The following is a 59518-nucleotide window of genomic DNA, read 5'->3' as shown; positions in this document are numbered from 1 at the left end:
AAGAAAATGCCTCTGAGCCGCTTGCTCTTCCTACCGATGAACCTCATGCCGTGCCGGAACATGTAGACAATGACCATCCCATGGCTGCCACCGATGTCCAGCCACAGGAATCTGCGGTTGTTCTCCCTCGGCGAAGTGCACGTCTAAAATTTCATCCGTCGACGTGGAAGGAAAAACGGGTTTACTACAATAATCAGGCAGTGGCTCATCCAATTCAAGCTGTGTGTTCGCTTGACCTTGTTCCTCAAGACCATGCCGCCTTCCTTACCAAGATCGATGCCCAGTTTGTTCCTCAAACCTACGATGAAGCCAAAGAACACAAGGAATGGTTAGCGGCTGTTGATGATGAGATCGATGCCATGATTCGGAATCATACTTGGGACGAATATGATCTCCCAAAGGGGAAGAAGGCGGTCAGCTCGAAGTGGGTCTTCACGATTAAGTATTTGAGCAATGGTGATGTGGAACGCTACAAGGCTCGCCTTGTTGCTCGTGACTTTACACAAACCTATGGTGCCGATTACACGGACACGTTTGCCCCGGTCGCCAAGCTCCACACCGTTCGAGTGGTCCTTTCTCTCGCTACAAACCTCTCGTGGGATCTTTGGCAGATGGACGTCAAGAACGCCTTCCTTCAGGGGGAGCTTGAAGAAGAAGTGTATATGCACCCTCCTCCGGGCTTGGAACACATTGTTGCTCCGGGCAAAGTTCTTCGCCTTCGCAAGGCCATCTACGGCTTGAAACAATCCCCTCGGGCGTAGTATCATAAACTGAGCTCCACACTTCGCACCAATGGCTTTCGACGGTCGGAAGCGGACTACACCTTGTTTACTTTCTGCACAGCCGGCGGTCGAGTGGTGGTGCTTGTCTATGTCGATGACATAATCATCACAGGTGATGATAACGACGGAATTTCCACTACCAAGGCTCTTCTTCACTCCGCCTTTGACATCAAGGACCTTGGCGAACTCAACTATTTCCTTGGGATCGAAATCTCTAGATCACCGGAAGGACTGTTTCTCTCTCAACGAAAGTATACGCTGGACTTGCAAAAGGAAACTGGTAAACTTGGCGTCAAACCGGTCTCCACACCACTTGAATAGGGTTACCAGGTCAAGCGAAAGGGGGAGATGAAGAAATCACCAAATGCGCCGGTGAACAAGTTGGCTGAGCCGTATGAGGACGTAGGAAGATATTGTAGGCTGGTGGGGAAGTTGATCTATCTTACCATCACACGATCGGATCTTTTCTATGCTGTGAATCAAGTGAGCCAACACATGAAAGCACCAACAAACTTTGATTGGAACACGGTTGAGAGGATTCTGTGTTACCTCAAGGGAAGCCCTGGCCGAGGCATTTGGATGGGGAAGAACAACAATACTAAGCTCGTTGGCTATTGCGACGCAGACTATGCGGGTGACACAACCGATAGGAGGTCTACAACGGGGTACTGCACTTTGTTGGTGGGAACCTAGTTACTTGGAAATCGAAGAAACAAAAGGTCGTGTCTCAATCAAGTGCCGAATCGGAGTATAGGGCCATGAAGAAGCTCACCAACGAGCTTACATGGCTTAAAGGCCTCCTCAAGGACCTTGGAGTGGAGATAGACAAACCCATTACTATGCATTGTGACAACAAGGCGGCAATACACATAGCAACCAACTCGGTCTTCCATGAAAGAACCAAACACATCGAGGTAGACTGCCATACGGTACGAGAGTAGATTGAAGAGGGTGTAGTCTTGCCGTGCCACACGCCAAGAAAAGACCAATTGGCTGACATCTTCACAAAGGCTACTAGTTCACAGATTTGCGATTACATCTCCAGCAAACTTGGATTAGTAGACCCTACACATCCATGAGAAGACTCCTCTAACCCGTGGAGATCACACTCTTTTCCTTAACATGGTTTTGTCCCATGTGGTTTTCCATGTTAACGTTTTTAACGAGGTGGTCTTGTGCGGGTTCCAAGCTTAGCCGTTTCACTTGGCTAAGCTTGAGGGGGAGTATTGACCATGTTCCATTCAGCCTAAGTCACGTCCGTACGAGTGTCCGTACGGACGTCCGTACAAGAGATCAACAAGGCCGAGTTCGAGTGATATAAGGAGTAGATATGAGGCCAGTCCATCAAGAAGCCCATAAGAAAGATCTCGAAGGCACCTTATAGCCGTTGGGGGATAAGGTCACGGGTGTGCTTCCGTTTAGGAGACCAAGACGGGTCGCTATCACCCTTAGGATTCACTTGTTCTCTCTCTTTGTGTCACTCTCACCAAGTTGTCGAGTTTAGTATGTAGTTGACCTAGTTTTCCTTCTATTTAAGGCTCTTAGCCGACCATGTAAAGATCTATTCTAATACAATCTCACATTTTCTCACACTCTCTCTTCTTTACTTCTATCAAACTTCCACTTATACAATTTAAACCAACAATGTCGTCATATGTTTAGACTTATTTCTATTCATGTGGGGGATTGTTGGAACTGAATTTTCAGAAACAAGTTTCAGAAAATTGCAGGTTTTGGGACAATGACTTTCTGGCGACTTTCCGGCCAAATTCCGGCCAAATGGCTGATCAGAATTGTCTGGTCGATAGTGCAATGGAAAGCTGGTAACGAGTACTACAAGGTGGTATACTCATACGTCCAAAACGGAGTTGATTTGAATGAGAAATAAAAGTGTGAAGTGAGCTACTTGGGATGGTTTGGGAAATATCCCACATCGGAAATATGATTGATTTTTCACTCATATATATATATAGTTTCACACTCTTCTAGTTTCAAAAGTGTATAGAAGGAAGAGGGAAGGTTCCCACACGCGAACCAAACAGAACCGGGCCGAGCACGGATGCGGGATGGGCCGGACGCGGGGCGGGCCGGGCCCGGCCGGGCTGGTCTCGAACGCGGGCTGTGGTCTCTTGGGCTTTTGGATTTTTGGGCTTTTTGGCTCTTGAGACTGTTGTAAGCCCATTTAATTTTTTGGAAAGACTTGGTGTGAAATCCAAGCAAACTTGGACAGCACTCCGAGAATATTCACTGAATATTTTCTTGAGAGCTCCCTCCTTCCACTATATATAGAGACATAACCTCTCATTATTTTTCACACACAAAAACAGAAACACTCCTTCCTCTGAAGATCTCTCTCTCCCTCTCCCTTGCTTAGTCCAAGTAAGTTCTTAGTTTAGTAGTCTCGAGAGTATAACGTAGATCTGTTCGCTTGAGTTCTATTACTGGTGTGCTACTGTAATAGTTCGTGATCGGTTGTATCCTGGGATTCATAAATCGTGATTGTCCGAAAGCACTTACAGCCGATTTATTGAATTAAGGAAAGAGATATCATATCTTGCCTCCGTAATTTATTTACTGCTTTATATTATGCTGTTATAATTCGTTTCTGATTTCGTTAATTTAAATATAATTCGCATATTTTCTCAATTCGATTTTTGCGCTCCTAACAATAATAACAAGCAGAGCCGCCAAGATTTTGGTGGCTCCAAGCAGGGAAAAAATTTTGGCTGATTTTTTTGTTTAAAAAGAAAAAAAAAGGTAACAATCACCTCTTGTGAGAGTCGAACCTATGACACTTTCAATATATTAGTAATAGGTTTCCAGCAAAACCAATGACGTTCTATGGAAAAACTGGGCTGATTAAGTTAATATTATTATAGCGGCCGCAAGCACCAGCCTGGCTTGGCCGGCTCTGATAACAAGGGACTCGCTATGTATTAGCCTAAACCTTAAACCTTTGAATCGCTATGCATGAGCCTAGAGGCCCTAAACTCTAAACCCTCGTATAGCTATGTATAAGCTTGTTCAAATGGCATGAAACAAATTATCAAATATCAAAAACACAAATCTGAGTGAAACGAGCAAAAACCGATAACCCTAAAATATCAATTGAAACCAAGGAACAACACAAACTGGGAGAAGAACTAACCTTGGAATTCTAGGAAATAACCTCAAAACACATAAGATACTGAATCCGCAATTTACTGTAATGAAGTGATAATCAAAGAACTCAAAATTGTCTTTCCTAGACTGCTTCTCGTCCTTAAGTAGAGAGAGAGATGCTTAGGAGTTAAGACGATGCGTTTTGTTTTGCCAAAAAAAAAATTTGATAAAAAAATGAAGTTTTTTATATAGTTCATAAACTTTCATGGGAAAAGTGAAAATAAATAATAAATGTTTAAAAATTTGTCCATCTATGATTACTTAGATCATATTTACCCATGAGCAACTCATTCAAATTGCTTAAAATTAAATATTTAATATTTTATTAATAAAAAAAAATTTAATCAAAAAGAATGAGAGAAAAGAAGAGCAACGTTTCTCATTCAGTTCTTTAAGTACTTTAGGAAGCAACGTTTCTTTTCTTTAGACCATCATCATCGATAGTAACGATGAGGGTTACTCAAAATAATCTTTTTTGATTATTTTCTTTAAATATTATTATATATTTAAATAAAAATCTGTAAAAAAGAAATTGGCCAATCATAAACTGCTATACCAATCGATGCTTCAGATGCTCAGTGGAGAAGCGTTTCTCTCTCTTTGATTTGCTGTATCATTATTTTTTAATTTTTAAGTGAGAGTATTGTTAAGAGTAACTACTAGTAATCATGTTCTTAGTTTCTCTTTCCTCAGTTATGCATTTTTAATATTTTTTATCTTTTTAATTGAGAACAACCCTCTACAAAACACTAGTAAAGATGCCCTTAAAATTATATTTGTAATCTTTGATTGATTCTAGAGGTGGAAGACGGATCGTCTTTTCGCGAAATAAATCTATAATATTATGGGAAAATTAGAAATAAAGGAGGTTTTTTTCAAAATTTGGCCATCTACACATTTTTTTGAAAAGTTTGGTAATATAGGTTTTAGGGTGTAAATAAAAGTCAATTATACCCTCAATTATATATTCAGATTAAATTTGTTGATCAATTATATATTCAAAATAAATTTGTAGATTTTGCAAAAAATGGGAAGGAAAAAAAAACATTCTAAAATGTATTAGACCATATCTAAATAGTAATAATATCCCAATAGAAAAGAAACGTTCTATGCCAACATAGGATTTTTGGTTTGTATTTGATTTCCTACGAATACAATTGACATGCATCACACAAATATAAATGATAGAACAAACTAACAGAGGTAATTATCAAGAGATTGCTATTAAGTGGTGATCGTGGAAGTATGATTTTGTTGTAAAAGTTTAAAATCTAGTTATGTTTAGAACGTGTGTATTTATTTATTTATTTTGTTTTTTTTATTTCTCAAATTACTTTTTAGTTTTATTAAATTATAAAATATTTTACATGTGTTCAATTCTTACTGGTCTAGTGACTTGTGAATTATAAAATAAAAAATATATTTGAACATATCTAAATAGTTTTTCTTCTAAATAATTAAGAATACACATTCTAAAATATATTAGAACATATCTTACCAATAAATACAGAATCGTAACCATAAATTAAGATTATTCAAAAAATATTTACTTTCCTTATTTAATTTATTTTCTTTCTATTTTTAGGGTATTCTAAGGTTTACAGATTACAAATTATAAAATTTCTATGATTTATCTTCTACTTCTTTTAGTATATAGGGTAAAACGTAGAAAACGAATTCTGAATTGATGTAGAATGAAGAAAAACGTAGAATACATATTCTTAATTTTGTAGAACATACAAAATTCAGGTTCTAAAATTTTTAGAACAAATTTTCCGTCTAAACTTTGTAGAACATGTACAAACTGTAGAATGAACAATTTAAATGTTTCAGAAAGAGAAAAAATCGTAGAAAGTCTATTCTAAACAATTTAGACCAGAAATCAGCAATTTACAAACTAATTTTTGACACCCAAAACATTTTTTTTTTCAAATTTTTTTTACACAGTTGTATATTAACATGGGTTTTCTGTTTGTTTATTGGTTCAAACTCTTAAAAACTTCACTATTTCTATTAGTAAGGGCATTTTCGTCACAATTGACAATCTTAAAAAAAAAGTGTAGATCGCCAAATTTTTAGAAAAATATCCTTTATTTATAATTTTCCCTAATATTATAGGGGATTGGATTTAGAATCAAGAACCAAGAGTTTGTCAAAAATTGAATCTATGAGAAGTCTCTTAGTTCTGTAAATTCTAGCTTCATCCGGGTTGTACATATCACAACCAACCACTATCCCTTGGAAACAGAATCAGCCAAGGAGATCAGCTTTTTCGGATCAACGATTGTTTGGAACACGAATACCAATTCGAACACATGAATATTAACACTGAAAATCCACAAAACTAAAACGTTCCAACACAGATCTCAAGATGTCAATACGGAGCTCCAACCAGCGGCAAGAATTAAAAGTCTCCATATGCTTTTTATAATGATCAAAAGGTTAGCTGCAGAACTGAGAAATAGACAATCAGAGGTAATATATAACAAAAGTAATCAAAACGAGCTAAGAGTATATAAAATTTTGGTGTCACCACTTCAGCTATACGTTGTCAAATTCAAACCAGACAAGTTAAAAACACCTGCAACAGAACATCAAAATTAAACAAGAATCTGCCCAAAAATCACAATACAGCATCTACCCGATTAAAAAAAATGCCAAGGACATATTAAAAAAAGAAAAGAACGTATTCTCTCAATTACATGAATCACAATACCACATCTAACAGATTTATTAACAATGTATAAGCTTCTAACATGCATATTATTCGAAACCTAATTCAATTATTCGAAACCTAGAATTACACAAAATTAACTATATTAGATTAAAATTAGACTATTAAAAACAAAACTACAAAAAGAAAAAGTTTCCAGTGTTGAATATGTTTCCAAAGCTGATTCGATACACATAAAATTAAAAAAGAATATAACAGAAGAGAAAAGTGTGATCTCTACAAGAGAAGGAAAACAAATCAAGATCATGAGGGGAGAAACCATCGAGCATCCGTGAGCCTTAACTTGAAGAGAGCGGGGAAGCGTTTGAGGTTCTTTGTTGCAAGGTTGAACACACAGATATCAAGGCATGAAGGTTTCCGGACACGTTTACAAGCACGGTCATGACGAGTGAAATAGATAGAGTTTGGTTCGATACCAAGGGTATGGTCAGCAGGCACGGTGATGCCCAAATCAAGAAGCAGTGCCTCATTACCTAGAGAATATACCTCAACAAGCGGGTTCGGGTGGTTGATAATAGCATCAGGGTCTGGATTAGGATCCTTTTTGTATAAACGGAAGATCCTATGCCTTGTTGTTTCGTTAAAGATTCTCTGGACAAACAAAACCTCTCCTGATGATGTTGTAACTGCAATGTTATAGCTAACTGTTCTTTCATAAACATGATCACGCGGATGAAATGGCATAAGGGTATCATCATTCTTGAAACCTTCTTGTCCAGACAAATCCAGTTTTTGCATACATTGACTACTCGTTGAAACGTAAAGACTATCACCACCACCACCCTGGAGTACCATATCAGATATGGCTGGATAAGACAAGCGTGTTGGAATCCTACGGTAATGATCTTCCCCGTTCTTGCAAACGCCTATATAATCAATCGGAATCTTGTAACTCTCGTTGAAGTACCACGCTGCAACATACTCTTCTTTCTTATCATCTACCCACAAAAGACCTCTTAGATCTTTTGCATTCATGATGGCAATTGAGGGACGTTCGAATCCGAATACTACCACCTCCTTGAATTCATTATCTCCGACTCGTTCAAGACTATAGTGATCCCTCTTTATCGACTCTAGAGGTGGAAGATCAATCCTCTTCTCGCTAAACAAATCAATGATATAGAGATTTGAAACAGAATCTAGCACCAGAAACCATTTGCCTGAATTTGCCAAGAATCGGATCCCTGAAAAGTCTCGTTTAGTTTTGTAAACCCTAGCTTCATCCGGGTTATACAGACTACAAACATCGTTCTTTGGAAACAGAATCAGCCATGGATGTCTTTTTTTACGGAACAACGTTTGTTTTGAACACGAATACCAATTGAGACACACAATCTTAGCGCGGTGTAAATCCACAAAACTTAGAAGTTCGAACACAGATGTTAATATGTCCATAGGAAGCTCCGACCAGTGGCTAGAATTAGGAGTCTCCATGTTTTTATCTGTTCCTTAAAAAAATATACATTGATCAAAAGTTAAATATGATGAGTCACACAGTAGCAAACAAAAGTAAGCAAACGAGCAAGAGAATGTAATCGTTCTAATATAAGCTTCATTATATTAGCTCTGATTCAAAGTAATCTTCAAAATTGGATAGGGAACCATTAAAATCAAAGATCATCACGCTACTTAACATATTTGAATCATGAGTCTTGTACTATGGCAACATATATATACTTGAGTTTTAACAAATAATATGTAACGCAATCGTTATATATATACGTAAGCTTCAAACGTGTAATTCCTATTGAAACAAAAACAAACCCAACTATCAATACACGAATTAATGAAACTAACCTCGGGACCTAAACACAGAGAAGCTCGAAGAACTCAGAATTGCCTGATTGCCTCTGCTTGTCGTCCAAGACTCCAAGTAAAGAAAGATGCCGAATAAAAGTGTCGTATTGGGAAAAGTAAAAAATCCCTAATTTAAACGAGATCGTTTTGGGCCAGCCCGTTTATTCACTTTTTAACCCATCAAAGCAGTGTGAATAGTTGTGGTTTGAAAAGGAAAAAACAAAAAGTTCACAAAGAAATTAAAAGGAAAACACACAAAAAGGTTATCAAAAGGAAAAATAGAGTTTTGAAAGAGATGGTTAATTTTCTTACTAGGTTCGAGTAACGGTTTTTGGAAAGAGACATTGGGTTATAAGTTTACAACTTGCAACAACCTAATTAGTTTAAAAATTAACTTTCTATGAAGTTTGTATAACGTGCTCAGTATCTATCAAGAGATATGACATGCGTTTTATGATGGTTTTGCTCACCATCTCAAGAAGACTGCCAACTAAGAATTACGATTCAATTCAGGTCCGTAATATGTTTTCAAAGCTGACTACAAAAATAAAATAACAGAAGAGAATTAAGTGTGGAAATCTCTCAAGAACACCAAACTGTAACAAAATCAAGATGGGAGAAACCATCGAGCATCCTTGAGCTTTAATTTGGAGAGACTTGGCCACGGGAAACATTTGATTTTCTTGGTTGCAAGGTTGAACACACATATGTCCAGGTGTAAAGTTCCCCATCCGCGTTTACAAGCACGGTCATGACGTGTGAAATATATAGAGTTTGGTTCAATACCAAGGTTACGATCAGCAGGCACGGTGATACCCAAATCAAGAAGCATGGCCTCATCACCTAGAGAATCAACCTTAACAAGCGGCATCCTTTTATGTATAGGATCCTTTTTGTAGAGACGGAAGATGTTTTGCCCTTTTAATTGGTAAAAGATCCTCTGGACCAATAAAACTTCTCCTGATACTGTAACAGCAATGTTATTGCTAAGTACTGTTTTATCATCACTCGAAGGATATGGCGGCCGAAGAAATGATATATCCTCTAATAAACCTTCTTGTCCATACAAATCAAGTTTATGAACGTAACCATTAGTCGTTGAGACGTAAAGACTGTCACCAAAAGGTAATAGTACCATATCATATATGACTTGTTGTAACCCCAAGCGTGTTAGTATCTCACGGTAATGATCTTCACCGTTCTTGCAAACGGCTATATACTCAATCATATGTTTTTGACTAATGTGGAAGTACCAAACAACAACGTACTCTTCCTTCTTCTCGTCTACCCACAAAAGACCTCTCAAATTTTTCGATTTTTGAATGACCTCTCTGATTCCTACCTCCTTGAATTCTTTATCTCCGACTCGCTCAAGATTATATTGGTCACCTTTGATCGACTCTAGAGGTGGAAGATTGATCGTCTTCTCGCTAAACAAATCTATGATATAGAGATTGGATTTAGAATCAAGAATCAAGAACCAGTTACCAGAGTTTGCCAAGAATCGAATCTTTGATAAGTCTCTCTTCGTTTTGTAAACCCTAGCTTCCTCGGGGTTGTACAGAGCACACTCACCTCCCTTTGGAAACATAATCAGCAATGGAGACGTCTTTTTTCTAGGCAAAGTTTGTTTCGAACACAGATACCAATTCGGACACACGATCTTAGCGCGGTGGAAATCAACAAACCTCAAACGTTCGAAGACTGATTTCAAGATGTCGTCAGGGAGCTCTGACCAGCGGCTAGAGGTAGAAGTAGGAGTCGCCATGGTTTTTTATTTTTATTTTTTAATTTGTGTTCTTGCTGAGATCTGGAACAGAAGCTATAGGGTTTACAAAAACGACGAATAGGTGCCGTGGCCCTATCTGTAATGAGGGCCTCTCTCGTTATTAATAAAGAAGCCCAATATTGGAGAGCCTAGTTTCCAATAAATTTTCAAATTTTGTCTTAATAGATAGATCTTTGCGGTTACGGACAACAATTTTTTTGTGATGAGAGATATGGAAATAGTAGGAACAATAAGCTTGTTGCGGTTGCACAATTCAAAGGTTTTGCATTCAATTGGTGGGATCAAACTGTCATAATCCGAATTCAAACGATTTTACCACATATTCGTACATAAAAATAAATTGTACCTAAAATAAAAAAATAATAAAAAATAATAAAAAAAAATAATAATAAATTGTACCTCATTGAACTAAAAAAATAATAAAAAAAATAATAACTATGGTTTTGTGCATAAGGCGAAATAAGATGACACAAATGTATATGAAAAGTCTTTTAAATTCATCATTATCGAGAATCTATGTTACGCTTACATCAGTCACGAATATCATAATATGTTTGGAGTTCGTCGTTTCTACTTTAAATTTGCTTAATGTGCACTAGATGATGGGCAACAGAGTGATAGTTTCACGGGATATTGAGCTCGATCATTGGATTCTTTTATTTTTATTGGGCTTACTTTATATTTGAATCTGATGATTAGCCTATAATATGCTTAATTAGACAAGTAAATTAAATAGATGAGAAGAGTGTCATATATGGGAAGTGGGTCATACATGTGAAAGAGTTCCTAACTTCTAAAACGATAAAACCTTAAAGCAATGCCTCCAAAAATGAAAATTGTAATTTTCGAAAGGATTTGACATTTGGTGATGTAAATAGCCAAAACTCAAACAACACAAAAACAGAAAACCTTATCTCTTTGTGGTCTCATCAGAAACATCACCATGTGGTGTCATAAAACTGTTGTTGCTTGTGGGTCATGAGTCCTTTCACATCCCAACGCCTATTTCTTTGTCACAAAGACCTAATAAATTTGATTTTTGCTTTGCTTTTTGTTGGATATATCATAAAGTGCATGAATGTACGAGATCAAAGACATTATCCGATCATTTTCTTTTCATCTTTATCTTTTCATTTATCCTAGAGTACTATAGACATCCCATTATATAAAAATTCAAATTCTGATAATAACATGTTGACGAAATTGATAGCAACATCTACATATAGATAAGTAGGCTAATTAAGAACTATATATAGCATTTTGAATACTTTTATGTTTATGAGAATCTTTGCTAATAATTTAATGGGAGCAATAGTAGTTGCTTAGTTTGTGATGAGCTGTTATCGAGTGGATGAGATATTGATAGCCTCCTCCACCATTAGACTATTTATACATCATGTATTGTCATTTTGTTTTTATCTTAAATGAAATTTTTGTAACAACTATTTGGCAGTTTTTATAAGAAAATAGGATCTACTTATGTTTTCAAAGACGTCTTAGAGTTTCGTGTCTGGAAGGTTAAAGAAAATCTACGAGTTTGTTTGCACGAAGAGGTCATCTTGACTATAGCATTTGAGTAACAAAATTGTGTGGTAAACCCATGGTTGATTAGCGATGATTTTTGTGTGGAAAACAAACATGTGACCTAGTAATATGCTACGAACACGAACCACGACATGATCGGATGAGTAATTGTATGTTGTAGTAACTAGTAACTCTCGAATGAATTGTAACCAAACAAAATAGTCTTTAATTTGTTTTTGTTGTTTCTCTAAACGTTAAACTTGGAGGAGACGATTTTAGCAAAGTTACAACTCGAAGATAGAGAAAAGCGAAAGCATAAGAGAGAGACCCCCACAAAAATAATGGTGCATCTATCTATACAAAAGTATAATTATATTTTCATATACTACTCAAATAATACAACTACAAAGCTCATCTCTTACGGTTTGGCTTTGTTAGGAGGTCGGTTGGACTTTACAAATATCTTATCTTGCAAACAACTCTCATGTCGATCGATAATGATTACATCATACGAAAAAAACAAAACTGATTACATCATTATAATCTTGAATTAAAATTTTTGATAACATGTTTCTATTAAAGCATTTATCTCCATGTTAATCTATATAATAATAACAACCTGAAAAATGCGACCAACAGTTGTGTTTTTTCAATCGTACCTTTTGGAAAATACGATTAACAGTTGTATTTTTTCAATTCTACCTTTTGGAAATTTTCTGAAAAGTCGTGATAAATCATTAAAACAGTTATTTATGAAAAGGTACAACTGTTTACTGTAAAGTTGTGTTGATTGAAACATTCGTATCTTTTAAAATCTATATATATATATTTGTCTACTTGAACTGTTTTTATTTTTTTGGCCATAAAACAAAATCAACTAAAATTTCAATCGTAACGGTTTTTACATTCTAAATTATTTTCTAACATTCATTCTTTTAAAAGTCAAGAAATTCATCTATATATAATAGCAATCCGAATAAATGCCACTAAAAGTTGTGTTTTTTCAATCTTACCTTTTGGATAATTTTCTAAAAAATCTGTAGAAAATTTAAATAGTATGTTTTACAAAAAGTTGCGATTGTTCATTGTAACAATTTATTTTGTAAAGTTGCAACTGTTCATTGTAGAGTTGTGTCTATTCAAATATTTATATATTTTGAAATCTATATATATTTGTTAGTTTGAACTGTTTTCATTTTTTTGCCATGACACAAAATAATATAAAATTTCAATCTCAATGGGTTTTACAGCTCTCTAAATTATTCTCTAGCATTCATTCTTTTAAAAGTAAAGAAATTCTTCTAATTCTTGATTTAACAAAAGATTTTTGGAATGATAAATCTAATTTACAACTTTTAGTTAATTTTATACATAAAAATTTAATGAAAATACCTAGAGTTTTTTTCGAAGAGTTAGATGGATTATATAGTGAGCTTTTGGATTTGATTTTTGAATATGGTAATAACGATGTATTTTGAATAGGTATAATCAAGTGCAAATACAACAGTTGCAACTTATTGTAATACATTTCCTTAAAAAAATGTTTTTATTTGTTTTTTAAAATTCAAATGGTTGTATATGTTCATGGTAGAGTTGTGTCTTTTCACTATATTTTATTTATATTTTTTCTTCACAATTTTTCGTTCTAATAGGTGTATCTATTTAAATAGTCATGTCTTTTGATCTTTCTTTATATTTGTCTCTTCATCATTAACTAACAAGTTCGTAGAAACAAATTTTCCATTTTATGCTAAATAATTGAATATTAATATCTAATATTCAACGTTATTCTATAATCTAACTAAAATTTTAGAAATGATTATATCAATAGAGAAATTTAATACAACTTAATATAGAATTTACAGTTGCGTTTATTTATCGTAACTTTTCGATAAAAAAATATTTTAATATTTAAAAATAATAATTACAAAATGAATGAATGCGAACAACAGTTGCAACTTTTCGTAGTACTTTTGTAAAAAATGGTTTTATTATTATTTTTTAAAACTCAAACAGTTGTATTTGTTCATTGTAGAGTTGTGTCTTTCACTATATTTTATTCATATTCTTTCATCACAACTTATCGTTCTAATAGGTGTGTCTATTTAAATAATCATATCTTTTGAACTTTCTATATATTTATCTCTTCATTAATAACTAACAAATCATCGGTCGTTAAACAAAGTTTTCATTTTTTGTTGAATCTTGAATATTAATATATAATATTCAATGTTATTCTATAATCTAACTAAAATTTTATAAATAATTATAGTAATATAGAAATTTAATAAATTTAAATTGTATGTTTTACAAAAAGTTGCAATTATTCATTGTAACAATTTATTTTGTAAAGTTGCAACTGTTCATTGTAGAGTTGTGTCTATTCGAATATTCGTATCTTTTGAAATCTATATATATTTGTCTGTTTGAACTGTTTTCATTTTTTTGCCATGATACAAAATAATTTAAAATTTCAATCTCAATGGTTTTTACAGCTCTCTAAATTCTTCCAATTTTTGATTTAACAAAAGATTTTTGGAATGATGAATCTAATTTACAAATTTTAGTTAATTTTATACATAAAAATTTAATGAAAATACCTAGAGTTTTTTTCGAAGAATTAGATGAATTATATAGTGAGCTTTTGGATTTGACTTTTGAATATGGTAGTAAAGATGTCTTCTATTTAAAAGCAGTTTATAGGTATAATCAGTGCAAATACAACAATTGCAACTTTTCGTAATACCTTTTCGTAAAAAAATTGTTTTTTTTTGTTTTTTTTTTTTTAATTCAAACGGTTGTATATGTTCATGGTAGATTGTGTCTTTTCACTATATTTTATATATAATTTTTTCACAACTTTTCGTTCTAATATGTGTGTCTATTTAAATAGTCATGCATTTTGAACTTTATTTATATTTGTCTCTTCATCATTAACTAACAAGTTCGTTGAAACAAATTTTTCATTTTATGTTAAATCTAAATAATTGAATATTAATATCTAATATTAAACGCTATTCTATAATCTAACTAAAATTTTAGAAATGAATATATCAATAGAGAAATTTAATACAACTTAATATAGAATTTACAGTTACGTCTATTTATCGTAACTTTTCGATAAAAAAATATTTTAATATTTAGAAATAATAATAACAAACTGAATAAATGCAAACAACAGTTGCGACTTTCGTAGTACTTTTTGTAAAAAATGGTTTTATTATTATTTTTTTAAACTTAAACAGTTGTATTTGTTCATTATTGAGTTGTGTCTTTTACTATATTTTATTCATATTTTTTCATCACAACATATCGTTCTAATAGGTGTGTCTATTTAAATAATCATATCTTTTGAATTTTCTATATATTTGTCTCTTCATTAATAACTAACAAATCATGGTTCGTTGAAACAAATTTTTCGTTTTTTGTTGAATCTTGAATACTAATATATAATATTCAATGTTATTCAATAATCTAACTAAAATTTTATAAAATGATTATAGTAATATAGAAATTTGATAAAACTTAATATAGAATTTACAGTTACGTCTATTTATCATAATTATTTGTTAAAAACTATTTTAATATGTAAAATTTATTTTATTTTGTGTTAAGAGTTGTGTATTTTTATAACAAAAAATATTATGTAGAATAGACGCAACTTTGCAAAACATATTGTTTAAAGTATTATAAATATAAGATATTTTTACAAAAGAATTATGGTAAAGAGTAAAATTAAAAAAATTATTATGACAAAGTGATCCTAATTGAGAATATTGAACTAATGGTAGTAATGAGTAAATGTATTTTTCTATAAAATAATTATAATTAAAAATATATTTAATAATAAGTGAGACTGTATCAACGAAAAAATTAAAATTAAGTTTTCATTTTGATGGTTGTGTTTTTAATAATAAACTTAATTTATGTTTAATTTTTATGTATTCAAACTATTATATTACATTCAAATAATTTTATAATATATAATTTTAAATTTTAAATTTAATTTATTGTTTTTCTAAAGTACTTCCCCCGCGACATCGCAGAGATCTGAGTCCTAGTTAAGATAGTAATAATATATAGTTATAGCGCCTTTTTGTCGCAAAATATAGCTTTGTGTCCAATATACATATTGAGTTGTGTTTTTTTGGGGTAGGACTGAGTTGTGTATAGTATAACGAGTTTGCTCCAAATACCAAAAATAAAATTTTTCTAACTTCAACAATAAACTTATAACAGCTTCTACTCTACTTAAATTCTAAAAATGGGCCGTTTAAACATTTTGTCATTTTCACATCCGCATACATATGATAACAGCTATCTAAAAAACTGTAATCAAAAATAGGTCAGAAAAGAAAATTCAAAACATATTTTGGTATAGACAATCGATCAATATATTAGTAATTATTTTCTTTTTTTTGTCAAAAATAATAAAATATCAAAATAGATATATATTATTTTTTTTTTACGTAAAGAAATTTCAGTAATTATAATAATCAAATATAAAAATAATAAACAAATTTACATTATATTACTTAAACATTAGCCAACTCTAGACTTACAATTACCACCTAACATATAAAATATAAAAATATATGTTAAACTATATATGTTTACATCAACAATTTATAATATTTACAATAATAAATATGGGAATAATAAATAAATCTTCAATATACTAGTAATTAATAAGAGGTCTTAACACATTCAATCTGTATTTCACTAGGAAGGAATGTATAAAGATATGCTAGCAAAAGAGTGATGTGCTCTCGTGTCTGATCGTTAGTGAGTGAGAGATTGTTTCATTATCTTAGGACCTGACTGGTTCAAACGCTGCGGTTGCGGTTGTAGTTGTAGGAGATTGCGGAAGCGGACGATTGCGGTTTCAAGTGTTATTAAGCGTTTTAAACGACTGGTTTAGCGGTTTAAAATTGGTGCGTTTGTGGGATGTTTACGACTGGTTGACCAGCGGGTGCAATAGCGGTTGGAACATAATAAATGTGATATATAATATATAAATGTTTAAAAACACCAAAATTTTTATTAAACTTGATTTATAATTAAAATTTATTAAAAAATACTAAAATAATTATTCAAAAAACAAATAAATTTCATATTGAAATACTTATTCCTTTATGCATTTGGCTTTTCACCAAAAATTTAATCAAGTTATTTGATAAATGACAAAACATATGCTTTAGATCGTAGATCTTTTCTCTTTTCTCTTCTCCCTAAGATCGTGGGTCAGTAGATGCATTAGTAGGAATGGTCAAGTGAGAGTTGAGAAGAGTCACTGGTAATTTGTTTTAATATTTTTCACAAATAATCTTATTTTCTTAAATTTCTGATGAAATATTATATTTATTTAGATTTTTTTGAACTTATGTGCGATATGCCATTAAATTTACATCAAGTTTACCAGGTTATTGTTAATTGTTTATTTTATAATCTCTGCAATCGTATCCGTACTTTATTTTCTCCCATCCTTAATGAGTAAAATGGTTAGATAGAAGATATAACAAAAAAAATTTCATTATCCTTAATTTATTTTAAGTTTTTTTACAAAAAAAAAAAGAAAAAAATATATATATATTTCCAACCGCAATCGCCCGCAACCGCAAACGCTTGCGGGAAACAGCTTTTGGAATTCTGTGGTTTGGAACAGTTGGGAGTGATTATGAGCGATTGGGAGCGGTTTGTGTGATTGGTTCCAATCGCTAGTAATCGCTACCACCCGCAAACGCAGCATTTGCGGGAGGTAGCGGGAGAACCAGTCAACACCTTAATCAGTGTGGTAACATCTTTTAGATCATCTTGTTATCAAGTTACAAAGGCTAAATCATAAGTTACTACTTAAGATAATTTAAAATATTGTTTATAACTAATAATTAAATATTTAAAATCCGGTCACTAAATTCTATAATATTTAATTGACCCAACCAATTTATTAAAAAAGACATGAAAAAATCCATTGTTAAATTATTTGAAAAAAAATTGTAATGCTAGGTAGATTGTAGAATAATCTTATGATTATTTATTCTCTTCTCTCTTTGTTAAAATAGAATTTTTTTTTACGTCTTTTTTCTCTCTCAGGCCCAAATATCGAGAAACTTTCAACCGATTCCTGTTCTGTTGCCGGTGAAGCTCCAGCTTGTCGGCGTCGGGTCCTCTGCTTGTCCTGTTTCCCTTTGTTCCTTTGTTGGTGCATGTCTCAATCATTTCAAATCGCTCAGATCCACTCTCACACCCCCTCTCCCTCGTTGAAAAGCTTTAATGGTAGATCCTCCTGCGGAGACAGACAGCAAGGAAATTTTCAGTCGACCTGCATCCCGACTCATGCCCTCTCCCATAACCCTCTAATGAATCTAGTAAACCTGATGCCCCTCCAAAAACACAAATCTGACAAAACCCTCGACTCGCCTAATTCTCTCTGTCTGGTGTGTAAGACGACGATGCACGGTGCTGTCATTCTCTGGAGAAAAAGGTCAGGTTCGCGAGCACTCGAGATGGTGAAGTTACCTCTGCCCCTCTTCGAACCCTCCTCCGCCTTAAAGGCTTGGTACCACCGACCTTTACCGGTGTCTAGTGGCTCCAGTCGAAATGTCTACTCTCTAGTACGCCGCCACTCCATCGTCACTTCCTGCTCAGTTGGTGAGACTCTAGGGTTCCCGCTAATTGACCTGCATCCTTTGTCAGGCCCAGTAACCACCATTCGGCCCAATACCAAAAACAATGACCCACGTTCTCATCACCTAAAGCTCAAGTCTGTGTTCTCAACTTCCTTACGAATGATACCTCTTTGGTTTCATCCGTTTAATTATCTTGAATTCCTGCTGCCGAATCCTTTTTGGTCATTGTTGTATGAGCTTGTGAATTTGCTGACCCACCTTCGACATTGTATGACTAGAGTTAGAATTTCTCTACCTAGATCTGTTATTGAGAGCTTTAAGTCAAGTTCAACTCCTTTAGTACCAGTTTTCTCTGCTTGGTCAAGACAAGGTTCCCTTGGTACCAGAACTTTGGTTTCTTCAGAGTTGCTTGATAGATTTGTTTGTCGAGGTCAGTTTATTCACCCTGTCCGGATGCTTGCTATGTATAGTCATAGTTATGAATCTGATCCGACAGCTTGCTTGATCCCTATTCCTAAACCCTTTGATCCCCTATACCATCTACCGCCATTAGATCGAATGCTTGGGTCTAAACCGAAAATCTAATTATAAAATGTCACATTAAATATGTTGAAAACCCCCCATATAATTTGGTTTATTTTTTATTTTTTAAGGAATTACTAAAAAATTAAAATTATATTAATTATCATAAACTATATATATTGATATGGAAAAATTATAAACTACAAAAATATGCTAATTTGGTAAAACAATTAACATAATTAAACTTGATAAAAAAATTTATTTTGAGTATTTTATTTTATGCAAAAAACTTATTTTGATTTTGGTGAGACGGGTTGGCATTAATCCCATATAAGGAGTTAAGTGGTATTGTTTTTTTTTTTAAACATTTTTAGATGTGTACCAAGAGAAAAATGTATTACTAGATTATAAATATACTACACGGGTTAAAAGTTTGAAAACATTAAAAAATCATGTATTTTGAATACTTATATAAAATATCTATAAAATTTTATATTTTAAAAATTAATAAAATAATAATAAAATAATAAATAAATATAATAGAAATTTTAAATTTTAAAAATTAAAAATATTGTCCCGTGGTGTACCACGGTTTAAATACTAGTTATAGTTAAAAGAGGAGTACGTTTAGTAAAATGTCTGAAATGTTGGCTTTATTTACAGCAATTGCCACTCAATTATGATATCAGAACTCAATTAATTGAAATTGAAAAGGGTATAATTGAGTTATCATAAAAACATTAATAAGATCCAATTAAGAGACTAGGATCCGCGTATTTTTTTGTTGGATTATTACTAAAATCGAAATCATGTTCGAGATTGTGGCCACCGAAGCTGACAAATCGCCGGGTGGAGCTCCGCCACGATAATGCTTAAACAGATAAATGTTCTATTTTGTTGTCAAAAGTCAGTTCAATCTAATATGAAATTGGTGAAAAAAAATATATTTAAAACTGTTGGTCATAATTATGGTTTTTAGAAGCTCATGTGGAGAGGATGACTTTAAAGTTACCATTCTATACTTTATTCATATAATTGGAAAAAAAAAAAAACATAACGAATAAGTTGCTTTCGAACTTCCGACCTATATGCCCTCAAATCAACGGACTAAGATATACTATTGGTCCTTTTTTCAAAACATGATATATAAACCAACAAGTAAAACCTATATTATTTTGTTTAAAATGATGATATTATTATAAATTTCCTTTTATAATCTAATAAATTTTGTAAGGAATTAATTTCAAGAACCTAGACAAGTTTACAACAAGAATTAATTATTAAAAAAATCTAAACAAGGTCAACAAATGGAAACAAATTGTAAGCGGGAAAAAAAATATTACTCTTGGAAATCCTAAATTGACATGCTCTAATATAAGATCATGATTTAAAGAGAGTTTTTTTTTCTCAGTTTTTTTTGTTCAAATCATTCTTTAACTTATTTCCAAAAAGATACTTACACTACATCTAAAAGAAATTAGAGTCCCATAAAAAAAATTATCAATAAAAATTTAAAATATTCTAAACATTTTTAAGTTCCAAAAAAAAATTTTAATATTCAGCAGGTCATATGATGGAGTGAGTTAGAGTTTATATAATGAAAGTTGTTACGTCAATCTGCTCCCTTCCCATCACACACAAACCCGAAACTCAAAAATGTATTAGAACTTTCTAATATAGAATAAAATATATTATATGAAATTAACTTGTGTATAACAATTACAATGATATAATAGTCATAGTTCACACTCGGAAATTTAACAAATAACAACCAAGTTTATTTTCATCTAACCTCTTACTTTATTTTACAATAGTACAAACTGAAGTATTATAATTTAAATAATATATTTATAAATACACACAGAATATAGAGTAATTAGATGCAAAAACAAATGATGTCGGTACAAAATAAAAAAATGATCTCGCGGTGTACTGCAGATTAAATCCTAATCACTTAACACTATTTTTACAAGTCATTTAGTAGAATTTGGGAATAAACCAATGATGGTTAAGAAAAAATATGATTAAAAATAATTTTTGTTGAATAATTATATGATTAATTCGCAAAATATTACATTCAGTCAAGTAATGATTTCGAAAACTGAAAAAAAGATAAGAAATTAAACTAATTTGTTTAATGTCAACTAAAAATATAATTAAAATACAATTAATTTTTTAAATTTTTCATATGTGAATTACAATAGTTTGTATTTAGTCTTCCACAACAAAAACATGTTGGATTCCAATAGTATAACAATTGCTCCTATTGTGTTTGTGTTTCATATAACCACCACACACCACTTTCAAAGACAAACATCTCACTATATTTCAGAATTTTGATTGGATTTTAATTCTTGTTTCTAAAAAACTGATTTTCAATTAATTTTAATCAATTTATGTTAGTAAATTGTAAATTTCAAACACCATTAATTGAGAATATTTAAATCTAGTGAACTATTATTGGTTAATAGTTATTGGACATGATTTAGTGTGAATACATAATGCATTTATACTTAAAATATTAAATATTTTTTAATTAGTGTGAAAGTTTACAAAATCAAACTTTTTGAAACAGAGAGATTATTAGTGTTAACTGTTATCATCCCCAATGAATGTCAAACTAATATTAGTCTTTGTGTTTTTTCAATTGGTATCATTGAGTTTGATGTACAAATGTTGACCTGCTTCGGCGTAAGCTTAAACATCCACGAGGTCTTTGCTCCAAGTCACACAGTTTGATGATGAAGTGCCATTTTGATAGATAATCATTATATAAGTTGTGCAGTGGTAGTCATTGATACACATATGACGACAACTTTTCCTTTCGTATGAGGAATATATTTTTGCATCCATTGTATCGCTCAGCGGGTTTTTTCTAAAACATCTTCTCGTGATGATGCACTTACACGTGTTCCCGTCGCAGTAACTGTTGGTGCCGCAATAGTTATACTGGTCACATTTTGTAATTGGTGCACTCCATTGAGAGATTCGTTCTTGTGATGTTATATCCCACGTAAACCACACCACTTTAAAACACAAACATCTCACTATATTTCAGAATTTTTATTGGATTTTATTGTTTCTAAAAAAACTGATTTTCAATGAATATTAATCAATTTATGTTAGTAAATTGTAAATTTCAAACACCATTAGCTGAGCATATTTAAATTTAGTGAACTATTATTGGTTAATAGTTATTGAACATGATTTAGTATGAATACATAATGTATTTATACTTCATCATTAAATGTTTTTTAATTAGTGTGAAATTTTACAAAATTAAACTTTTTGAAACGGAAAAATTATTCGTCTTATCATCCCCAATGAATGTCAAACTAATATTAGTCTTTGTGTTTTTTCAATTGGTATCATTGAGTTTGATGTACAAATGTTGACTTGCTTCAGCGTAAGCTTAAACATCCACGAGGTCTTTGCTCCAAGTCATACAGTTTGATGATGAAGTGCCATTTTGATAGATAATCATTATATAAGTTGTGCAGTGGTAGTCATTGATACACATATGACGACAACTTTTCCTTTCGTATGAAGAATATATTTTTGCATCCATTGTATCGCTCAGCGGGTTTTTTTCTAAAACATCTTCTTGTGATGATGCACTTACACGTGTTCCCGTCGCAGTAACTGTTGGTGCTGCAATAGTTATATTGGTCACATTTTGTAATTGGTGCACCCCATTGAGAGATTCGTTCGTATGATGTTATATCCCACGTAAACCACACCACTTTAAAAAACAAACATCTCACTATATTTCAAAATTTTTATTGGATTTTATTGTTTCTAAAAAAACTGATTTTCAATGAATATTAATCAATTTATGTTAGTAAATTGTAAATTTCAAACACCATTAATTGAGAATATTTAAATTTAATGAACTATTATTGGTTAATAATTATTGAACATGATTCAGTATGAATACATAATACATTTATACTTAAACATTAAATGTTTTTTAATTAGTGTGAAATTTTACAAAATCAAACTTTTTAAAACGGAAAAATTATTCGTTTTATCATCTCCAATGAAGATCAAAGTAATATTAGTCCTTGTGATTTTTCAGTTGGTATCCGGAAAATACCAAGTTCTCCAGAATTAGTATTAAATTTTGTATTCGAAAACAATCTCATACATATGCTGCGATTATGAATAAATTGTAGATCGATAGAACATATGATACATACATATATATATATATATATATATATATATATATATTACATTATAACTTAAACTTAGACCTAATTTTGTATATACTGATATACATGATAAAATTGTTATGTCTAATCAATATGTTCATTAGGTATGTTATTCGTGTTCTTAAGAGTTTGAAGTTCACTTAATAAGGAAACAAAATCACTCCCCATTGCCCTGTTCTCATACCACTGATCTGCACACAACAGAGTTAAACCGCAGGTTTTGTAAATGTGTGTTTGTTGGTTCGTGCTTTTATGGGTTCGATTCCACCTAGCGGTACTCTTTTCTTCTTCTTCTTCTTTTTTTTTTTTTTTTTTTTTTTTCTATTTTCCACTTAATTAAAAAAAATCTAACCCAGAAAAGATAAATCCAACGCATTAAAAAAAAAAAACGAATTCAAAGGTGCACCCATCATCTACCTAGTACGTATAGATTACGATATTATCTCATACCCGGTCAACAAATCAAACCTATTTAGCATAATTTATTAACTAAACTAATCAAAGGATCTCTAATAAAAATCGACCGATGCATAAACTATATAATGAACCTAACTTTTAATCCCTCGAGATAAGGAAACCGTGTCTTTACCACCAATTCTCTTATATTCTTTCCCACTTTTTCTACCCTAATTTTTGTATTAGTTGGAACCTCCCAACGTAATCTTCTTTTTCTCCATTTGTTTTTTCCTTTCAATTTCAATTTCATGTTTTGCTGTTCTCCATTCATCAACCAGCTGTCCTTTTCTCAAATATACCCCTCCACAATCTTTCACTTTCCTAAATTACCCTCAAACTTTTCATCATTTACCATATCATCTCCTTCTTCGTAAGCGGTTTTAATGCACGAAGTATATGATTCCTTTGCATCTTTCACATTTAACCTCGAATCTTTTTTAGGAATCTCTGATTCACAAGTTCGATGTATACCCCCAAAGAATCTCTTAAACTTTCCAAAGTGTGATCCTTTGAATCTTTTCTCATTATGCAGCTCCCAAATCAACCTTGATAAATCATTTTAAGGAATCAAATTCACTCTCATTTTCACTTTGGTTCCAAACCTCCGTCATCCTCCTCTCATAACGTGTTTTCAGGTCAATTAGTTTGAATTTTCTCTTCCAATTTCATATTTTTCAAAGTCCACTAAAAAAGCCAAAAATACTCCAAAGTTGAACGTAACGGTCAGTGTAAGTTATGTTCTTCTCCTCATTGTACGAAACCTGAAAAAAAAAAAAAAAAAAGATCAAACGTTCACAAAAAAATAAACCAAATAAATAAAGAAATCGAAAACACATACCTGACACGAACGAACAACACATACCTGGAAATTATAACGAAACACGCATTAACGGGGATATACACGAACGCGACGACGGTTAACGGCAAACGGAACGGGTCAACGGCGAACGGAGAACGTTGACTTGACGGAACACAGTGAAGGCAACGAACGATGAAGAGAAGAAAAATTGCAAATATTGGGGATCCAAAACACAACATTTGCAACTAAGTCCTTTTCCAGATTTTAATTACCCAATTCGTCACTATACTATTTTCCAAATTTTTAGAATTCTAGATTCGACTTTGCGAAATTTCTTTTTTTTTTTAGTCTGCTTCATTAAGCAATATCTGTATGTACAATCATCATCTCATCCTTCTCAACCCAACTAAACAAAAACGGTGTCGTTTCCCTTCACCGTTTTACAATTCTCGCACCCCGGTTATAACTCAGCTCCGATTTTGACTCGGTCCGGTATGACTCAGCTCCTTCACGGCAGATCTGAGATTTTTCCCCTCGCCGCGGATCTTGACGGATCCCAAAAGCTCATCCAGAAACGATAATTTTTTTCCTGTGGCCGATTTCAAAAAACAAGGAACAAACCTGAAAACAACCAGAGATTTTCTTTTTAATGAGCTTCTTCTGCTTTCGACATAGAGGCGAGTCTGCTACGACGAGGCTCATACGCAGCTCGTCTCTTGAGCTGATGAGACGACGGTCTAATCAACGTAGTCAAAGCTCTCCTCACCCATTCACCTTCAACGCCACCAATTCTCACCAGCGAATTCGTCATAGCAGATCTACGCATATTCAAACTATTCGTAGGATACGCCGCTGCGCCTTGACCGTGCGGATTCGCTACGTTCTTGTGTAGACTACACCGGAACGAACCAGGATGCGTAGTCGGAGAACACATACATCTCCTCCTCGAATCCGGAATCTTATGATGATGATGGTGATTGGTAGGCTTGTTAGAAGACACGGCGATAGATCGATTCGGAGATATAGATCTGCTGTTGTCGATCGAGTAACGAAACGATTGCGTCATCGGAGCTGATGCGAAGAGATTCACACGCGTCGGAGAAGCAGATCTGTGGTGGTTATGGTTGTTGTGATGATTGTGGCTGCTGAAAAACGCTGTTGACGGAGACGAGAAACTCGAGCTTGTGGATGAAGCGAAGCCTGAAGAACCGTTTGAGTAAACGCCGCAGAATCGTCCCGACGGTGATTTGGATCGGAGCGCAGGTCCGTTTGATCTGGTGGTGGTTCTAGAAGATGTAATCGCCATTGTTAAAAAGAAGCTTCGAGAAGAAGATTTGAAGAAGAAGGCTCTCTTTTTTTTTAAGTGTCCCCTAAGGGTGATTGGTTCGGCAAACCTAGCGAGTCTCAGAAGGAGAATATATAGCTAGAGGAGATGAGTGGCAGTTTAATGTAATTATCGAGAAAGTGGATGACCTTTTCCGTGTTTTTATTGTGTTGTGTGGTTAAGTTGACTTAACCATGGTTAAGTGAGAGATGGGTTTGGGGATCTCAACTTGACGTATTGAAAAGAATCGGATTCTGATCTAACGGCTGTGAATGTGTCTAAGGGAAGTGCTTTTGTGGGCATTTGTAATGGCTGCCACGTAAGCGGGTTCGAGAAACGGTCAGCTTTTGATTTACGAAAGTACCCTGACGTAGATGTGAATAATTACGGGATTGCCATTTTCTCTCTAATTCTATTTTGTTAATTGGTTTTGGTTGATAATGTAGAACAATATTAAACCAGAATACGTTTTATACTCAACTATAGATTTTACTAATTTTGATTGTTTTCTCTGTTTCAAATTAATTATCGTTTAAATTTTTTCACACAAACTGAAAAAACAACTAAATTTTTTATTTTATGCTTTTTAAAATATTATCTAATTTTTTATTATTTAAAACATTAAAATAGTTATGATAAAATTAGAAAATTTTACCAAATATCTACATTAAAAATCTAAAAAGATAACTATTATGATACAAAAACAAAATTCTAAAAAAAAAAGCTAAATTTTAAAATAAGGACTAGTAGTGTTCTTTTTATGATCAGACTTACTAATAAATCTTTCACGTTTATAAATATTGAGAGTGAATTTTGTCTATTTTAAGATAGTCAAGTCAATTATTAAATGATATGTATGTTATTAATTATTAGGTATAAATATTTATTTTAGTTCTTGTGATATGTTTTACGGAAATTAAGTGTCAGATCGAATGCAATTTTATAAATCGACTGTAAAATATTATCATAAATAACTAGATTAGATCCGTGCTAGAGCACAAGTTGAAATCTTTTTATTTATATTATAATTTTAAAATAAAATATATTTTATATAATTAATTTATATGACGGTTTAACATTGTAATCTGAGAAACGATTGTATTTTTTATTTTTTGGTATGAATATGAGAGATGTATTTTGGTGAATGGAGATCTGAATGATTTATATTAAAAACTTGGAATGGTGTTAGGTAAGATATTATTTTCAACTGCACAACAAAATTTTAGAAATCACGATTAAGTGTCATTAATTGCCAAGACTTTATTCTTTTTTACGATTAACAGTATATTTTTATGTCTAACAATATATGGAATAAACAAAATTTTATATTAAGAAGATTCTTTGGTATATTATTAAGTATATTCATATAGCCCACATATTGACCAATTAAATCTATAACCTTTTATTTGTAACCAACCTATATTTAATCTATAACCTATTTTGTAACCAACTTATAAAAATTATATAGTCTATTAAAAAAGGTTGTGTACTTCCGTTTTTATTGATATTGTAGTTTTTATATAAAATATAATTTTTATGTGAATGTTTTTAAAAGTTGTTGTGAATAAAAGTTAGGAACCGGGTTGAAATTTAAGATATGGATTAAAAGTGATTGTTTTTAAAAGTTATTGTGAATAATATTAATTTTTGAGATTTTGTTGCCTATATATGGTTAATTATATATTCTATGGAGATTTTTTTTTTTTTTTTTGGAATATCCTTTTCTAAGAGAATGTGAAATCGAGATTTAACTAATGGTTACAACCCATATAACCTATAACCTATCAAATAATCAAATAATTAATCTTATAACTCATATTATATAGTCTACATAAAAAGGTCGTGTACTTCCGTTTTATTATATAGAGGATTTGAAATACATGGCATAATATCTAAAATTTTAATTGGAATCAGACTAAATATAGAATATCATTCATCCAAGGACATAGAATTTCAAAGTCAGTTAGAGTTAAAATTCTCACCAAATTTGGAGAAGCAAATCAAGTTTTGCATAAAGATAAACTAAAACCAAAACATACAATTTGATAGCGGAATAAATATAGTTATATTTTTAGGTTAATCACAAAAGTAGGGTTTTGTAATGCATGTTTAAATTGAATAAGCTTATAGGTGTTAATTAGGACTTAGGATCATTTGGGGCAATTGAGCTTTCTAAATCCGTCCATAATTTTAACATATATAAAACTTAGAAAATGCTAATTGACAGTCTACATATATAACAAAAAGGCTCTTTTTGGTGTCATTTTATTTTTCTACGGTCAAAATATACAGACGAATATGAATAATTGATAATTTGTTAGTGCCATAAACTCATCAAAAAGAATATTCAAACCTATGTAATTTTAAATAATCCGGCTATTTAGAACTGAAAACTTATTAATCGGTCTTCATAATAGTGCTGTCGACTTCTTTTTCTTTTTTGTCTGAGAAGGCCGACGAACCATTAACGTGTTTACATGTATAACTATAACTTTATAATTTTGTTTGTCTAACGTATATAACTGTTTTGTTGTCAACGTAGGACCCCTAACATACAACAACAGAAAAATACCAAAAAAAAAAACAAGAATATGCAGTTTATTAATTAATTGGTAAAAAGATGGCACAGTCTATATTCAAATACAGTAAAAAAGTATATGTATAATGTATCATCGGCAGAAAAAAAATAACAAAAACCAAAGATGTATCATATGTGACTATCATCAAATTATGGTCATTCGTATTTGTGTGAGATCAAATTCCATTGTGAATTTGTGACTAATCACGTACGGTTACCCAAATTGTATAGTAATAATATATGGAGTTGACAATGCGATACGTGGAAGTGGTCATCACAAACTTGAGCAACAATACTTTTCCTCGCTCTTACTTAAAACTTAAAAGACTTACAAATTAACTTCCAACGCATGAAGTTTCCGCAGCCATATATGTGTAGGATTTTGCTGACTTTAAAGTTTGAACATAAACTTTTGTTTTAATAGAAATAATTTTTTCGTAACATATATTTTTTTTGTTTGGATTTTCAAATCTATTAAAATCATAAAACTAATAACATTTTTTTAAGTATCGAAAATAAAGTAGAAAAATCAACAAATATATGAAAAAAGGAAAAGTTTTGTTCACAAGAGAGAATTGACCATTTGTAAATTAATCAAAACAGTAATTATAAAATAATATTATTATTCTTATTTGAAAGAAATCCGTGATCAAATTTTGTCTTTAAACTATCTTTATATAACCACTATCTTCTCCTTTGAGAGGTCTTCTTGAATCTTCGAAGAATTTTTAGCCATTCCAATCAATGCTAAATCCGGTAAGCAGCAAAAAAGTGTACATATTCGTTCACTATATTATTGGATCCAAAAGATACACTTTTTTCTAATATATTCAAATATCTTAATTTTTCTAGAGTACGAACATTTAATGCATCTCTAGACATTATATCGATAATTTCTTGAATACACAAAGATTCATCAGCACTTAATAATCCCGTCTTCCTAAACAAATCATCTAGTTATCTTGTAAAAGAAATGGATTTGAATAGCATTTTGAAAAGAAGAAAAAAACCCTATAATCAAATATATATCCACTTTAATACTCCTTTTTACGAATGTTCTGTTTATATTTAAATTACTTTCACTATTGTATGCAATTTCTTGTGAAAATAATCTTCTATGTTACAAAATTGCACCCTTCTTGCCCCAGTTATTAAAATACCTCTAAAAATTAAACTTAATCCTTATAAATTATGGATCGTATATTTTTAATAATAATGTGAAATAGAGAGGGATGAGCACATAAATGCACATGGACATGGTGGTGATTAATGATAATGTTCCCGGCTGTGAGGGAGCGTGACTTGACTTCAACACAATTATGTGTCAGCCTGTCAGATTTTGAGTCGCAGTCTTCATACCAAAATCTATGGGAAAGTGAATCCATTTACACTGTTTGATCAAAAAAAAAAAAAATGTGAATCAATTTACACTCAGACCTTGAATGAAGAAAGCATGTAATGCATAGCAGATCAAGTGGTTCAAGCAGATTAAGCAGAATAAAAGTAGATCAAAAATTTGGCAGTTCAAATGCATATGAAGGGTGAACAGCATCAAAAAAGCTGTAGATCAGATCTGCACATATTTCTCCTGCATTTCTCACAAAAAAACAAAAAAATATGAACTGCATAATAATTTTTAAAAATAAAAAATTTGATTTTTTCAGCATCAAAAAGTGCTTTCTAAATTTGATTTTTTCTTTTTTTAACTTCTAGGGTTTTCTTTCTTCAATGGAATTCGTTTTTATTTACTCATCGTTCTATTTTTGTCAATCCAGATAGATTGATTATGTTCGATTCGTTTGATTGAGGAGGAGGCTACTAAGATCTCTCGCTGATGGGTTTTATTGAGCAGAGGAGGGTACTAATATAAGATCTTCTAGGGTTTGTTTTCATCCCTTGTCACTCTGTTTTCTCTGTTTGTTTTTAACGATTTTGTTTGTTTGTTTGTTTGTTTCTCTAATTAGCGATCTCTCTATGTTTGTAATTGCAAGCAAGCTTTGTCATAATCTTGTCAAAGTATGAATCACAATATGGAGTACTGCGGTAAGTATTGCAGCCATGCGACTTGCTTATTATTCTTATCTCTTTGTCTCTAGTTTAACTTTGTTCTCCATGTTTTTGTGTGTTGCATCAGCCTCGCAAGGACTAGCAGACAGAAAGGCATCAGTAGAGATGATGATGATGACTTGATCAAGCGCAAGGCGCCCCCATTCATGGTTTCTGGTATGAAGATTTGTTATTTTTCCTGTGTTGCTTATGTTTTCCCTCCTCACTTTCTCATAAGGCCTCTTGTTTTTTCTTTGTTTTTTCATCCCAGATAGGTTTCTTGCCATGATCTCTTCTCACTTTGATGGTTGCTGCAGTAGCACTTGGGATAAAAACAGGCACAGAGGTTTGTCACAGGTAACTTTTCACTTGATATGAGTTTTTATTTTTATTTTGATTATGACTCTTTAGTGTTGTTCTGATGCTTTCTTCTCCTCTGCAGCTGCTCTCCGTGACTACAAATCGTCTCTCCAAAACTTGAATGATGAAGCACAGCTGTTAGGTGGTTTATCTATTCTCTCCTTTTCATTATTGGTCCATATATAATTATAATCGAAATTATAATTTCTCTTATAGGTTCCTTCGGATGGAGTGCTAATATATGGCCACTCTCTTGCCCTTGATGACACTAGCATGACTGGAGAGATCAAAATCGTGTGTCTTTCTTTATCTTTTTTTTTCTATCATAGTGATTTTGTTTACTTTCTCTTCCCGCTTTGGTATAGCTCCTAACAGTCAACTTCCCTTATCTTGCTAGGTTAACAAAGACTCTAACAAGGACCCATTCCTAATGTCTGGCTATAAATTTGCAGATGGAAATGGTATGATGTGGCGAACCTATCGGTGATTGGTTGTTGTGTTCTCTCTGTTACGCATCTACTAACTCTGCTCCTTCTTCTTCTTCCTCTGATTTTTGTTTTATTTACTTACTCGTTTCTTCGTCTTCTGTCTTCTTCGCAGGTGTTTTTTTTTTGAAGCTTATAATATGTGATCCAGTTATGGCTTTTGACTCTCAAGTCTCAACTTCTACTTCGAGGGTTTGTTTTCTACTTCGAGGATGAATTGAGGAGGAGGCTACTAAGATCTTCTAGGGTTTGATTCATCCTTGTCACTCTGTTTTCTCTGTTTGTTTTTAACGGTTTTGTTTGTAAAAAAAATCCTCATTCTTGTAAGTACAAAACATACATCACCTTCTCTTCTCAACAGGATCGTTGATGAATTAGCAAGATATGGTGCCAAGTGATGATCGGAGGAGTTGCAAGCTGTTTTTTTCCATGGTTATTTCATTGTAAGTTAACTCTCTTGTTCTCTCTTGCTTCTTCTCACTTGGAGTAAAACAGAGACATATTCAGAGATCCTAATGGAAGTTATAAGATTCTCTGAATTCTGAGGTTTCTGTTCACTTATTCTGATTCTTGGATGGCTTTTTTTTATTTTTTGCAGTTACTGTACGTGGCCTCGCATCTTCTGCTTCATGCCAAGGTTTGGCTTACCTCTGTTGAAGTTAGGGTTTTTATCTTGTAGGCTTGGCTTGATCACTGTTTAATCTCGGTTCTGACTTTGTAAGGATGTTAGTTTTCTCTTCATCTTTCTTTTGATTTAGCTTTTCGTAGATTCGCTTTGTTATGATTTCTTCTTATTCTATGATTTCAGGTTTTCGACATCTGATTCAAAAGGAGTTAATGGGCGGGCTTTGAGGAATCAGAATTAAAGGTTGGTTTACTTGGTACTAATAAACCTTGTTTTGCTTAGTTAGGGTTTACTTACTACATATGACTTTGTGTTTTGTTTTTTTGCAGATTGAATCATTCCATACCTTTTGCTACCGTAGATGCCGAGGAGCAATCTGGTGCTCATAGTGCTGAAGTACAGAGCTTTGGTGCATATTTACTACTCAGATTGAATTTTGTATTTGGTTCTTAAAGCTTCTTACTAAAGTCGCTGATGAGTAGTACTCTCTGAGCTTTACTTTCTTATTATGTTTGTAGTGATGGATCTTCGAATTACAACACGCTTCTAGATCCTCTAAATGGAAAGCGATTGTCATCATCTCAGGTCGGGTCCCCAGTTCAAGTCTCCTGATTATAATGGGTTCTTAACGCTACTCTAAAACACAAGAGCTACGTACGGTAAGAGATTTTCTTTTACATTTTGATAAACACATCTCTATTATCCTGGTTCATCGTTATCAGTTTCAATCTTAATTGTCTCTTAATCTTTCTTTTGAGTTAGCTTTTCATTGGTTCTTTTGCTTTATTATGACTTCTTCTTGTTCTGTGATTTTAGGTTTTCAACAGCTGATTCAAATGGAGTTAATGGATCAATGTCGATTCTCAGGTTTGGTTTATTTTCAGTTTCTTAAACATTCTGGTTTTTTGCTTGATTGATCTTATCTCACCATTTTGCAGGTTCTTACTGTTTTTGTTTGCAAAGAAACCTGGGATAGCATATCACGCGAAGGCTCACACACTAGTTTTGTCTCTTCTGTGGTATTTGTTCTTCTACTGTAAGTTCTTCTTTTTTTATGTTTCTTCTGAGTTCTCTCACCGTTTGATAAATTAATTGGTATCATCAACTCAACTGTTCGTCTTCTAGTTAAATTTCCTCTCTGACGTCTCTATTTATTTTACTGCAGGATTCAGATTGTTTTTGTTTTTGTGTTTCCAACGGGACATGTGGAAGACCAGCAGCACATCGTCCACACACACACTCAGTAGGGTTTCGTTTCTTCTGTGGTATTTTGTATCATTCTACTGTAAGCTCTTAATTTTATTACTTTATGTTTATTCTGAGTTCTCACCGTTTGATTGGTAGTATCTTACTCTTTATCTTATGCCCTGAATCGAATTGTTATTGTTCACCGAAATTGGATCTTGGGCTCTGTGTTATTTTTTACTTGCCTCCTCAAAATTGTGCATATCACTCACTGTGTTTTTTCCGCTGTCTTCTCTCTGCAATTGCTTGCTGGTAAGTGGTAAGAAGGTTACTGTACTGCTACGTGACAGTCCTCAGAGGTATGGTTAAGATTTTTAAAAACGTTTTAGCATCATGTTATGGTTTTCTTATAACATAATTATTCAACACCGCTTGGTTATGAGTGATCTTTTTTTTTTTTTTCTTGTTACAGGTGCATCCGTATTATATGTAGTAGCTAGCTACTGGGAACAAGAACTCTAAACGAGAAGCTATCATGGTTCCTGGACGAGGGTGGTGAAGGCACAATTCAAAAATGTTGGAGCTGATTGCCATCTATGCTCTACCCATTAAGTAGGTAACTCCCACTATATACTTTGCTTTAAGTTGTGTTTTGATTTACTACCCACATGATTACGGATTGCTCTCTGTTCATGTTCATGTTTTGCTTTTGCTCTCTCTCTCTCTTTATTCACGACTCCTCAGCTCTACATATTTGGTTATGTTTTTTAAGCTCTTCATTCTACTTTTAATGTTTCTTTGGAGTTCTCACCGTTTGTTAAATTTAATAGGTTATTTCAGTCTTATGTTTAAAATTTTGTGCTTATTACTCACTGTTTGATCCTTTAAATTCTTGAGGTAGGTATACAGTTAGAATTCATCCCTCTGGCTTATGGTATACACTTACAGGCCAAACCAAAGGTATTTACTCATGAGGAAGTTTCTAGCGTTTTTAAGCCTCCCAAGAGAACCTTGTTGCAGTACTTTTCATTATTGCTGTGTATGATCTCTGAGCATTACTGTCTAATATCAGGCTGAAGCAACAAATGCCAAAACTCGGAGACAAAGTCTAGATTCAAAAGCAAAATCCATGCAAGGACCCTTCCCAAAAGACTCTTTATACAAAGTAATATGATGTGGCAGTCCTCATTTCAAGAACCTTATAGAGTGTATTTAACAGTCTTCTGTCAATGTATTTGTATAGAGTGTATAGATAATAAACGTGAGGATGATGTTATTACCATACTTATATACCAATCATAAGATTTTTTCCTAGGAGTTATGTTATTGTTTTTTTGTATATATCTGTCTTACACACTAGAAAAATCATTACAATCAGTTTTAAGACTTACATATTCAAGATAAATCAAGAACCTACAAGACCATATGGGTTTCTTTTAGAGTCCATGAGAGACGAAAGATTCAGTGAAGGTCAAGAGAGCAATGGAACTGGACTCAGGAGAATCAGCTGTTTCACCTGAGATTACAAGACCTGGATAAACTTCTCGAGCTTATACAATGTCAAGTAAGTTATCAGGAAGCTGAGCCACACTGTCCAAGAATTTAACTATGCTGTACATATTCGGTCTGATGGCTGCTACCGGATGTGAACAGAGTAAGCCGAGTTTCAGAATAAGTGCTGCTTGCTCCTCAACATACTCATCTCCAATCTTATGATCAAGAACCTGCATGATATCTCCATTCTCCCAACACTCTGACACCCAATCAGTAAGTACCATCTCGCTTTGCGTGGCAATATAGGTTTTCTCCCGCAAGCAATCTCTAGCATCACTACACCGAGTGCAAATACATCTGAACTTGTACTTGCCTTTCCTGTTCTTGAGAGCTCAGGTGAAATATACCCAAGTGTACCTTCAAATCAACAACATTGTTTTGTTTGTAAACAATTTGTGTTCATATGTACGTATGCGTTCATAGCTTGTGTACGTATGCGTTCATATGTACGTACATGTTTATATGTACGTACACGTTCGATTTTAGGTTTAATGAACCCAAAATTACCATAATATCCTCGTCTTCTACCTCTAACATACGACTGAAAACCCTAATTTTCCCTGCCTTACTTTATTTTTTCACGACTTATGTCTATTTTTTTGTTTCACTTGTGGGGTTTTTACTCAACTATTATAGATTTTTATCTCAACATCTGATTTCTAAATTAAAAACCTATAAAAAGTGAGTTATATAGATTTTCGAACAGATATCTAGCTCTTCCATGGATGAACCCAGAGGAAAGATTAACGAAACAGAGTAGGAAAAAGACGTTTGCTCCGGCCGAAAAACAGAATACGATTGATGAATCTGCTACAAACGTTATTACATGAACACCATAGATCGGAAGAACAACAAACGTGTTTAGATCTACCTCCAATAAGTCTATCGCAACGCTAGACTGTCTTTGACAGCTCAAACAAATTCGTGTTATTCTGGTAAGACTTTACAGCTGTCAAAAATGCTTACTAAATCTACCACGGACAAGAAACCTACCATCACACTCCGAAAACTATTTCAAAAAAACAAACAAGTATACCGAAAATATCTGAAACGAGAGAAAGCTGTCGAATAAATCTGTCGCAACAGGCCATTAGTCTACCATAAATATCTTTTGGGTCATATTGACTGTTGAAGGTGTACATCAGATATTTTTGGTACACTTAGTTTTTGATACACATATACGTCCACCGATAAGTGTACCAACACTACAACTAAGTGTACCATCTACGTCGACGGCAAAGTGTACCAGCACTACAACTAAGTGTACCAAAAATATCTGACGTACACCTTTAATCAGTCCACGTGTATAAATCTACCATCAAAGGATCGGTAGACTTAGTCCCAACTTCCAATGTTTTTTTTTTTTTCTAATGGTATTAGCCGTAATTACGTTTTTTCCCAACACTAGTTTCAGAGGTAGTATAGGTACAATGGGTTAGTCTAGTAATAACAAATAATTGTATGTTACTTTTGTAATAAGGAAGCTTTTATGCAATATTCTAGTAACTCACCCATTAAAAAATGTTTACAATCTACAACGGAAAAATGATATTTTTCTTTTGGTGATAGGAAATTGATATTTTTGTCACCATTAAAGAAACAAAAGGCTCTAAAAATATAATAAATCTAAGGGAAAAAAGTGTATTACAAAATATCAAGAATCGTTGAATTTGAAAACCTTTACCCGTTTTTATATTATTATAAGTAATGATTTTTCATAATCATCTTATTTAATATTGTTTTTAGGCTTTCCAAACAATCTAGATATACATTTTTTGAGACATTTAGCAAATAAATCTTAGAATTGCTACTTATTTACAAGGAATACCATTATCACTAAATTTTAAATTGAAAATTAAAACTAATATTTTGGCCTAAACAAAAATTCCTAAATCTCCTTAATCAATAAATAGCTAATTACAATATCTAATTAAATTAATTACAATATCTTCAATTAATTCTTTACTATCCTTATAACCAAATACAATAAAAAGATTTTGTTTGAAATATAAAATAACATTTTGTAATTAAAATTACGATTTTCCTATAATCTTTGTTTGATTTATTTAGTTTACTTGCTTTAAATCATCGTAAAATACATAAAATTAATGTAACTATACTTTTTTGCATTTTTGTTATTTGGATTTTGAAAAAAATGCATGTCTTACTTAAGCAAGGAAGAAAAATTGTGTCTGTGTATGTACCGAGATGAGTTTGTATATTAATAAAAACTGAAAATTATATCTTTAATTGTTAGTAAATCATCAGTTCATTATTTTGTTAACACCATCGACTTAGAATATTAAGCATATCTAATCTAAGTTTATTAAATTGCTAAAATAAACAAGTAGTACTAGGTTATATCACGGGTTATATTCTGAATTTAACAATTTAAATTGGTAAACCTAAATTTTTAAACCGGTAAACCTAAATAATATATAGATATAAGAGATATAAATTTAAATTTTATAAAACAGTAGTCATATATATATATATATATATTTAATCTACTAAAATTTTCTATTTTTATTTTATTTTTAGAAATATAATCTCGCGGTGTACCGCGGGTTAAAATCTAGTCTTTTGTAAAAATAAATTAGAAACAAAATGTTGTCTTTAGATGATACTAGTATGATAGTTTACCAAAAAAAAAGATGATAGTATGATACTGTTTGATCTGGGTTAAATAAACAGTAAACTGTAACATCAGTTTGATGGACTCGATGGAATTTTTTGGTGGAATAGCTGAAAACATTGCAAACGTATATTAATCATATACTAATTTGTTAATTAAAAAAACATCAGTTTTCTAGATTTGAGGTTATTAGTTTTTTTTTTTTTTCCACAAAGATTAACTTTATTAATTTAACAATTGTCTTTACATAGAGCTTCTAAGAGCCAAACTGGTTTTACTACAGAATTAACGTAAAAATTATTGTCAATACAACCATTCTTAGCCAATACATGAGCCACATTATTACATTCTCTCTTGACAAAGTTAAAAGAAATATTGTTCAAACGTGATGCCCACAGGTCAATATCTTTCAATAAATTGCGTAAAGAACCATTTGGCTGTCGTTTATGCACCATGTTAATCAATACTTCACAGTCTCCTTCAAAGATTATTGAATGATAATCTCTGATCCAAGCTTGTTGCAAAGATATAAGGAGACCTTTTGTTTCAGCTTCTAAAGCTGATCCTGCATATATTTTTGAGGCACCCCACATCAGCGATTCTCCTTGATGATTCCTGAAAATCCATCCACATGTACCCTGTTTCGCCTGATCATTATACCCTGCATCAAAATTGCATTTTATAAACGGATAGGTTGATGGCTTCCAAAGTTGTATGTTGTGACCGGCGTTGTGTGCTGACTCCTTAGGTTGTATAGTTTTAATCCATTCTTTCGTTTCCGATTTGGCCATAAGAACAGTTTTGGTTACACTTTCGCGGTAGTTATTAAAGACGATGTTATTCCGTGCCTTCCAGATTCGCCACAGAAGGAAAAAAGGTAGTAGGGAATCAAACGAGTTTGTTGTCTTAGCTGATAGTGATATGATGTTAGATATCATCTCCTCAACGGAAGCCGGTAGTTGGTTAATATTCAAAAGTGTTGTACTTGACATCCGCCATGTCATAACTGCGAAGGACATGAGAATAAGGCATGGTGATCTGTTTCGTCTGTCTGTTTGCATCTTGGACATTTTGATTCAATATTCATACGTTTCTTGCGTAATCTTGTGGTTACTGGTAAAGTTTTCGTAATAATTCGCCAAAGGAAGTGTTTTATTTTTGGTAGGATCTTCAATCTCCAGATTCTATTTTTGAGCTCTGCCGATCCATGTGGTGTTAAAGGTATGTCTCCAGGATCAAAAGGGTAATGAGTGAGAAACCAATATCCCGTTTTGACAGTATATTGACCCGATCTTGAGTAGTTCCATATAAGTTCATCCATGTCTTTAGCCAGAGATAGATGAATGTTTTGGATCGAATTATGCTCTGTTTCTGGAATGAAAATCTTTAGTTTTTCTTTGTCCCAGGTCTGAATATCGCCACTAGTTGAGATCAGCTTTTCAAGGAGTAACGTAGTGTGAGGGTTTAATGTTTGTACTGGTCTCGGAGGATCAGAATCGAAAATATTATCAATACCAAGTCGTATGTTCTTCCCATCTCCCACTATATACCGTGATCCTTTCTTAATAAGATCCAACCCTATCAATATAGATGACCAACCGTAGGATTGATTTTTCCGAGCACAAGCATCTAATATTGTATCATCTCTATAATATCTATTCTTCATAACTCTTGCAAATAGCGAATTGGGATATTGTATTAAGCGCCATGCTTGCTTAGCCAGAAGAGCATCATTGAACTTTGCTAGATCTTTGAAGCCCAAACCTCCTTCCTGTTTTGAAACCTTTAGTTTTTTCCAAGCTATCCATGGTATACCCCTTTGATTTGCCGATTTTTCCCACCAAAAGTTCATTAACAGTGCTTCTATCTCAGAAGTAATTCCCAATGGTAGCTTAAAACATGACATAGCATAAACAGGCATTGAAAGCGCAACTGACTTTAACATGATTTCTTTACCTGCTGGTGATAATTTACTTGCAGTCCAGCTACAAGTTCTTTTTTGAACTCTGTCAACAATATATGTAAACATCTCCTTTTTCTTCCGTCCAAACTGCTCCGGTAATCCAAGATATTTACCGCCACCACCATGGTTTGGGATATCAAGATTCGCATCAGACGAGTTTGAGTTGTCCCAAAGACTCTACTACCGAACGTAATCATTGACTTAGCTGTATTTATTTTTTGTCCAGAGTAATACTCATATATATCAAAGACATCTTTTAAAGCTTGACAGTTTTTCCTATTAGCCTTGCAAAAGAAGAGACAATCATCCGCAAACTGTAGGTGTGTGATGCTTGGAGCACCATTACCAATTCGTATGCCGCATATGTCTCCTTCTTGTTCCCTCGATGAAATTAAATGACTTAATATATCGGAACAAAGAATAAATAGATAGGGTGATAAAGGATCACCCTGTCTTATGCCTCGAGTTGGTTTAATATGTCCATATGGAGCACCGTTGATCAATACCGAATAGTTCACTGTTTTCACAACCTCCATTATCCAGCTTATCCACACATCGCTGAATCCAAATATCCTCAAAGTTGTTTCAATGAAGTTCCATTCAACCCGATCGTATGCTTTGCTAACATCTGTTTTTACCGCCATATAGGTTTGTGATGTGTCTGCATTTTATAGGGTTTTAACTATAGTTTTTAGGTTTGTTTTGAGTCTTTTCCTAGGTCCAAGTGTGCTTTTAGAGTCCTTTTAGTCCTTTGTGAGTCTTTACAGGTTATAGGTGACTTTGGAAGGAATCTGAGCGTTTTGGAAATGAAAACATGCATCTGGAGCTAATTGGTTGAAGACTGATTCGGGCTAGTAAGCAGATGGAGTAAAAGAAAAAAAACGTTCCGGATCGACTGATCCTTTCGAGATCGACCATTCCCGTCCCCGACGCAACTTTTCCTTATTTGTTTTAAACCGACTTTTTAGGGATTTATTTTACTATTTAACCACGGGGCTCGACCCCTAGAGACATACTTTTACTCTACGCCGTTTTTGAGCACTTGTAAGCTGGGGAGAAGATCTCTTATCTTTTCTAACCCTTTGGAGAAGAATTCTGAACCCTAATATCTCTTTTTGCAATTCAAACATGCTTTCTTCATATTTGATTTGTGATTGTTTCTGTTCGATGTCTGAGTAGTCTTACTGTTGGGTTTCGGGTTTCAAAGGGGGCTTTATGATACATTGATTTAGGTTGTTAGATTTGGGATTGATCTGTTGTGTTCTTCATCTATTGTTGTTCTTATTGCTTAAACTAGATTAGCTACCTAGTTTATGATCTTAGGTTTAATTCATCTAGGCATCAAAAGTGTTGTTGAATTACTTGAAAGAACATAGGTGAGCAAGGTGATCCTCAGCCAACGACAGTTGAAGTTGGGGCACCTTATGAACAAATCAAACTTGAACTTATTGCTTGCTAGGATTGTTTAGATTCAAACGACGGTTTAGGATTCATTCAATTCCTTGCATAGAAAACTAATGCTGCGACAGTAGGTTAGTTTTATATTTGAGATTTGAGTTCAAGAGCGGTTCCTAAAGCTATCCCAATCCATCACCCAATTTCGTGATCATAACCCTTGATTGATTCCCTGCGCCCAATACTTTCTCTTAAATTTACAAACTCTCATTATTTTCTGTTTTAATTCTGTTACTTGCAAAACAAACTTCTTCTTTGCTTTAGCTATACTCGGTCTCTATAATTTCATAGTGTATCGTTTGGTCTCTGTGGAATCGACCCTGAAGTGCTACGACAACACCACTAGATCATGGTTGAGTGTGCTTTGGGTTATTGACTTTACTCAAGATCAATTTGGCGCCGTTGCCGGGGACCAAAACGTTGCCTTTGAAATTTTAGATTCACGTTTAGTCTAAGGTTTCTTTATTTTTAGTTACTAACGAGTTCTTGCAATTTTATTTCTTGCTTTCAGGTGTATGCATACAAGGAGCAGCAAGAAAACTGATCTACGCATACTAGGGAACAAGGAATTAGCACAGCTCGAACGCGAGAACCGGAAAGCGAAATCACAGACCAATTCTATGGCTGACGGAGAGAACACAGGGGTTAATCCACCCAACCCTCAGCTTGGTATCGTCCAACAACAGCAGAGGCAGAACCAGCAAGAGCATGTTGTGCCAAACCCACCAGCGAGACCAGCCACCTTGAGGGATGAAGATGCCCAGAACAGGCTGTTTGCGAATCGATCAGCGATTCAACCTCCCGCTCCTGCTAGGCAAGACTATGAGATTAAGCATAGTCTAATCAATCTGGTTCAGAACCGCGTTTTCCACGGGTTGCCATCGGAGAGTCCTCTTGATCACATTGAAGCTTTCGAAAGACTGACCAGTACGACGAGGTCCAATGGTGTACCATACGACTATCTGATGCTGACTCTGTTCCAGTTTTCCTTGGCGGATAAAGCACTTAGGTGGCTGAACCTTTTAGATGCTGGATCACTCACCACTTGGGCGCAATGTAGAGCAGCCTTCCTGAATCACTTCTACACCAAGTCACGATCAGCCAAACTGCGAAGCAAGATCACTACATTCTCGCAAGGAGGCATGGAGTCGTTCTGTGAAGCATGGGAAAGGTTCAAGGAGTATCTCCGAGACTGTCCCCATCATGGATACACCCAAGAAAATCTAATGAACATCTTCTATGGGGGAATTGAACAGAAGTACCAGATGGCTTTAGATACGGCCAGCAAGGGAGATTTCTCTACCAACACTGCAAACGAAGCCAATGCACTGATAGAAAACCTCGCAGCCAGCAACAGCAATCACGGCACAGACTATGACCGTACGGTTAGGGTAAATTCTGTCGATACTGATGCCATTAAAGACCTCACAGCGAAGGTAAATCTCCTACTGAAAAGGGATCACCAAGGTGTTAACTCGTGTGAGGAACAAACTGGGGGGTATGCAGACTTCGGAGCTGAGACATACCAAGAATGTGCGGAGGAGGTGAACTATATAGGAGGACAAGGAAACTTCCAAAATCGAGGTTTTAACCAAAATTTTAGGAACCACCCTAATCTGTCCTACAGGAGCAATAATGTCGAGAATCCTCAGGATCAGGTCTACCCACCGCGTTCTCAGCAGAGCAACGTTGCACAGGGCTTCCAGAACAAGGGGACATGATTTGGAGGGTCGAATTTCCAACAAAAACCTCAAGTCAACAACTTCGCGCAAGGGTATCAACCAGTCGCACCGCAGGCAGCAGTCTCGCAGGAGAGCAAACTGGAACAAATGATGCATGCTCTGATGGAGAACCAGAAGAAAAACGCTACTGACATGACTGGCAAGATGGACAGTATGTACTTTGAGCTAAATGGGAGGATCGAGTCGTTGAATTCTCACATGAGAGTGTTGGAGAATCAGGTGGCACAGTCCGCAGCAAGGGTCAAGGCGCCTCCAGGGACACTTCCAGGGAAGAACGAGGCTAATCCGAAGGAATATGTAAATGTCATCGCCCTTCGAAGCGGAAAAGAGCTTCCTGAACCGCAACGGAGAGCAGGGAATGACCGATCCAATGTCGGGACCAGCCGATCCGAAATTCGAAATCAAGAAAACAACCCTGACACCGTTCTCAACAACACCCCCGAAGATGCTGCGATACATGATTCAACGATTACCGAAGAAGAGCAACCCAGCAGATCCCAACAACCCTATGCACCCAGGCTACCTTTCCCTACTCGCCGCAAGTCAAAAATTCAGGAGCGAGAATATGAGAAGCTGAAATCAGTGGTAGGAGAGCTTCAGGTTAGACTCCCTTTCATCGAAGCAGTAAGGATGGTTCCATCTCTTAAGAAGTATATGAAAGAAATTCTAACCGACAAGCTCAGTCTGGAGAAAGGAGTGATGTACCTCACACAAGAGTGTAGTTCTATGCTCCAAAATCGAATGCCTGAAAAGTGTGGGGATCCTGGACCATTTACCTTGCCTTGCACGATAGGAGACCTCAAGTTCAGCAAATGCCTCTGCGATCTAGGAGCAAGTGTGAGCCTGATGCCACTCAGCGTTGCGACGCGACTTGGCCTCTACACCTTCAAACCGACCCAAGTCACTCTTGTACTAGCTGATCGTTCCACTCGACGCCCAGAAGGAGTGCTGGAAAACCTACCAGTGCAAATTGGGAACTGCTACATTCCTACTGATTTCATAGTTCTTAAGCTTGACGAGGAATCCCAAGAACCGATCCTACTTGGAAGACCTTTCTTGGCCACGGCTGGTGCGATGATAAACGTCAAGGAAGGGAAGATTGATCTACACATGGATGATCTGATTTTGAGATTCAACTTGGAGAAAGCAGCTAAGAAACCTACGATTGACGGTCAAACCTTCTGGGTTGACACAATAGGCGAAATAGCTGATGAGATCTATGATGAAGTGTGTACGATCATCTGGCTGTAGCACTCACCAAGACGGCACCAGAGCTGGGATATCTCTCTGAGGAGACTGAGAACTTGGCCAGAACACTCGATGCTGCAGCAATCCTAAAACATGAGGTTCTATTCATCAATCTGCAACCTGGACTGACTGATCCGGAAATTGGACTGACCGATCCGACTTCTCCTGTGGAAGCATCCGATAAAGACGACGGATTGACCATTCCGAGCTACAGATCAGCTGATCCCGAACTTTGCCCTGGGACAAAATCAAATCAGGAGGATTGGAGTGAACTCAAAGGTCCAAAGTTGGACTTAAAGCCACTCCCAGAAGGGCTAAGGTACGCGTATCTCGGACCTAATTCCACATATCCAGTTATCATTAACTCTAACCTAAACAATGTTGAAACCGCACTCTTGCTCTGCGAGTTAAGAAAATATAGGAAGGCTTTGGGCTATTCCTTAGATGACATTTCAGGTATATCACCGGAGTTGTGCTCACATCAGATTCACCTCGAAGATCCATCTAAATCTTCCATTGAACACCAAAGGAGGCTGAATCTGAACCTCAAGGAAGTGGTGAAGAAAGAGATCCTCAAACTGTTGGGAGCCGGAGTTATTTTCCCAATCTCTGACAGCACTTGGGTGAGCCCAGTCCATGTAGTGCCAAAGAAAGGAGGGGTGACAGTAGTTGCAAACTAGAAAAACGAGTTGATTCCCACCAGGACAGTAACAGGGCATCGCATGTGTATCGACTACCGCAAACTCAATGCAGCCACAAGGAAGGACCACTTCCCTCTTCAATTCATTGACCAAATGCTTGAGCGTCTAGCGAACCACCCTTACTACTGCTTTTTGGACGGTTACTCTGGTTTCTTCCAAATTCCGATTCACCCGGATGATCAGGAGAAGACCACTTTCACTTGTCCATATGGCACATTCGCTTACAGACGAATGCCTTTTGGGTTGTGCAATGCCCCCGCCACCTTCCAGCGCTGCATGATGTCAATCTTCTCCGACTTGATTGAGGAAATTATGGAAGTCTTTATGGATGATTTTTCGGTGTATGGCTCATCCTTCTCCTCCTGTTTATCCAATTTGTGCAAAGTGCTTGAACGCTGTGTGGATAAACACCTTGTGCTGAATTGGGAAAAATGCCATTTCATGGTCACCAATGGGATTGTTCTTGGTCATCGAATTTCTGAGAGAGGGATAGAGGTCGACAAAGCCAAGATAGAGGTCATGTCCAGTCTACAACCTCCGAAAACAGTTAAAGACATACGCAGTTTCCTTGGCCACGCGGGGTTTTATCGAAGGTTCATAAAAGATTTCTCCAAGATTGCCAGACCACTCACCCAGCTGCTGTGCAAGGACATCCCTTTTGAGTTTACTGCAGATTGTTTGGAGCCTTTCCTAACAATCAAACAAGCACTGATCTCGGCTCCAATAGTACAACCACCCGATTGGGATCTGCCATTCGAAGTTATGTGCGATGCAAGTGATTTTGCTGTGGGAGCAGTCCTGGGACAACGTAATGATGGTAAGTTGCATGTTGTTTATTACGCTAGCAGGACACTTGATGGAACACAAACCAAGTACGCCACAACAGAAAAGGAATTACTCGCCATAGTCTTTGCTTTTGAGAAATTCAGATCCTATCTGGTTGGATCCAAGGTTATTGTGCACACAGATCACGCCGCATTGCGCTACTTGTTAACTAAGAAAGATGCTAAACCGAGACTGCTGCGATGGATACTACTACTGCAGGAGTTCGATCTTGAGATAAGAGACAAGAAGGGGATTGAGAATGGGGTTGCAGACCACCTTTCTAGGTTGAGAATCGATGAAGAAATCCCCATAGATGACCGACTCCCTGAGGAGAATGTGTATGTGGTTGCGGCCTTCCTCGACTGCTACAAGGAGAAAGCTGATGTTAAGGTACTTCAACAAACAGTTAATGATTCGCCATGGTATGCCGATATCGCAAACTATTTGTGTGTTGCAGAAGAACCTCCAAATTTCAATGGGTATGCTAAGAAAAAGTTCCTTAGAGATGTGCAACGCTACTTCTGGGATGAGCCCTTTCTCTACAAACATTGTGCTGATGGCCTCTACAGGAGATGTGTTCCAGAATCAGAGGTACAAGGAATTCTTTTTCACTGCCACGGTTCAACCTACGCGGGACACTTTGCAACCTTCAAAACCGCGACAAAAGTGCTTCAAGCAGGCCTCTGGTGGCCTACTTTATTCCGTGATGCACACGACTTTGTCTCCCGCTGCGACTCTTGCCAACGACGTGGGAACATCAGCAAACGGAATAAATGCCACAAAACTTTATCTTGGAAATCGAGGTGTTCGATTGTTGGGGAATCGACTTCATGGGGCCTTTTCCACCCTCTTATGGCAATCTCTACATACTTGTTGCAGTGGATTACGTTTCCAAATGGGTTGAAGCTGTCGCAAGCCCTACTAATGATTCAAAGGTGGTTCTCAAGATGTTCAAGCACATAATTTTTCCACGATTTGGTGTTCCTAGAGTGGTAATAAGCGATGGGGGCACTCACTTTATCAACAAGCTTTTTGCAAACCTTTTGCGAAAACATGGCGTGACACACAAGGTCTCTACCCATTACCACCCACAGACCAGTGGACAAGTCGAGATTTCTAATCGAGAAATCAAGAGCATCTTGGAGAAAACAGTCAACTCAACCAGAAAGGATTGGTCCTTGAAACTCGATGAAGCATTATGGGCATATCGGACTGCTTACAAAACACCCATCGGCACTACCCCTTTTCGGCTGGTTTATGGGAAATCATGTCACTTGCCTGTCGAGTTTGAGTATCATTCCTTATGGGCGACCAAGCAGATGAACTTCAACGTCAAGACCGCCGCAGAAAGACGCCTTATTCAGCTGAATGAACTTGATGAGATCCGCATGGATGCTTATGAGAACACCAAGATATACAAGGAAAGGACCAAGGCCTTACACGACAAGAAGATTATCCCCAGGGATTTTGCTGCGAACGATTTGGTCCTTCTTTTCAACTCAAGGCTGAAGATATTTCCTGGGAAGCTGCGTTCCCGTTGGTCCGGACCTTTTCGAATCAAGGAGGTCATGCCTTATGGTGTTGTTGTACTTTGGGACCAAGAGGGCAAAGAATTCACTGTCAATGGCCAGCGTCTTAAACCGTACCTAGCGGAGTATGACCCAATTGAGACTTCCCTCCCTCTGGCGGAACCACAAGCTGCTTAAGCAGCAAGAAAAGTCAGGCTCGAGACTATAAACAAGCGCTAATGGGAGGCAACCCAAAGGGTTTGCATTTGCTTACCCTTCTCTTTTTGGTTTTGTTTTTCTTTTCTTAGGAAATTTGCTATTTTTTTTTGTATTCTTTACAGAGTCATTCGAGAATCACGTTTGGTAGTGAGTTTGGTTTTCAGGAACAGGTTCTAAACGCAGAATATGCGAAACCCTTTTCAAAGAAAGTTCTGTGGTGGTCAGGATCGGTTAATCCACTTCTGGACTGACCGATCCCCGTTCCAGGTAAGTAAAATCGAGGGACGATAAAAAAAAAAGGGGGGTTTGCAAAAGAAGGAAGGAAGAAAAATTGGTTTTCGGGTTTATAAACTTAAATTGAACCGGGTTAAACCGGCTTCGTGTTCACACCCCATAAAACCTAATTTCTTTTCTTCTTCCTTCTTCCCTCGCCGTCCACAAACTCGATTTCCCTCTCCTCTCAAATCCTCTCTTGTTTGATTCGAATTTTGGGTTTCTTCAACTTGATTTTTCATCATTTACCCAACCCACTTTTTGTCTCAATCATTCACACACGACAATGCCTAAACGAAGCCGTAGCGGTAAGGAGACTGCCACTCCTTCCGCAGAACCGCCGACGAGAGTTTGGAGCGATGAGGATACTAAGGGTCTGAAGCTACTTGGACAATGCAAGATGGAACCAACTCGTTTTGTCGATCGGGAGCTCTTTGAGAAGATGGGTATGCTGTCTGATTTTGACGAGTTGGTGAAAAATATGGGCTTTGGTACTTTTGCTGAGCAAGCATGGGACTTGCATGATCGGCTCGCACGAGAATTCCTCGCCACTGTGCAAGTCGATTCGCCGGGTGGTTCTGATATGATGGCCGAGCAGTGTTCGATCAGCTTCTTCCTCCTCAGGCAACACTATGTCATCTCCATGTTTGATCTATGTGACATCTTCGGTTTCCCCAGAAACACATTATGCACGATGGAGAAGCTTGACAGTAGGACAGAAATTTGGAAGCTTATTGCTGCTGGGCAATATGCTTCTCGAAGCGCAAGACAGTCTCGCATCCGCAACCCCGTCCTCCGAATCACGGCGAAGTTCCTGAGTAACACAATTTATGCTAGGGCTGAGACTAGCACATTGCAGCTGCCTGAGTTGTGGATGTTTTTCCATGGTCTTCGCAGGTTCCTTCACGCTCCGGATTCACCCCTTTATCAGCAAACTCATGATGTCAACTTTGGATTCCTGCTTTCTAAGGAGTTTGAGCAGGTTCGGAGGAGCATGGCTCATGCTAAGAACAAGAGAGTTCTTATCGGCAGTTTGGTGACCCCTATCATTGAGTATTGCGGTGTTGTTTTACCACCGCACGCTAAGGTGTCCCAGCGGAAGTTGCTTGACCTCAAGTACATGTTTACTAGTGAGATTTTGGTGCGTCATAACTTCTGTTACCGCTAACAGACCAAGACTGGTCAACTTCGTTACATGCTGATCCCTATGCCCTTTCATACTTCACTCCGCAAGGCTCAGAACATCGATTTTGATCCTCCTGTTGAAATCCTTGCTGATATTGACGATGTTCTTTTGGGAGAGGAGCGTGAGCCTGCAGCCCTCCGTTCCCGTAGCCGCCCACAACCCGCCAGCGCATCTACCTCTGCGCAGCCGTCTCATCCGCTTCCACCGTTTCCTCCGTTTGATGTGAGCCAGTTTACTGCTGCATCACCTAAGGAGCCAGCTCGCACCGAGTTTGAGAGATGGGTCTACGACACTCAGCGGAAGAACAACATGTTGCTCACTCGATTGGCTACTTGGCTCCAAAGCCTCGCACCATCCTGTTTCGCACCACCCCCCCCCCCCCCCCCCCCCGCAGCTCACAATGATACCGAAGATGAGGAGGATGCAGCTACTGAACCTCTTGGGTCTGACCATTCCGCGACGTCCTCACCATCTCAGTAGTGTGACCAGTAGCTACCTCTTTCCGGGTTACTCTGTTTTCTTTTCTAGGTTTTTTTTTATTTATATCTTTTGATTTTCTTGTCGGAGGTTTCTTTCTCTTAGATTTGCTTTCACACCGGGACGGTGTGAAGTAAGTCCGGGGGAGGGATATCTCCTAGTTACTAATGACGTTTTCTTTGGTTGTTTCTTTTGATTTTTCTTTTATTTGAGTCAGTTTGTCGTGTCAAAAAAAAAAAAAAAAAAAAAAACGAAAAAAATTGGGAAACTATGATCATTTCTAGGAAACTTTTGCTTTGAACTAACACTCTTATGATTGCTTTTGTACCTCTGATTTGGAATGAAGCTTGGAATGAACATGAGCAGTCTCAACACGCCCCAAAAGACACTCGCCAAGGAGAACACTAAGTTGAACCAGAAGTTGTCTCTAGCTTTAACAGGACTTAACCGGATTTAATTTCTTACCTTGGGGCTTGGTATTCATCGGACAAGACTCCTCCCTTCAAACCTTACAAGACGTGCATTTCCTCACAAAGTATGCTTCCCCTCTCTCTTCCCTTCAGTACTCAGTAAAAAAAAAAAGAGAAAAGAAAAATATAAGAAGAGGAGGATATAGGTAATAAAAGAAGTGAACCGAGGGTTGTGCGTAAACCCGTGCATCTTTCGGAACTCATGGAAACCTGTCCACAAGAAAAGAGTAAAGGATTGATAAAAAAAATATAATGATACCCTAGAAAATTAGGGAGAAATCAATCCTTTGGAAGTGAGAAAAGAGAGAGGAAAGGGAGCATAAGAGGAGGTCTTGGGTGATAAGAGGTTGAAGGAGTCAACAGTTCAATGATCGATACTCCCATGGTAAGACCGCACCTTTTTACTAATCTGATGTAGAGAGACAACAATGGGGAGACTGAATATTCTCTAAGGCTGTGGAGTTCAGAGTAGGGAGTGTTGATCCTAATCATGGGCAGAGTACAAAAAGTAGTTCTCAGTTTGATGTGATGAAGAGTGCAAAGAAGAAGTTCCCAAGAATATGTGAGTTTCCACTTTCAAACCTTTTCTCTGTTCCTGAGTTTTTGTCTGTTCTTGCTTGAGGACAAGCAAAGATTCAAGTCCGGGGGAATTGATGTGTCTGCATTTTATAGGGTTTTAACTATAGTTTTTAGGTTTGTTTTGAGTCTTTTCCTAGGTCCAAGTGTGCTTTTAGAGTCCTTTTAGTCCTTTGTGAGTCTTTACAGGTTCTAGGTGACTTTGGAAGGAATCTGAGCGTTTTGGGAATGAAAACATGCATCTGGAGCTAATTGGTTGAAGACTGATTCGGGCTAGTAAGCAGATGGAGTAAAAGCAGAAAAACGTTCCGGATCGACTGATCCTTTCGAGATCGACCATTCCCGTCCCCGACGCAACTTTTCCTTATTTGTTTTAAACCGACTTTTTAGGGATTTATTTTACTATTTAACCACGGGGCTCGACCCCTAGAGACATACTTTTACTCTACGCCATTTTTGAGCACTTGTAAGCTGGGGAGAAGATCTCTTATCCTTTCTAACCCTTTGGAGAAGAATTCTGAACCCTAATATCTCTTTTTGCAATTCAAACATGCTTTCTTCATATTTGATTTGTGATTGTTTCTGTTCGATGTCTGAGTAGTCTTACTGTTGGGTTTCGGGTTTCAAAGGGGGCTTTATGATACATTGATTTAGGTTGTTAGATTTGGGATTGATCTGTTGTGTTCTTCATCTATTGTTGTTCTTATTGCTTAAACTAGATTAGCTACCTAGTTTATGATCTTAGGTTTAATTCATCTAGGCATCAAAAGTGTTGTTGAATTACTTGAAAGAACATAGGTGAGCAAGGTGATCCTCAGCCAACGACAGTTGAAGTTGGGGTACCTTGTGAACAAATCAAACTTGAACTTATTGCTTGCTAGGATTGTTTAGATTCAAACGACGGTTTAGGATTCATTCAATTCCTTGCATAGAAAACTAATGCTGCGACAGTAGGTTAGTTTTATATTTGAGATTTGAGTTCAAGAGCGGTTCCTAAAGCTATCCCAATCCATCACCCAATTTCGTGATCATAACCCTTGATTGATTCCCTGCGCCCAATACTTTCTCTTAAATTTACAAACTCTCATTATTTTCTGTTTTAATTCTGTTACTTGCAAAACAAACTTCTTCTTTGCTTTAGCTATACTCGGTCTCTATAATTTCATAGTGTATCGTTTGGTCTCTGTGGAATCGACCCTGAAGTGCTACGACGACACCACTAGATCGTGGTTGAGTGTGCTTTGGGTTATTGACTTTACTCAAGATCAGTTTGAGAAACTCTTTTACGAACTTTTAAGGAGTGCATGACCTCATGTGCAATCATGACATTGTCTTGAATAATTCGTCCTGGGATAAAAGCTGCCTGTGAGTCTGAGACAATACTATCTAGATGTGGTTTTAGACGTTGGACTAGACACTTTGACACTATTTTATATAGAACATTGCAAAGTGCAATTGGTCGATAATCTTGTAGTGTTTGTGGATTGTCGATCTTTGGGATCATACATATGTTTGTATGATTTATGCTAGGCTTCATATGAGATGTTTCAAAAAAGTCTTTAACTTCTCGAATCACTTGGGGACCCACAATGGTCCAACAGCTCTTGTAGAACCTTGCTGTTAATCCATCTGGACCAGGAGCTTTGTCATCACCAATCGAACAGACAGCTTGATATATTTCGTCATTGGTAAACGCTTTAGTTAACATCTCATTGGCTTCATCTGATACTCGTGGTTTAAAGTCTGCAAATACCGATGGAGATACATGATGACCAGAAGTAGAGTAAACATTTGTGAAATAAAGTTCGGCATGTTCTCCAATCTCTTTATTTCCTTGATGGACAATCCCGTGTTCATCATTAATTGACCTGATCCAATTCTTAGCAAATCTCATTTTTGCACAAGCATGGAAAAAACCTGTGTTTCGATCACCTGAAGTCATCCATTGATTTCGACTTAGTTGTTTCCAATGTGTTTCCTCATCTAGGTAAGCTTTAGTAAGGGCATCTTGAAGATCGGGGATAGTATTGCGTATAGCTGGAATTAGACTCTCCATTGCATAGTTAAGTCTCTGTTGTATTGTTGTTATCCTCTTTTCTGAGTTTACTTGATTTGTTCGTTTTAAACTCGCCATTGCTTGTCTGCAAGCCTTAATGCGTTGATTTATTGGTATATCAAGAGAGTCGGAGCCTGCTTGCCAACCAATCATAACCATTTCTTGAAAACTGGGAATATCTATTAGTTGTTTGTCGAATTGGAATGACCATCGTTTCTGTCTTGTGATATCCCTTAAATCGAGAAGCATTGGCTTATGATCCGATCCAGCAAAGTCCAAGAAGTTATTTATTGCATTTGGAAAACTAGAAGCAGCAGCAGAGTTCCACATAGCTCTATCAAGGCAACATTGAATAGTGTGAAAGTGTCGCTCTCCAACCCACGAGAATGGATTGCCAGTCGATCGGATATCTTGCAGGTTATTAGTTAGTGTATTAAACTTGAATACACTTTGATTATGTATGCAATACGTTTTTATAGTCCAATGAGAATACATCATCTCTTTAGATGTATGAACCATGGAGTTCCAACAATTCCAATATATAATTTGTGGTAAGTACATTAACATTATTATAACCTACCAATAGTTGAATTAGTATTAGATGCATTACTTTAGTAGACCTGTCAAATATTTTTTCTTATTGACCATATAAGAAAGTAGAATACATTACGAAGAGGTTTGAGCTTACATTGCTTCAATATTTTCCAACTGACGACTACTCGTCTTTAAAAGCAAGTCTTCTAGGCCACGGAGTCAAGTCATTCGCTTTAAGACTTCATTATAATATTAATTTGATGTAAGATTTGTCATCGATCAATAAATTTTTGTATATCGACTGTTTGACGACGATTGGAGACAAAGCACCACAACAAATATCTTTCTAGTTTCTAGTAGTTTTATCAAAGAAAAAAAGAAATATCTTTTCTAGTAGGGTAACAAAAAAAAAAGTGAGAAATATCTTTTTAATAGTGTGACAAACAAAAATAAATATCTTATTAGTAAGTAAAGAATAAATATAAAGGTAACCAGATTATAAACAATAGAGAGGAGTTCTAAAATGACCCAAAAAAAACAAATAAGTAAATGATGAACAATTTTAATTGTAGAGGCTTGAAGAAAATTTAAAAACACATTAATTAAATATTAATAAAAATGTTTAAAAAGGAACTAATAGACAAATAAATAAATATCTTAAATTTTCTGTTCATGTTTTTATCAGATTTGAATATGAGACAACGCTAACACATTACAAACTACTAAGTTATTATATGTCTTGATCACTTTGTCTCAGGTTTTTAATGTTTTTTTTTTCCAATTATAAATTTGCTGGCATGTTTGATTAGATAACAAAACATGTTTACTTGGCAATGTTGATATGTTTGTTGCTACCCTTTTTCAATTGATGATAAAACATTTTGCTGCTACCTCAAGTTGCCACATATCAAAACCATTACGTTCAAGTTGCTTCTAGCCTTCTACTACTACGAAAGACGAAACACCTAAAAGTGTCCACATTAGTTTCATGGCGTTAAGAAAAATGTTAGAAAATTAAATTATAATATACGCATTCATACATATGTGGTTCACTGCACCCATTGTAACGGTTAATTCCGACGAATCTATACAAACTTTAATTAAACTATAAATTAGGCTAATAAACAATGATAGCTAGTTAGTAGTCACAAAGCACATAACAACAATGTTGTGTCATGTTGGGTAAAGTTAAGGGACAAGCAAATCATTTTTTTAAGCAACGGCCTAACTATTAGACAATTTGACACGTATGAAACGCAATCAAGACACATGTATCCATCCACTTGCATCACTACATATCTATTTCGTGAACATTAAACTATAGTTATAAAAAAATTGCCACAAAAACTATAGTAAAATAGTTATAAAAATTAACGGTCAGAGAGATAAATTATAGTATCATCTCTAAATTCTGATATCACTAAACATTTTTACTTTCGTGATTTAAGTGACAATCAAAACTAATTAACTAGAGTTAACAATTCCGACAATGGAGTCGAGATATAACATGCGTCATGTGATAACTATCCTCATTATTATCACCATTTAGCTTAGGAGGTGTTTGTACGCCACATGATCAAGCATTTTAAATTATGATTACGGACAAGGTGTATCCGATTCATAAAAACCTTATTATAAAAGCTAAAATTATTCGTCCAAAATAAAATATCGATGATACTATATGATTGATTAAATAAGAGTACTAATAATAATTAATACTAATATGGTAGAGAGTGGACAGTAGACTCCAGCTAAGAGATAAAGCCAATTAGGTGCGCCTAATTATTTGATTAGTGATAGACCCAAAGCCTCCGGTCTCGGGAGTCTAATCATTTCTCCATTAAATTATTCATAGAAATTTGTATTCGATCCCCAATAATATCAAAACGTTACTCTTACTATATGTTAAATCTGTAAACTAATCATATAACCTTTTTCTTTAAAAAATCGTAGTTTGATTTCGTCGTATGTCGTATCCTAAACCTATGTATTTTCTTTCACCTTATTAAAATGAAAACATTTTCATCATTTCGTTTTGTAAACTGTTGGCTTTTGATGGCTTAATAGCTGTAAATTGTAATGACCAATTAAAAAGTTCGAAGTGCATTTTCACACCTGTTACTTCTAAGACTAAGAGCGATTGTTTCTTATTTTGTCCCATTTGATGGAACATAACGGGTCGACTATTGTACGTTGGTTCTTTGTCTTTTCGATATACCATTTGTGTTACAATGAAAATTCTATAAATTACTAAACACTATAAAATTTCAGTTCAAATTGGTCTAATGTAAAATTAAGATAATTCAATAAGATAATATTTCTTAGTTACGTTTGAAATCCTATAACCACCAAAAAAGATCCCACTTCAGGACCAGCTCACAATCTACATGTTTAAACTAAAATGACAAGCTAGCTAGCCTAACAAATCAGTGTTCCAACCATCCATGCACAAACTGGGAGACACTACAAAAGAAAACAAACTTGTTTCATGTTTGGCCTTAACTTTGGTTGGATCCTCTATCTGTTATCCTCCAATGACAACTGGTAACGAAGTGGCCAAGTGGGTGAGGGGATGCAAAGGCTGGACTTTAGATTTAGTAATCTGATTTCTCTACTCATAAGCCCATGTTGGTTCTAATTCAGGCCCAAGCAGTTATCTAGTGATACACCCTCTTCAATGTGTTTCTTTTTGTGTTGCTTAAGACATGGCATTTACTTAAACTCGTTGTTGTTGTTGTTGTTGTTCAACAGGTCATGAAAGTCTTCATCTTCATATGTTGTCTTAATATAATTAGCAAAAACATGATGACTTATCATAAAAAGAGTGACACCAACAAAAAAAAATCTCTGCAACATTTTCAACTGGGACACTGATTGATAAATAGGGCTTTTACAGAATTGAAAGGTTTATTTTATTACCTATCCAATATTTTCACGAAAAGCCACTCATTCGCTATCCCCTATATATTAATAGAGAAACATTTTGGCAAAAAAAACTGAGGTGTCAGTATTACAGAGCTTAGAACATTCTTTCCTTTATTTGTCATCAGCTTTTAAAAATATCTACATTTATTTACCATTGTATTTTTCCAAAAATACTATTAACACCCAAAATTAAATTTTTATATTATCTTTCTAACTTAGTTATATCCTTTAATTATATTTTCATAAAATCTTTAAATTAAATTTTCAAAACCCTTTGTTCATATGATATAATAATATAAGATTGATATTATAATAACTCGCATGGGTTAAATTTTAATTATTATACAAATTTTTTTTTATAGATATATACTACACAATCAAATTTTAAATATTTCAATTACCCATAAATATAACAGATTTTGTAAATAAAAATTACAGTAAAAATAATAAATAATTATTTTATACCGCACTATGTGCAGGTTGTTACCTAGTTGTACTTTAAGATAATTACTTTATTTTCTAAATTGACTCATTTGCAAATCGCATTCATCTTTCAACGAATGTAATTTAACAAATGGTAAATAGATCGAAGTCATTGAAATATTATTAATCTTCAATGTTGACATGTTCATAAACAGATGTACCTATATGTTTTCAATATATACATGTTGGATATGTTTGTATGTATTTAGAATCTTAAACACATTTCTTTATATAGTTGTATAAAATTGTATCTCCAAACTCCAAAGTGATATCATCTCAGAGGCTTCTTTCACCGAGCCACACACTATGATGATGAGATAGGTGGAATTATTTACTCTGAGGTCTGAGTAGCCTAACTATGAGGAACCGATAGAATTCTAATATCCTTTTTTTGTCTTTTCTATTGGAGAAACTCCTACTTAAATTATACCTATATTATCTCATTAATATAATATTGATATTTTTATTAAAAAGTTTATGCTAATTCAAATTTTAACTATACTTTAAACATATCAAATACATTTGCTCGCATTAGACATTTTTAAAAAACAAATGACAATTTTTACACATTATTTTATCAAAATATCATATAAATTTTAATTACATTTGACATTCTGTATTTAAAATGAAATCAGTTACACATTATCAAAATATTCAATTTTTGAAAAAAATATCTTTTAAAAAAAAATAAAATTCCAGTTTTTTTAAACTGTATTATAATATTATAATATTTTAAAATATTACTTTATTCTTTTTTACGCAAAGTAAAATATTACTTTATTTCTATTAATATCAACTAAAATCAATTAGAAATAAGATTAATATAGAACTAGGTAATAATCCGTGCTGTTGCACGGAGTAAAATTTTTGTTTGAAATATTATATTTGTAAATATATTTATTTAGTATAACTTTTATATTGTAAACTTATACTGGTTTGAATTCATCAAGTTTTATGAAAATTTAAAATAGTAATCGTTTCACAATAAATTTTAGATTGACATGATGGCAGATCTGGATAGAATGTGAACCAAATTAGTGATCGTTAGATTTGTATCAAAATATTGAATTATCAAATCAGATAAAAAGCGCAAAAACCTAAAAAATTTCATGAACTGGATAATTTTAATAAAATTGTTTACCCTATCAAACCCGTCTGCTAAGCCATCCCGCAACGGGATTAAATATTTTGAGCCGTAAAATGTCTTTGCATCCGTCCCACTTGAATTTATGAGATCCGCGTGGGTTATACATGCATTTCAATAAATCATTTTCTAATATATAAAATATATTTAAAGTTTAAACTCAATTAATATTAATAAAGTTAATGGATTAAGTTTTTAAGAAAAACACATTTTTTTTTTGTCAAAAACACAATGGCATATAGTTGTAAATAATAAATCTAAATGAGGCTAAATAGCTAAATGTGTTTCGAGCTCTCTGGCGGCGACACATCAGTTTTTTCAAGATTGTGCTTCCCTATTAATATATAGGGGATTTAAACTTCTGTGTAATGGAGCTTGATAGATATATAATATTATTTTATGAACTATAAAGAAACAGAAAAAATAATAACAACCTAGTAAACTTTTTATTAGTGTTATAAATCATAGGATACTTTAGAAAAATGTGTTAAACCAAATTTAGAATAACATTTTTTTTTTTGGTTCGGAAAAGGGGGCAGTTGCTAATCCTGGATTCCCTCTTGACGCCCCATCCGTATTCAACCGCATGCATCCCTTACGAGGCTTCAACCATCGAATCATTCTCTCCACCCATGGCCCTCAACTCTGTTGAGAAACCGCAACCTGCTTATTAGCCATATAAATCTCCTTTGCCAAGTCTCTTAGGAACTGCACTCTATCCCGACATTTACCATTCCCGCCAAATGCATTTCCACATCTCCACTTCCAATCCCACCAAACAGACATTGCAACCATATACTCTCGCCCAACAAAGTATTGTCCCCCAGGTTACTATGCAACCGCTCCAGCAATGACATTGAAAAGAATTTTCTCCGTCTCCCAGTTGGTACCAAACGGGTCCAGACACCCGCCATTGCGAGACAATCCCGTAAAATATGAATGATTGTCTCATCCCCACTTTTACAGATTTGGCAGAGCCTTGAATCACATAGGTGTCTCCAACATCGCTCCACATTAGAATGGCATTTGTATAAGAGAGAGGGTCTCACAAATAATAAACAGTTCTAAGAGCATTTATAATGGCAGTTTCATAGAAGGTAAATGAAGATTTTAAAAATAATAAGTGATGAAAAATAGAAGAGATAATTAGAAATCGTTCTCAAATGAGAATCTGCTGAAAAACGCATTTAACAGTTGTCTTTGTTATGACATGTCAAATTATTTCTTTTTAATTTGAAATTAAAACAAATAATTGATTTATTATAAAATACTATTAAAATAATATAACTGAGAAACTCACACTATTTATGTTAGAGTTGGTCTAAACATTTTTGATTCTTTTTTGTTTTTAATTTTGATTTATTTTTAATGACGATCTCTTTAATAAAAATGCTATTAAGTGCTGTGAAATTATAATATACAACCTTTCTAACAATTTGAAATTAAAACAAATAATTGATTTATTATAAAATAATAAATAATATTAAAATAATATATCCGAGAAACTCACTCTATTTATGTTAGAGTTGCTCTAAACATTTTGGATTTTTTTCGTTTTTAATTTTGATTTATTTTTAATGACGACCTCTTTAATAAAAATTGCTATAGTGCTGTGAAATTATAATATACAACCTTTCTAGCAATGAATCATAAGGGAGCATGGTGAATATATATTGGATTTATGTTAATTTTGTATGTATATACCCTTTTATGTTTTGAACTAAATTGACGCTCTCGTTGGTGATAATTTTGGGTGATTATCAACTTTCTCTATCCTGTCCTTATGTTGCGCTAGTTCATGTTTCTCGGCAGCGATCTCAACTTATTGCCCACAAGAATTGGTTTTGCCACTTATTACATGATTAGTTCGTCCGTCCAAAATCTATAGTGACTTTCAAACTAATGAAACAGTCTCCAACAAATCATGATTATATCGTTAGTCAAGAGTAACATAACTCGTTGCGAACATCATCACCATTAAGAAGAAAATTTTGCCGCAAACATCATGGGGACTATCAACAACCGTCTTATGATGTCCATTATAGTGAAGCCAATTTCTTTGCATTTTCTTCACTAAAATGATGAATTTCTATCTTGATGTTGATCAGTTCTTTGATGGTTTCACTCAAGTATCTTTCATGTCCGTGATGGGAACATCCCGTCACGATGTTACTTTGGTAATTTACTACTAGATTTTTTATTATTCTTGTACGCTTCCATGTGAAATGTTGCAAGAAATTGTAGCAGACCGATCAATTTGAGGCTCGTAGCAATATTTCCTCGCAACTGGTGCCTCGATCACAAATCTAGGATCTGAGAATATTATGTCTACAAAGATGTGATGAATTGGTGAAAGAGATAATGATGAGTATGATCGACAACCTTAGACGATTTCATCTAGAAGATGACAGCTATAAACAATAAGTTGAGATTGATTATGGAGAAAGAAAATACAGATTTAATAATCTGGTGGCGAGGTTTATAGAAAGGGAAACCATAGTCACTAACCGGCGATGTGCACGGTGTTTAAAAA

The 59518-nt window shown here is 34.7% G+C and overlaps 2 protein-coding genes, 1 non-coding gene and 2 pseudogenes across 4 annotated transcripts; all 5 read right to left on the bottom strand.

Moving 5' to 3' along the window:
- Window positions 1-6921: 6921 nt before the first annotated feature.
- LOC104772587 (F-box protein At5g25290 pseudogene) lies at window positions 6922-8112 on the bottom strand (annotated as a pseudogene).
- Window positions 8113-8966: 854 nt separating this feature from the next.
- Window positions 8967-10439, bottom strand: LOC104771007 (F-box protein At5g25290 pseudogene; annotated as a pseudogene). The gene has a single exon (XR_015592376.1). The product of XR_015592376.1 is annotated as an F-box protein At5g25290 pseudogene (transcript).
- A 14291-nt stretch (window positions 10440-24730) lies between these two features.
- LOC104771006 (uncharacterized) lies at window positions 24731-25809 on the bottom strand. The gene has a single exon (XM_010495479.3). The coding sequence runs from the start codon at window positions 25712-25714 to the stop codon at window positions 25055-25057; it is 660 nt and encodes a 219-aa protein (XP_010493781.1). The 5' UTR covers window positions 25715-25809; the 3' UTR covers window positions 24731-25054.
- An 11621-nt stretch (window positions 25810-37430) lies between these two features.
- On the bottom strand, window positions 37431-38204 carry LOC147918952 (uncharacterized). Its single transcript, XM_087503797.1, has one exon. It carries the CDS (start codon window positions 38202-38204, stop codon window positions 37431-37433), a length of 774 nt encoding a protein of 257 aa, XP_087359923.1.
- A 3517-nt stretch (window positions 38205-41721) lies between these two features.
- On the bottom strand, window positions 41722-41828 carry LOC147918951 (small nucleolar RNA R71). The gene has a single exon (XR_015594288.1). It is a non-coding gene; the product is annotated as a small nucleolar RNA R71 (small nucleolar RNA).
- Between the last annotated feature and the right edge of the window lie 17690 nt (window positions 41829-59518).

This window comes from Camelina sativa, chromosome 20 (assembly GCF_030686135.1).
Source record: "Camelina sativa cultivar CO46 ecotype springtype chromosome 20, ASM3068613v1".
Taxonomy (NCBI): Eukaryota; Viridiplantae; Streptophyta; class Magnoliopsida; order Brassicales; family Brassicaceae; genus Camelina; species Camelina sativa.
This window is presented reverse-complemented; position numbering and strand designations above follow the sequence as displayed.

Coding starts and splice junctions, on each gene's coding strand:
- LOC104771006 (XM_010495479.3), bottom strand. CDS start 25,714: ATGGCGATTACATCTTCTAGAACCACCACCAGATCAAACGGACCTGCG.
- LOC147918952 (XM_087503797.1), bottom strand. CDS start 38,204: ATGACATGGCGGATGTCAAGTACAACACTTTTGAATATTAACCAACTA.